General features: G+C 34.0%; 9 protein-coding genes across 17 annotated transcripts in view; 7 read left to right on the top strand and 2 right to left on the bottom strand.

Annotated features, from left to right (window-relative positions):
- Positions 1–5851: 5851 nt before the first annotated feature.
- LOC126655330 (probable inactive receptor kinase At5g67200) lies at positions 5852–13255 on the top strand. 3 transcript variants are annotated; one of them, XM_050349460.2, is made up of 5 exons: positions 5852–7386; positions 9420–11039; positions 11438–11537; positions 12048–12121; positions 12628–13255. In XM_050349460.2, the coding sequence occupies exons 1-2, from the start codon at positions 6030–6032 to the stop codon at positions 9977–9979; spliced, it is 1917 nt and encodes a 638-aa protein (XP_050205417.1). In that variant the 5' UTR covers positions 5852–6029; the 3' UTR covers positions 9980–11039; positions 11438–11537; positions 12048–12121; positions 12628–13255. The 3 variants fall into 3 exon arrangements, with proteins under 3 accessions (XP_050205417.1, XP_050205416.1, XP_050205414.1); XM_050349459.2 differs by having other exon boundaries at positions 11504–11537; positions 12048–13255; XM_050349457.2 differs by having other exon boundaries at positions 12048–13255.
- LOC126656662 (uncharacterized) lies at positions 12371–13806 on the top strand. Its single transcript, XM_050351273.1, has 3 exons — positions 12371–13095; positions 13184–13203; positions 13700–13806. The coding sequence occupies exons 1-3, from the start codon at positions 12371–12373 to the stop codon at positions 13804–13806; spliced, it is 852 nt and encodes a 283-aa protein (XP_050207230.1).
- A 794-nt stretch (positions 13807–14600) lies between these two features.
- Positions 14601–17642, bottom strand: LOC126656572 (uncharacterized acetyltransferase At3g50280-like). 2 transcript variants are annotated; one of them, XM_050351167.2, is made up of 2 exons: positions 16095–17641; positions 14601–15968 (listed from the first exon to the last, which is right to left on the bottom strand). In XM_050351167.2, the coding sequence occupies exons 1-2, from the start codon at positions 17417–17419 to the stop codon at positions 15956–15958; spliced, it is 1338 nt and encodes a 445-aa protein (XP_050207124.1). In that variant the 5' UTR covers positions 17420–17641; the 3' UTR covers positions 14601–15955. The 2 variants fall into 2 exon arrangements, with proteins under 2 accessions (XP_050207124.1, XP_050207125.1); XM_050351168.2 differs by lacking the exon at positions 14601–15968 and having other exon boundaries at positions 16091–17642.
- Positions 14612–15304, top strand: LOC126656661 (uncharacterized). The gene has a single exon (XM_050351272.1). The coding sequence runs from the start codon at positions 14612–14614 to the stop codon at positions 15302–15304; it is 693 nt and encodes a 230-aa protein (XP_050207229.1).
- A 5726-nt stretch (positions 17643–23368) lies between the features above and the next one.
- LOC126656660 (uncharacterized) lies at positions 23369–24148 on the top strand. Its single transcript, XM_050351271.1, has one exon. It carries the CDS (start codon positions 23369–23371, stop codon positions 24146–24148), a length of 780 nt encoding a protein of 259 aa, XP_050207228.1.
- Positions 24149–27637: 3489 nt separating this feature from the next.
- On the top strand, positions 27638–34551 carry LOC126657802 (uncharacterized). 3 transcript variants are annotated; one of them, XM_056103849.1, is made up of 5 exons: positions 27638–29082; positions 29169–29336; positions 29493–29602; positions 30133–30206; positions 33336–34551. In XM_056103849.1, the coding sequence occupies exon 5, from the start codon at positions 33663–33665 to the stop codon at positions 34440–34442; it is 780 nt and encodes a 259-aa protein (XP_055959824.1). In that variant the 5' UTR covers positions 27638–29082; positions 29169–29336; positions 29493–29602; positions 30133–30206; positions 33336–33662; the 3' UTR covers positions 34443–34551. The 3 variants fall into 3 exon arrangements, with proteins under 3 accessions (XP_055959824.1, XP_050208541.1, XP_050208539.1); XM_050352584.2 differs by lacking the exon at positions 33336–34551 and adding an exon at positions 30727–31376 and having other exon boundaries at positions 27640–29082; XM_050352582.2 differs by lacking the exon at positions 33336–34551 and having other exon boundaries at positions 27641–28450; positions 28592–29082; positions 30133–31376.
- A 2925-nt stretch (positions 34552–37476) lies between these two features.
- On the top strand, positions 37477–38428 carry LOC126657364 (uncharacterized). Its single transcript, XM_050352038.1, has one exon. The coding sequence runs from the start codon at positions 37550–37552 to the stop codon at positions 38327–38329; it is 780 nt and encodes a 259-aa protein (XP_050207995.1). The 5' UTR covers positions 37477–37549; the 3' UTR covers positions 38330–38428.
- Positions 38429–39819: 1391 nt separating this feature from the next.
- On the bottom strand, positions 39820–44557 carry LOC126656044 (filament-like plant protein 7). Of its 2 annotated transcripts, none has more exons than XM_050350495.2 (6): positions 44323–44557; positions 44048–44226; positions 43190–43334; positions 40780–43030; positions 40608–40659; positions 39820–40532 (listed from the first exon to the last, which is right to left on the bottom strand). In XM_050350495.2, exons 2-6 carry the CDS (start codon positions 44177–44179, stop codon positions 40005–40007), a joined length of 3108 nt encoding a protein of 1035 aa, XP_050206452.1. In that variant the 5' UTR covers positions 44180–44226; positions 44323–44557; the 3' UTR covers positions 39820–40004. The 2 variants fall into 2 exon arrangements, with proteins under 2 accessions (XP_050206452.1, XP_050206453.1); XM_050350496.2 differs by having other exon boundaries at positions 44333–44557.
- Positions 44558–50062: 5505 nt separating this feature from the next.
- LOC126657360 (OVARIAN TUMOR DOMAIN-containing deubiquitinating enzyme 7) overlaps positions 50063–51946 on the top strand; it is a 6876-nt gene continuing 4992 nt past the window's right edge. The window contains exons 1-3 of one of the 3 annotated variants that reach the window (XM_056103693.1): positions 50063–50270; positions 51656–51762; positions 51927–51946. The exon at positions 51927–51946 is cut by the window's right edge and continues 56 nt beyond it. In XM_056103693.1, the coding sequence (XP_055959668.1) occupies positions 50220–50270; positions 51656–51762; positions 51927–51946 (178 nt within the window). In that variant the 5' untranslated portion in view covers positions 50063–50219. Of the gene's footprint in view, positions 50271–51655; positions 51763–51926 lie in introns of those variants that run through there. The other 2 variants (XM_050352032.2, XM_050352033.1) reach the window with 2 other exon arrangements.

Raw genomic sequence — 51946 nt, 5'->3', positions numbered from 1 at the left:
ACTAGTTGATCTTGTTGATATGTATCAACATATAAGACCGATATAATATAGATTAATAAAGAAGACGATATTGTATATGAAAAAAATTAAAAGTTAAATGTTTGGTACATTGTTAATACAGTCCGTCTATCAAAGAGCTAATAAATATAGATGTAAACATATTTTAAATAATCCTAAAAAAATAGCACAAAATGACACTTTTTTGGAATAATAATAACAACAATATAAAAATTTAATAAACTCTGTAATTTTCCTTAAAAAAAGAATCTATTGTGTTGGGCTCTTTTTCATTGATGGTTGGCTCTTTTTTTTTTCAAAAGAACAGAGATAATATTGATTATATAAATAGTTTGAAAATGTGACAAAATGAGCCAATTAAGACTTTATAACTGGAGAGATTTATTTACATCACAAAACATAACTTAAAACTGGACTGTCTTCACTTCTTCACTTTAAGAAGAAAAGCCAAAATGCTGTTAATATCTTCATACCGGTTATCTGTCAAGGCAAAGATAAACTTTTTCTTGTTGACTATTTTGACCTCTCTTGATTTGGATCTAAAACAGTGAAAAATGTCTACCATAAGATGTGAAAGTTGATTAATTGTTTTAAAATATTTCGATCCAGCCCTTACAATGCAGAATTGGAGCTCTGCAAGCATCCCTTGTCCCATAAATACTGCCTACCCTTTAGAAAATGCCCGAACCAGATTACTCCTCCAATCGTTCGTAGTCCCAAACTGAAATTTCGGCTTAGTTGGATTATCAGAAGCATTGAGATCATACCCGACATGAGGACAAAAAAGATAATCATCGATGATGGGAGCTAGCATCCTAGAAGGCGGTGGCGGGACATGTATACAATCCGGTTTCCATTTCATGTCGGATGGATCAAGACTAAAGTCTATGGAAAACATTCCGTAACTAGTTGTGAAATAGACTACATTATTATCTTTAATGTAACAGCTATAAATATGGCAGCTATGTGATGATGATAAATTAAACGGTCCAGGAATTGAAAACGATGAAGCAGTTAAAATGTCATAAATTTCCAGATTGGGTAAAGGTGAAGCCTCTGAAACACCGGAAAACACACATATCCTATTACCAACTAAAACAGCCCTAGGCGCTATCTTCGAAGAAAGCATAGTACCTTTTTTACATTCCTTTTTTCTAATTTGAGCAGGTGAAGAATCGATGGTACTGCTAGAAAATTTATATATAAAGAAATCGGATTCCCAGCCGTTTTCAGCAAGATACGCACCACCAAACATGTACACAGAATCATCTTTAACAACAAACGCCATGGCTAAAGGCCATTCATCGTCAAGATATCTCACTGCTTCTAAGGAAGGGAGTGGTGTTTTGTTATCTTTGATATCAGCATTTACATTCAAATCTAAAACGTAAATGGTAGTATGAAAATCTGCGTACCAACAAAACACAATAACAACGATTTTATCTAAAATCGGTGATGATGGTCTGCAAGTTGAGGGAATGCTAAGTTTACCCAACTGACGAGCCGCATCATCTGCAGCAGCCGAGTGTAACGCTGGGCTTGAAGTCGTGGTGTCATCGTATACAGCAATGGGCTCATAGGCATGACGCCTTGGATTTATAGGCCTTAAAGCTGCAGCAACTCTATTGGAGGAAGATATAGTACTCCGTCGGTGCCCTCTGCCACCGCCTCTATCTCTGCCACCGCCTCTACCTCGCCACGCCCGCTCATTGGAGAAAGATAAATTAGGGTTTTAAATTGAGACTTAGGGAAAGATTTTCTTTGCTTAAAATTGGGACCGAAGGAAGAAAAGTTTTAAGTTTAGGGTTCTGGTTGGCTCATTCAACGTCACATAATTTTGCCTAAAAAACCTAACTGATATGACATTAAAGTAGTAAAGTTCAATTATTCATCTTATTTATAAACTTTTGTTGATCGTACATCAAATGAATTGAATGAACAAAAAGGATTGTGATATGAATGAATAGAACATGTTATTAAATTGGATTTTATATTTGGCATAACACATATTTAGCTCACTGCACTTTAGTTTGTAGCATTAAATTTTTATTTTTTATTTATTTATCAACATCTGAATATTATATTTTTATTATTATAGATATTGAATCCCACCACTACCATAAACATTAACAGTGCCAATTTAAATCGAACAAAATAATTTAAAATCTAATGTCAGTACAAATAAAAGTATAGGAATTACTCCAATTTAAATAATTTTTTTTTATCTACTAGCACTGATAACAAGTGAAGTACACACACTTTATTTATTTGGTGAAAAAATTTATTGTTCATAAAATTCAACAAAGGTTCATGTCTGAACTTGTCATAAAAAATCATTTAAGACCCAGTTTATGGCCTAGAAAAAAAAACACATGGACTTGACATTTTGGCTGATTTTACTCCTTGAACTTTAAATTGTCCAATAATATTTCACATTAGCTTCAATTTGTATGTTATGCTCCAATCATTTTTTGACACCTCCTCTGTGGAGTAGAATGAGACAAAAATTTATGGTGTGTTTTTTAAAGTCATAAGACTGTTTTAATTGATCTTTTGTGTCAAATTTAGAGGAATTTGAATCTTTACTGCTATAAAATTAAAGTATAGGAATCTAAGAAATAACAATGGAGGAATTTAATATTAAAAAATAAAAATGGACAAATATAAGGACTGAAATGTATGTTTTGCCTTTATATTTAGAAAGATGGGGGCAGATGGGATCTGCTTTTCTGTAAAGGTAACATAATTCTATCTTGAATCAACTAGCACCCAATAAACTTAACTAGTGGTTATGACTCATGGGTCATGGCTTAGCTTAGTGCTAGCCCACCAAGTTCCAAAATCGAGACAAACTTATAAGTCTTATGAATTATTATTCAAAATGCTTTTATGAAAATGGGAGCAAATCATTTAATCTTGTAAATATAGACACTCAAAAATTATAATCTCTTGAACCCTTCAATTTAATGTTGGAGTCACTTAAAAACATCATATATAAATTTCACAAGAGACTTCAAAATCATAATCATATCAGTTCAATTCATAAAAAAGATAAATTAGTGGAAGAGTACTCTTCTCTATTGTTTATTGATTGGTTATGAAAATATAAAATGATTCTTCGAATTCAATCAACACTTGAAGTTTATTTGTTATTCATTTGATGGAATAAAATTGAAGAAGTTTAAGTTTTGTAAATTTGAAACCAAAACATGTATTTATAATTGTGCAATTAAGTCTATATATAATAATAAACCATATTATATAATAATGCCTCATAACTTCAATTTTTTTTCTATTTGATCACTTAATAGGATATACAATTAAATAGCTAACTCCACTATTTTTTTATGAATTAATTGAATGTGTAAGTTCTTATGCTGGAATATAAATTGTTCCAACATTTATAACTTTAAACTAGTATCTAGCTGGGAGTGAACATTCGGCCGGTTCGACCGAAACGGAACTAAATAACTCAAGAATCATGATCGAATTAATTTATCTCTTTACCCAAAAATCAAATTATCCAAATTAACTAAAAGTAAATTAACCAATATATTAAAAATATAAAACCAAACTGGCTGATGGTTAATTAAGTTAAACCTATAGAAATAAAATTAGACATGGGTAATTTCTTTACTTTCTTACTAATCTTATTTATAATTATATCCTTGAGACTTAAATTAGAAACATCTCAACATTAAAGATGGATGACATCAGTAGTAATTGAATTAGGTAAAAATGAGTAATAAGCACATGATTAGGAGATTAAAAAGCAGTGATTGGAGTTTACATATTTATGATCAATTAAATGTAGCCTTCACGTACACTTAAAGCTGCAGGCAATCTAATAATTCTCTGTTTCTATAACAACTAAGGCACCACACCCTTTAGATAAACGAATTTTCATTAATCAAGTCCATAAAATTTATAAATTTAAATTAAATTATTCATTTATTTTAACATATACGAATTTTATAAATAATATAACTAATTAGTTAATAATTTAGTTTAAATACTGAGTTTATTTTGATTGTACTATCATGTGGTTTGATTGGATTAGAATGTTCTCATGTCAGCTATTCGTTGAGTTGGCATTTGGCAGTGACGTAGACGATATGATAATAAAAAAATCCGTTCGATTCAAAAATAGCTTTAAAAAAATGTTATATGTTAAAAATGGCTACTTTTGATGACTTGAAAAGTTTTGACAATAACTAATAAAATACATATTTGATATTTTTTAGTCCAAATGTCTTAAAAGGCCAAACTTTTCATAAAAGTTTCACAAATGTCCTGACCTTTTAATTTTGTCGATTTTGGCCAAAAACAAATTATTTGGTTTCAGTTGTGGCCAACTCTCAATTTGATTTCAATTTGCCTATGTGGCGCCTATGTGACGCTTATGTGGCATGCCAAATATTGAAAGTTCAGGACTTTTGTGAAACCAAATAATCCATTTTTGGCCAAAATTGACAAAATTGAAAGGTCAGGACTTTCGTGAAACCAAATAATCAGTTTTTGGTCAAAATCGACAAAATTGAAAGGTCAGGACTTTTGTGAAAAGTTTGGCCTTTTTATAACATTTGGCCTATTTTTTATGAATAGGCCTATACATATATGTGTGTATTATTAATTTTGGATATTCTTTAAAATATATATTAAAAATTATTTTAATAAAAATGTCATATAATATTAAATGTACATGACAAGTCGTTACTATAAATCCTTAAATTTATACTAAGAATGTTCTAATGAAAACACAAAAGTGTTAAATTTATATATGGCAATTGTTTTGTATAATTTTAATATATATTAAAATTATGGCAGTTTATACATTTATTAGGGCGGAACATATTTGGCTAAAATCTAAATATAATGTGTGATAGTTCATCATAAAGGGTGTTATTTATTCTTGTAAATTTGTATGAGTTTTTTTTTGTACTACTATTTTATCTTAAATTATAAAGGAGTTAAAGATCAATTAACGTTTGGGTTTACTTGTACCACAAAAATGAGTACATGGATTTAGGTGTTCTTTTCTTTTTATAGGGTGCTAATTGTACCAAATGAAAAAATACAATGGTTTTTTTACTTTTTGCCTGTAAAGAAAAGAAAACAGAGGGTATGTGATTGGAATTATGCAGTGCAGGAGGAAAAGAAGTGGGTGCGTGCTAGGCTGGGATTGAGTGGTGCGGTGGCGCATATGCATTCGTCCTATAAATAACAATTTAAACTGTTGCTGTCACGGGATCACGTCCCCATTCGGTAACCAATAATCATGGTGTGTTAAATTTGACGTCAGCAGTAGCGGTCACCATTTACCAATAAGCACCACATATATGGCTTCAAAACATGGGACCATCACTGCGTTTACATTAAATATTAGGAGTGCTGTTATAGACCTATGATTTTCTTATTGTAATTTTTCTTTTTAGACATGTAAATTTTACTTTGAGTAACAAATTATCTTATTAAATAGCCCTAATTTGTTGTAATATCTAACCCGAATTACGTAGTTGTAGTTAGAGTTGAGACTTTTGTAGTAGTACTTTTTATTGATGAATGATATCCATCTTTATTAAAAAATAATGTACCACTAAATTTGGTCCCACGAATTAATAGATTTTAATGTGACTAAATTTGGTCCCATGAATTACTAATAGATTTGAATGTGAGCTATGAATTTGATAACCAGTCTCCATTATAATGAGTCACGGTTCTGAAACTTAAAAAGTGAACGTGAATTCCCCATATTTAACTCATTTAGCCGGACTCATTGTCGCATAGCACTGCTCTTAACTCAACAGAATCACCAATGTCTCCGTCTCGAGTCCCGTACAACAACAAAACACAACAGTCACGCGCCTCAGCCCCCACGTGACTTCCTGATTCCTCCACTACAAATTACAGCTGCTTCCCAAAACCACAAAAACAAGAGAAACACAACTCTCTTCCTCACAATTAGCTCGCTCACTCACTAACTCACCAGCTCACTAACTTACAAACTCACTATGCCAAACGCTTCCCTTCTCCTCCTCCTCCTCATCTTCTCCATCGCCGCCTCCACTACTACGGCGGCTCTCTCACAAACAACCTACCTCCTCCCCTCCGACGCCGTCGCGCTCCTCTCGTTCAAATCAAAAGCCGACTTGAACAACAAGCTTCTCTTCAACCTCAACGAGCCTTACGACTACTGTCAATGGCAAGGTATCAAATGCGCGCAAGGCCGAGTCGTTCGCGTCCAGCTTCAAAGTTACTCATTACGTGGCACTTTCCCTCCCTACACTCTCTCCCGACTCGGCCAGCTTCGAGTCCTTTCCCTCCATAACAACTCGCTCACCGGTCCGGTTCCCGATCTTTCCTCTCTTTATAACTTAAAATCGCTGTTTCTAGGCCGGAACTCGTTCTCCGGCTCGTTCCCTCCTTCTATTTTGTTACTCCATAGACTCAATGTTCTTGATCTTTCTTTCAATAACTTCACCGGTTCGATTCCGGTTCGGTTGTCTTCTCTCGACCGGCTCAGCTCCTTACAGCTACAATTTAATCAGTTTAATGATACTCTCCCGCCGTTAAACCAGTCGCTGTTAGTTTTCTTCAATGTCTCCGGTAATAATTTAACCGGACCTATTCCGTTAACGCCTACTCTCTCTAAGTTCCACACGTCGTCGTTTTCCTTAAACCCTGACCTCTGCGGTGAGATTATTAACAAAGCATGTAACAAGCTTCGCTCTCCGTTTTTTGATTCTTCAAACGCCACGTCAGCAGCCTCTCCGTTAAGTCAAAGCGCTACCGGAATTGTAATCTTATCTCCACCGTCGTCTTCTCCGGTGAAGCACAGGAGAAAAGCTACCGTTATTCTAGGGTTTATCATCGGCGCTGCTCTGTTAGTTTTATTTCTTTTATGCTTACTTTGTATTCTTCTTAGAAAACAGAAAAAACAAACACAAATAGATTCAAATGATTCAAAACAGCCTCAACAAATTAGCCAAAATGAAGAACCAGATGGTGCAGAAATGCTACCGAAAAGAGTGGCGAAGAGCGGAGCGTTAATATTTTGTGCGACGGAGAAGCGAGAAATGTACACGTTAGAGCAGTTAATGAGAGCGTCGGCGGAGTTGCTTGGGAGGGGTACGATTGGAACTACGTATAAAGCTGTGCTTGATAATCAGTTGATAGTTACTGTGAAAAGGCTTGATGCTACTAAAACCGCTATTACGAGTGGCTATGCGTTCGATGTTCATATGGGAGCCATTGGGGAGCTTAAGCATCCTAATTTGGTTCCTCTTATGGCTTATTTTCAAGCTAAAGGGGAGAGGCTTGTGATATTTGATTATCAACCTAATGGCAGTCTCTACAATCTTGTTCACGGTATGTGTCTGCAATCTTGATGTTGATTTGTGCTAATAGGTTTAAGAGTTGATTGGAATTTTATCATTTAATGCATTTAATACGTTGTTAGCCCAATTATTTGCCTAAAAGTTAAAGCTTTTAGTTGAAACTCCATAAAGATTCGAATAAAGGGTCAACCTAACCTTTAAACTTATGTCTCGAGATCAAATAATTACGTTTTAAATTTTTAGGCCAATTAAATGTCTGAATTTGTGTTTTCGGAGTCCAATAAGTTATTTTAAGTTATTTTTAATTTTGTAAGTCAATTGAGTCCCCAAATTCTCTTAATTTAGGTCAAGTAATCTAAAAATACGGATGTATTTGACCCTAGATATAAATTTAGGTACATAATTGACTGAAGTGATCTATTTGATAAAAAAATACAAATTTGAGGATCTAATTGACCCAAACAAGTTAAAATATACTTATTTAATTTCTAGATACAAGTTTGAGGGCCGGGTTGATCTTTTGTTCATAATAATTCTATTATCTCTAATCAACCAAATGCTCAAATGCCTATTGGACTTCAAAATTCAAAGGTGAGGCTCCAACAATAATTTTGTTATGTTTAACGATGCTTAGTGAGTCACATGTTATTTTCATGTCTGGTGAAAATGTGAGGATTCATACGACACTTTAAAGTAAAGGGCAAGTCATAATTTATGGCGTTTAGTACTACAATACTGTTTCAGCTTTTTAGACTTTAGACTTTAGATTCTAGACTTTAATTCTGCTTCTTTTTTAACTTGCCGACAATCACGGCTTTACTTTCCATAAGAAACAGTTACTTAAATGAAATACAGGAAGGTTTTTGACTTTTATTCTGTTTTTTTGAGATGTGTTGATCATATAGGCCATAGATAAAACTGGTATCATTTTTGTCCTGATTATATTTTCTTGTAAGGAAATCCAAATTCATGCTTCTACACAGATAACGAGACAGAGTAGTGTAGTAAATTGCCTTATTTTTCTGTTATGATGCCAATTAACTTTTTCAGTTGCTGTATTTTTGGTTGTTATAACTTATAGTAAAATATAAGCTGCTCCACTCCAAGACAACTAGTTAAACGTCTCTAATCTAAGAAATTTATGTGGTTGGTACTCAATTTCAGCTAATAATGCTCCCCATCAGGGAATGCATGGACATGAAGATAAAAGTTCCCCATCTAGGAGATCTACCACTAGGCGATTTAGAACATAGTGGGAATACTACCAGGAAATGCATGGACATGTAGATTAAACTTTCCCATCTAGGAGCTCTGGTACTAGGCAATTTAGAACATACTGAGAATACTACCAAGTTTGTCTTGCCTGCAAAGAGCATAATTGATACCCATGTTCATGCAGCTATGTCACATTTTTTGATCAAGTAGCTGACATCTGGTTCCTGCAGTTGGAACTATGATGCAAAATAATGTCCTTTCACTTGGATGGGCTAACATTCCTAGTGGCGATTTTTTAAAGCTAATTCATTTATTCACATATTGGATTATTCTGATAAATTAAGGAACTAATTGTATTTGCAACAAAGTTTGTCCTCCTTTATTGATTTCTTGAAGATCTGTATCTAATTATGCTGTTATTTAGGGGTGCTCTAATTTGGTTAATGTTGGTTACAAAATTTTAAGTCCATTATTTAGTGGCCAATATTCAAAAAAAGTTCAAATTGTCAATATTGCACTCAAAATCTCACCCAAAGTTCATAACCCATATTTGAACACCCCCGTGTTATTTGTATCTACATATTTGCATGGTACTAATGGAATTGTGCACTATTATGCTCCTATATTGGTGCCTATCTGGTAAAAGTTTACTGAGTAGAGCGCCATGTAAAATGGGGTTTTTTGTGGTCATTGTTTATAATTCTATCTCTACAATATTGGGGCAATTTAATTGAAAAATACCTTTTTTTTTGGATTGAACAAATGAATTTTCATTCTTCCCATTTCTGGTAACTGCTTTCAGCGTGTTAATCCTTGTTGTTGCTCTTAACTGACAAAAATTGTGGACAGGCTCACGATCTACAAGAGCAAAACCTCTTCACTGGACCTCATGCTTAAAGATAGCTGAAGATGTGGCCCAGGGTCTTGCTTACATCCACCAATCATCAAAGCTAGTTCATGGAAACCTGAAATCATCTAATGTCCTTCTTGGACCTGATTTTGAGGCCTGCATCACAGACTATTGCCTTGCCATCCTTGCTGACACTTCTGCTATTGAAGATCCCGATTCTACTGCATGTAAAGCACCTGAGACCCGTAAATCCAGCCGTCGCAGCACTGCCAAATCTGATGTGTATGCATTTGGCGTCTTATTACTTGAGCTCTTGACTGGTAAACATCCATCACATCATCCATTTCTTGCACCTGCTGATATGTTGGACTGGGTCAGACAAGTGAGGGAAGGTGATGGTGCCGAAGATAACCAGCTAGGAATGCTTACTGAAGTTGCCAGTGTCTGTAGCTTAACCTCACCAGAGCAGAGGCCGGCAATGTGGCAAGTGTTGAAGATGATACATGAGATAAAGGAAAGTGTCACTGTAGAGGATAATGCAGCTCAGGGATATTCATAATTCATCTTTTGGTCCAAACTTACACGAACAGGTATATAAACTGTAATCATGAACACAAGTGATTTGTGCATAGCTCTGGATGATGATTATCTCTGTCCACAGAAGAATTTGAATGATGTGGTCTATAATCTAAGATTTTTACGATGTAATGAAAGTTAACCCGAGGAAGCTAGAAGAGCATCAGTGGGATGTCACTTATATATGGAAGATAAATCATGATTTGTAAAGAATGCTACTGTTCGTTCCATGGAGTTTTAGCTCAAGGATATAAATACACACTGAGCTTGATTTTGGGTCTTAGCTGTTGCATTGCCTAAGGAGAATGTTTTCCAATCAACGATAGATATCAACGACCATGTTGATTTTTGATCTTAGCAGTTCGTATTGTGGAGCAGCGAGCAACTACGTGAGGACGAGGATGAAAGATACAACAAACATGCTGCTTTCTTTTGCAGCAGACCTGATATCATCACTTGTACTGTTTGTTTGAACCCTGATAGCTTTAGCATTGTAATTTTGTTTAAACTTTGTAGTGAATTTAGCTACTTTCTTGAGTTTTGTAATATCATATGTTTTTTACGGTAATAAATGGCTCGTTTACTTAGAAGAATAGGATTTTCCTCAAATTTTGTGTTTTTTTCCCGGTGTTTCAGTATTAACTTTGTTTGTACATGTATGTGTGTCTAGCATCTTTACAGTTTTGAACAAAATCTTCTAATACGAAATTGCAGTGGAAGTGTAACTTCACTAGTGTTTTAGAATATTGAGAAGGGAAACTCTGCTTTTCACTAATTGTCTATAAACGAACTCTAACTCTTCCTCTGCTTCTTGCAGGCTTGACTCCAATGCTTCTAATCCTCTCAAAACATTTTGCGTTTTTGCTAATTCAATGTCTTTGCTTGATTTCAGGGCAAGCAAATCAGCATCGATCTTCCTTGCCTCATTGGTCTCAACTTTTCCTTCACAGGATACGCGCTTGGCTTGCAATTTGTTTGAGAGAATAGACCAGCCTAACGTTACCTTTGGCTGAGAGATGAACAATAAGCTGAATTCAATGAATGTAAGGCTAATTTACTCTGCATCTTTTAACATGTTTGTTACATCTGAATCTGCTCTGCATTTCATTTCTTGTTTTAAATTTCTTAGATACTTGCTTCTTTCTTGATGCCATGTATACTTCAACTTCACTTAAGTCTCCACCTTGTCTTCTTCGAAGAGATAATTCAAGTTTCTGAACCAATTCTTTCATTTGCACGAAAAATCTCTTGTATTGCCACACATATCCAATAGCCTGACCGATCCGTCCAATGCCTCCTCCAAGCTTTGGCGGGTGAGAGTCTCTTGAGCAGTTGAAGCATATCATCAATGCCCTCATATAATGCTTTAGCCCACTCAACTTAGAACCTATCGATGACACTTCTTTAACTTGTTTATTTGCTCTTCAATACTTGAAACTAGAGGATGTGATCTAGATGGTAAACGGATTGAACGAAGATGACCAGCTGCCATTTTTTTCCTTTGCAGAAAAGCCTTGCGCAAGAGCTCGAATTTACAAATGGTAATGTTTCCTATTCAAGCCCTTCATTTCCACTTATTATATATAGAAGAACAATACAACATAAAGAATAACATCTTTCTTGATCTACATTAGCTGTCATGTTCTATGTTCTGCAACAGTTCCGTCAATTTCTCATCTTTGTCTTTTGGTGATTAGAGTATTGTTGCATCCGACTCATTATGCACGATTAATTTTTCATCATTTGTTAAGACGACACATTAGGTGAGAAAAATATTTTAATTTATCTGATATATTTGTTCCCTGCTTCATTTGCAAGATAGATGAACATGCATCAACTGCAATAGAATAGAATATATGCAGCTATATGTCTGGCAGACAAATAATGAACCAGCTCATAGTTATCATCCAGCTACTGTATTATCATTCCGCTCGTGGATGATTATTTTAGATATCATTTATTGATCTTTTGTATTAATCATGCAAACCAAGTAGGAAGCAACTTTGTCAGATATACATCTCCCTATTGCTCACCAAACTTCTATCTAACAGATGTGCAAATTCTAATTCAAAGCATGTGCAATTTGTTGGAGATCTCTCTGCCTGACCGGTTCAGTGGAAGCAAGGTATCAAATTTCTCTATATTATAATCCATTGTTAATTTCTGAAATGGGATAGCAACATGACAATGATGAGAGATTAGTGGATCTGTCATAAAACTAGAAACATGACAGCTAAATAGAAGAAAATGATTAATAATTTTTGCTTAATTTTCTTTCCATATATAAGAGAGCTGCAATGGGATGGTTTCAACATCACTACTTGTGCATTCAAATCTTTCATAGCTTTCTTTTTGCAAAAACAAGAAAAAACAAATGGCTTCTTTTCATATTCGTTCAATCAGTCTGCCGTCTAGATCTCATCCAATAACTGTAAGTTTAGAGGAGCAGATTTACAAGCTAAACACATCGCATTCATCCTTATCATTAGGCCAAAAGTTGAGTGGCCTAAAAGAGTTGTATGAGTGTGTTGATGATTTTCTTCGACTATCACTCACCCAACAATCTCTTTCCCATGAGAACTCTGTAGAAGTGGTACTGAATGGATCTTTAAGTTTGTTGGATATGTGCAGCAACACCAGAGATTTTTTCTCACAGATGAGGGAATGTCTCCGGGAACTTGAATTATCTCTCCGAAGAAGTAGAAACGGAGTTGAGGCATACATGGCATCAAGGAAAACATTGAATAAGTTGATCTCCAAATATCTCAGAAATTTGAAGAAACGAGACAAGAACAGCAAAAACAACTCAGATTTGACAGATATTGTAGTCTTGCTCAAAGGTGTTGAGGAAGTTAGCGCGTCAATGTTTGAATCCATCTTATCTTTCATTTCTCTACCAAAGTCAAAATCAAAGCTCTCCATTTTCTCAAAATTTATGCAATCAAAGAGTGCATCATGCGAAAAGGATGCTGAAACCAATGAAATGGAGAAGATTGATGCTGAATTACTTATCGTCAAGTCCAGCAATCAAACGACAAATATATTGAAAGAATTGGAGACATTGGAGATGAGCCTTAAAGAAGCAGAGGAGGAGTTAGAGTGTGTTTACAGAAGATTGGTCAAAATCAGAGTCTCAATTCTCAATAGTGTAAATCATTAGGAGATTGCTTCTATCAAAATTTTGTAGCATAGATCTTACACCAAATTGTACGTAAACATATATATACAAAAACAAATGAAAATACTTAGATTTCTCTCATTTTACATTCTGTGTCCTATCAATTTATTTTTATTGCAAAAGATTTCGGGAAAAACTTAAACAATATGACGAAGATGTAATTATTCTAAAGAAAACCAGGTGGATGAAATGATCAAACACTACATGCTGGTATATTACCAATAATATAACTCTACACTAAATCTTATTAATCCATCATTATCACCCATCAGAAATATGTAATTTCTTATTAGAAACATGATATTTGATCTGATAATTTAAAGCCTGAGAAAACATTGCATATAAAATAAATTATTTAAAAGGAGCAGGCTAGAGAATATGAAATATGACATCAAAGATTGAAATACTTCAATCTTGAAGCAACGCTGGTCAACTAATTCACTGCAAACAAAATTATCAATATTCTAACATCCAATCCAATTCTGATGCATTAGCATATCTAAGAGCTTGCTTTCTCAAAAACAGCTTACTCTAGAATTTCAAGTGAAGAGATTCATTCATTACATTTTCAGAAACAGCTTGCTCTGGATATCTTTCTCTCCAAGCAATCTAATTTTTCAAAGTCCCATTAACCAGTCAGTGAAATGTTTACATTTTCATTCTCTTTGGATTCAAAATTTACATTTGTCTTGTTTTGTCATTCTTTGATGTTCTTCCTTCAAATGATTCATTATCTGGTTTTGAATCGCTTAGCAGATGACCTTGTCAAAATTAGAATTAGAATGACAAGGTCTATATTTTAAGTGTTTTTGTTAATAAAATCATTTTATTAAGGTGATTCTTTAATAATTTAATGTTTATGATATATATTTATTCCCTATTTAATTTGCATGATGGTTTCATGCACTTGGACAAGCATTGACTCCATTACAATAGAAAATATGCAACCATGTTTGCCAGATAAATAATGAACTCCCTCATTGTTATCATCAACCTACTCTACCGCAAATCTGCTCATGGATGCATATATTTTATTATTTTTGATATCATTTATTGATCTTTTGTATTAACCATGCAAACAAAGTAGGAAACAACTCTGTCAGGTGTACATCTCACTGTTGCTCACCATATTTTTATTAACAGATGCGCAGATTTGTAATTCAACGCATGTGCAATTTGTTGGCCATATCAAATTTCAGAATATTATAATCAATTGTTAATCTCTTAAATTGGATAGCAACATGATAATGATGATAAAAATAGGTGGATCTGTCGTAAAATTAGGAACATAACAGCTAATAGAAGAAAATAATTGATTCTTGTTGCTCAATTTTCTTTCCATATATAAGAGAGGTACAATGAGATGGTTTCAACAACATCATCATTTGTAATTCAAATCTTTTATAACTTTCTTTTTGCAAAAACAAGAAAAAACAAATGGCTTCATTTCATATTCGATCAATCAGTTTGCCCTCTACATCTCATCCTCTGACTGTAAGTCTAGAGGAGCAACTTTACAAGCTTAACACATCACAATCATCCTTATCTATAGGCCAAAAACTATCTGGCCTAAAAGAGTTGTATGACTGTGTTGATGATTTTCTTCAACTATCACTCACCCAACAATCTCTTTCCCATGAGAACTCTGTAGAAGAGGCATTGAATGGATCCTTGAGTTTGTTGGATATGTGCAGCAACACCAGAGATTTTTTCTCACAGATGAGGGAGTGTCTTCAAGGACTTGAATTATCTCTCCGAAGAAGTAGAAACGGAGTTGAGGCATACATGACATCAAGAAAAACACTGAATAAATTGATCTGCAAATATCTCAGAAATTTCAAGAAACAAGACAAGAACAGCAAAAGTAACTCAGAGATTGTAGTGTTGCTAAAAGGTGTAGAGGAAATTAGTGTTTCGATGTTTGAATCCATTTTATCCTTCATTTCTCAGCCAAAGTCAAAATCAAAGCTCTCTATTTTCTCAAAACTTTTGCAACCGAAGAACGCATCATGCCAAGGGGAACTCGTAGCCAATGAGGTGGAAAAAATTGATGCTGAGCTGCTCATCTTCAAGTCTAGCAGTGACAGCAATCAGAGTAAAACAATTCTGAAAGAATTGGAGGCATTGTAGATGAGCCTTAAAGAAGCAGAGGAAGAGTTAGATTGTGTGTATAGAAGATTGGTGAAAATCAGAGTCTCTGTTCTCAATAGTCTAAATCATTAGGAGATTGCTTCTACCAAAATTTTGTAGCATATAGTCTTACAACAAACTGTACATAAACAAATATATATACAATACCAAATGAATATACTCAGATTTCTCTCATTTTGCATATTGTGCTCTATGAATTTATTATTATGACATACTTAAGTGCAAATGATTTCATGCAAAAGTTAAAATATACAAAGAAGATGTAATTAGGCTTAAGAAAACCAGGTGTATGAACTGATCAAACACTGCATAATGAATCTGAAAAATGACATGAAAGATTGATAATTTCAGTCTTGAACTAATTAAGATAATAAAAAATTGAGGTAAATGATGCAATTATAGATCGTGCAGTAGAAAATGCTCACTCATCTTGCCATCATAAGTACCAAAAGCAGTAGAGAATTTTTTTGGAGGAAGAACAAAAAGCGTCATGTTGTTACTAGTATTTGCCAATCGTTTGTTTGCACTGCTTCGAGAAATGCAGCCTCTTTAAATTATATCTCAAAACCCTGAACATGGCATCGAATTGATAGTTCTTTCGCTTTTTCTCCTCCAGGAGACAAGGTTTCGTCACGCACTGATCCTACACAAAATCAAAAGGTTGCTAAGTTCCAGAATACAATAACATAACACATATAGTTATATATAATTTAGTTATTAATAAATTAGGTGAAGATCAGAGTTGAAGGACATTGATCAAAAGCCTTACACTGATGGTGAGGCTGCAGTTCTCATGAATTCCGAATCATTTTCCATAGCCAGCAATATCTCTGGCGAAAGACAAACCTCAATGTCAATACTTCCGAATTCAATTCCAGGATAAACTGTAATTTTCCCTTCACGTTTGTTTCCTTCTCCACTCCTTACTCCAATTGGTTTTCCCCATCCAAAATCATTGCCATACACATTAAATCTTGGCGAGCTACTCGTCATCAATGTATTCATCATCATATTATTCAAACTTAACAGCTTCGGATTCTCCATCCAATCCCTTAAAAACTTCGTCAGCTTTTCTTTGGTATGCTCAGCGATCAACCTGTTCAGTTTCCAAGCTGCATAGCCGATTCCATTCTCGACTAGCTCTTTTGATTTCGAACTTACAGCTGCAGCTTGAATCGCGTTTCCTAAATATTCTGACGATATTGGCACTGGATGTAAAATCCTCGGTCTTGCGCCTATTAGTATTCCGTAACAAGTTTCCTGATGAGGTTCAGAATTTCGACAGCGAACAATGGATCTCCACAGATGAGCCAGTAGGGCCTGTAAAGATGATATTTCGTTGCTGCCAAGTTCAGCATTCGCCTTAGCTTGCAGCTCACCGATTATCTCCTTGGTAAAATGGAAGAATTTTTCTTTCCAAGGCGGTAGAATGAACTTATCAGGATACATTTCTTTATCGGTTAGTGTTCGGATTTCAACAGGAGCATCATCAAGAAACCAACGATCAAGAATCGGTGGCTTCGAAACGTTAACCGAACCTTCACGGTTGAGTTCCGACCAGGAATTGAGAAAATGCCATAATGATGTACCATCAGCAACCACATGGTTCAAAGTGCAACCAATGAAAAGACCATCTTCGAGCTCAGTAACTTGTACCGCAAGCAACGGCTTCGAAACGTCCTGGTGATTGTTCACGCCGTTTAAGGCGAAATACGAGCCGACTATACTCGGAATGTAAACGGCGTTGATGATGCTATCAAGAGTTACACCGTCAGCAACAGCATGAACAAACAGAGCACCACCGGCATTGTTACAGTTGATGAAGAAGGAGGTCATGTCACCATTTTGAACGGTCGCCAAGCGGCCAGCAAAAGGATAGAAGATATCTAACGTGCGAGAAAGGGAGGATTTTAGGGTTTGGATGAGTACTGAAGGATTATCTGAATTCTTGGGTTTGCGGAAAAAGAGACCTTTTTGAATGGGACCAGTCAGAAGGAACCGGAGATCCCATGGAGTTAAAGGAATTTTCTGAGATGGGCTGGTGTGGCTCTGTGCTTTTACTGTAGTTTTAGAAATCAATCTGGTGCTTGCCATTTTCTCTCTTGCCACACAGTTTGAGTACCTAAAAGGCTGAAATCTGTCGCTAAATGAGTTTTTCGTTGCTAAAAAGTCGAAATCCGTCTCGGTAATTTGCTGTTTTCTAGTAGCTATCGGAAATTTACTCTATAAATTTGACAAGTTTGAATAAGTTATGAAATAAGATTTTGTAGCTTCTATCGCTTACAAACTTGTGGTTTGAGGGTTGTATTGTAAGTTGATACCTTATCCTTAGCTTATCCATATTTTTTGCTAATTTATATTGATATACTATAAAGTAGTATGTGTGAGGGCCCTATATTAAAATCTATATTATGCACCCATTTGGCCCTTTTTGATTCCCAAAACATAACTCCATGTTACCATTCTCTTGAGCCTAGAGCCTACTTAATTACCAACTCAGCTTACCCTTCATTTTGTCAAACAGACTGCTATTAACATACACTATCTAACATTGGAACTTGTAATATAATAGTTGTAAAGATAATAAGAAAAAGATGAATATTATTCAATCAACAAGAATAACAGTACAAAGAAATGAAATGCTTCTGATGCATTTTAGCAATGAATTACACTTCAATTTATAATAAAAGACTTCCTAAAATATCTCAACTAATTCAACTAAAAAGAAGATAATGCTCCTACTTTATTTCCATAAATCAAGAACAAGATATCTGCTAACTTATTGCTAGTAAAACGGGAACTGTTGACCACTTCAAACATACTAGTAAATTGCATTAATTTGTGACACTCCCTCTTAATGCAAGTTTACTATCAATGACACCAAGAGTTTCACGAAATACTTCAAACTTGGCTTTGACAATAGCTTTGGTAAATACATCAGCAACTTGTTCATCAGTGTGAATTTTCTGCAGCTCAATGTCTCTTGTTAGCACCTTTTCTCGAACAAAATGAAAGTGAGTTTCAATGTGTTTTGTGCGTGCGTGAAACACCGGATTTTCAGCAAGCTTTATGGCACTCCAGTTGTCACAATAAATAGGAATCGGATGGTTGACGATAGACACCATTTCTTGAATGAGTCTTTTGAGCCACAAGCATTCTTGAGTAGCCATAGTAGCAGCCATGTATTCAGCTTCACAACTTGAAAGAGCTACAGTGGTTTGCTTTTTACTACACCACGAAATCGCAGCAGAACCTGTAGTGAAGCAAAAACCAGTTGTGGAGCGCCTATCATTTACGTCACCAGCCCAATCTGCATCCACAAAACCTCTCAAAGAAAACAATTTAGACTTCTTGTACATTAATCCGTAATTTAAAGTGCCTTTAACATAACGAAGAACCCTCTTTGCTGCACTGAGATGACTTTCACATGGCTGATCCATAAACTGAGAAATGACGCCGACAGAATATGCAATGTCAGGTCTTGTGATAGTTAAATAAAATAAACTACCAACAATTTGTCGGAAAATAGTTGCATCTTTCAAAGGTTTTCCTTCAGTTTTAGCCAGCTTGAGGCCAAACTCCATAGGAGTAGTTGTTGCTTTTGACTCTCCCATATGAAAACGACGTAATAAACTAGCTCCATATCCCTTTTGAGAGAGAAAATAACCATCAGATTTTTCAATCTCTAGACCCAGAAAACAGCTTGCTTCACCCAAGCTTTTCATTTCAAAACGAACAGAGAGAGCATCTTGAAGAGTGTTGATTTCAGCACTGTTGTCTCCTGTTATTATCATATCATCCACATACAACAGAAGCATAGTGCAAATAGTGGGTGTTTTCTTAATGAACAAACTTGGATCAGCATTTGATGACTTGAAACCACAAAAATGAAGATATTGAGCAATCTTACCAAACCAAGCTCGTGGAGCTTGCTTGAGGCCGTACAACGCCTTCTTAAGTCGGCACACATGATCTGGAAACTCCTTCGAAATGAAACCATGAGGTTGTTCCATGAATATATCACGGTCCAGCTCTCCATAAAGAAAAGCATTTTTAACATCTAGCTGCCACAACTTCCAGCCTTGATTTGCTGCTAGAGAAATGAGAGTTCGAACCGTGACCATTCTAGCGACAGGGCTGAACGTCTCTTCATAATCTTGACCATATTTCTGAGAAAATCCACGAGCTACAAGGCGAGCTTTGAATCTATCAATCTGACCATCAGCCTTTTTCTTCAGTTTGTACACCCATTTACAAGAAACCACATCAGCATCTTTTGGTTTTGGTACAAGCTCCCACGTGCAATTTTTGTCTAAGGCTGAAATTTCTTCTCGCATTGCTTCTTCCCATTCAGGAATCCCCTGAGCGTCATTGTAGAATTTTGGCTCATTTTCAAGAGAATCTCCTGTAAAGAAACAAGACAAAACAGAAAACTGATTTACTTCATAATCAGCAAGATAATTAGGTTGCTTTCTTTGCCTTGTTGATCTTCGTGTGGCTTCATCTTGCTGTATATTTTCCTCTGGTGATGATATATCACTCCCCTCATTTCTGGATGTATAATCATCAGGAAAAAGAGCAACTTCAGTAGTGCCATTTTCATTTTTGCCATCAGCCTTTTGAAATGACACCTCGTCAAACACCACGTCTCGAGAGACAATAACCTGCTTGGTTTCTGGATCCATACATTTCCATCCCTTTCTGTGAGTATCATAACCAACAAAAATACAGCGTCTAGCCTTCGGATCAAGTTTAGTACGGTTATGTTTTAATATATGAACATAACAAACAGATCCAAAAACTCTTAAATAACTCACATTGGGTTTTCGACGGTACAACAACTCAAAAGGAGATGGTTCCTTTCCGGGCCATGGAGGCAGCCGATTTATGACATGGCAGGCAGTTTGAAAAGCAGCAGCCCATAGTTCTCTTGAAAGATTCTTTGCGTGTAACCAACACAAGCACATGGAGGTGAGATGAGCTAACTTGCGTTCAGCAACCCCATTTTGCTGCGGAGTGTCTGGGCAAGTCAATTGGCGCTGAATCCCATGTTCCCTACAGTAGTCTCGAAAATCATTTGACAAAAATTCACCTCCATTATCGGTGCGTAAGCACTTAACTGGCAGCCCAAATTCTTTCTCCGCATCAAACTTGAACTGAACAAATTTGGAGAAAGCTTCACTCTTATGTTCCAGAAAATAAATCCAAGTGAAACGGGAGAAATCGTCCACAATTATCATCACATAACGAAAGCCAGTAAAGCTGGGTGTTCTTGTTGGCCCTAAAAGATCGGCATGAACCAGTTGTAAAACAGCTGACGCTTTATTCTCTGAATTTGGAAAAGGAAGACGGTGAGATTTTCCATAAAGACAGCCTGAACAAACTTCATCATGATGAGTATCTTTAAAAACAGGAATGCCATCAAGAAGTTGCTTTGCAGAGATTTTCTGCAGTAGTTGATAACCAACATGACCCAAGCGAGCATGCCAAAGCGCTGAACTTATAACCTGGCCTGTGCTATTAACATACGCATCACTTGCAGATAATACATATAATGATTCTTTTCTTTTTCCAGTAAACAAAACATTAGCATCAATATGTTTCACATTGGAAAGAACTTGAACATCATTTGGACCAAAAAGAACATACCTCCCAGAATTTGCTATTTGAGAGACTGAAGCAAGATTCTTTTTAAGGCCCGGCACATGATAAACATCATTTAGGAAGATACCTCCATCATTTAAGTCACCGTCTTTAAAATGACCTTCTTTCATCACAGGGTGTAATGAATTATCAGCTGTCATAATGATCTTCTTTCCGAAGTGCGGACGCACATCAGATAATATAGCTGCATTTCCCGTTGCATGATGAGAACAGCCAGAATCAACAATCCACTCTTTGTTGAAGTCGATGAAAGCGTTGGCATCTGTAAGTGCGTCGGTCTGGTGCACAACAGAAGTCACATTAATCGGTTGATCAACTACTTGAACAGATAAGCAATTTTCCCAATTCGGTTGTGGAGATTCCCTGCTTTCATGTGCAAAATTTGTTTCAGCCTCCTGCATTTTGACACGACAATTTGACTTGATATGGCCTGATCTTCCACATCGATCACACATCACTTTCACCCGACAATCTCGTTTGAGATGTCCCAGCTTGCCGCACCTATAACAAGCACTTGAAGTTCTTTTTGGCTGCTCCTCACTTTTGGGCAGATTTCGATCACCTGCATAAGATTTTGAAGAAAAATTCTTTTTCTTTTGAGTTTTAAGGAAAAGAACTTCCTCCGATTGAGCATGAAGCTTATAGCTTCCCATCATCTGTTTCGCCAAAGCTTCCTGGTTTGAAAGTAAATTTTCTAACTCAACGATTGAAGGTTGAGTTGCCCATCCTTGAATGGAGGATATAAAGGGCATAAATTCGCTCCGCAGACCACGAATAAGGTAACGACGCAACCGTGCCTCACTCACCGGCTCGTCCACATCCAACTCTGAAATTTCAATACACAGATGTTTAACTTTCAAGAAATATTCTTCAATTGAAAGATTACCTTGAGTTGCTGCCGCTAATTCATTTTCAAGACGTTGCAGTCGAGCTGTATTTTTCTTCGTAAATAACTGCTCAAGTGTCTCCCATAATTGCTTTGGCGTCTTTGAATCACGAACATGATCAATGTATTCTTTGCTAATTGACGTATGCAAAGCAAACATAGCCTTCCCACACTTGATCTTCCATTTTCTCCGCAACTCAACATTCTGGGAATTATCTGCTGGAATTGTTGTTTCATCGCCAGCGATAAGATCCCACAAGTCCTGCCCCTGTAGAAAAGATTCCATGCACAACCTCCAGTAATTATAATTATTACCGACAAGCTTTTCTACAGCATTATTTGATAGAGCATTTCCACCATTCATTGTGATTGAGTAATATTATCAAACAGCTTGAAGGCAACCAAGCTTTGATACCATGTAAAGATAATAAGAAAAAGATGAATATTATTCAATCAACAAGAATAACAGTACAAAGAAATGAAATGCTTCTGATGCATTTTAGCAATGAATTACACTTCAATTTATAATAAAAGACTTCCTAAAATATCTCAACTAATTCAACTAAAAAGAAGATAATGCTCCTACTTTATTTCCATAAATCAAGAACAAGATATCTGCTAACTTATTGCTAGTAAAACGGGAACTGTTGACCACTTCAAACATACTAGTAAATTGCATTAATTTGTGACAATAGTTTCATAACATTCTTCTCCTCCATCAGTTTAATATCGAATTTCTCAAACTTTTCATAACCGGAATACATGCAAACTTAATGAAACTTGTCTTGTTTTGATGTTCTCCCTTGATATTATTCATTATCTGGTTTTGTATCACTTAGCAGATGATATTGTCAAAAATAGCATTAGAATGAACTTTCTTATTTTCTCTTTATATTTCAAGTTCACATTTTAAGCGTTTTTGTTAGTATAATCATTTTATTAAGGGAATTCATTAATAACTTAATGTTTATGATATATATTTGCTCCCTAACAATTCATTTGCATGATAAATGGACAAGCATTGACTCTAATACAATAGAAAATATGCAACTATGTCTGCCAGACAAACAATGAAGCATTTCGCTCGTGGATGTATATTTTTGATTATTTTAGATATCATTTACTGATCTTTTGTATTAATCATGCAAACAAAGTAGGAAGCAATTCTGTCAGATGTACATCTCACTATTGCTCACCATACAAATGCACAGATTCTAATTTAAAGCATGTGCAATTTGGTGGACATATCAAATTTCACAAGATTATAATCCATTCTTAATTTCTGAAATGGGATAGCTACATGACAATGATGAGAAATTGGTGGATCTGTCAAACAACTAGAAACATTACAGCTCAATAAAAACAAATGATTGATTGTTTTTGCTCTATTTTGTTTCCATATATAAGAGAGGTACCATGAGTTGGTTTTAACAGCAAACTCACTTCTGCATTCAAATCTCATAGCTTTCTATTGCAAAAACAAAACTATACAAATGGCTTCATTTCATATTCGATCGATCAGTCTGCCATCTAGATCTCATCCTCTAACTCTAAGTTTAGAGGAGCAACTTTCCAAGCTAAACACATCACAGTCATCCTTATCATTAGGCCAAAAATTGAGTGGCCTAAAGGAGTTGTATGAGTGTGTTGATGATTTTCTTCAACTATCACTCACCCAACAATCTCTTTCCCATGAGAACTCTGTTGAAGAGGCCTTGAATGGATCATTGTGTTTGTTGGATATGTGCAGCAACACAAGAGACTTTTTCTCACAGATGAGAGAATGTCTTCAGGGACTTGAATTATCTCTCCGAAGAAGTAGAAACGGAGTTGAGGCATACATGGCATCAAGGAAAACTTTGAATAAATTGATCTGCAAATATCTCAGAAATTTCAAGAAACAAGACAACAATTCCAAGAGTAACTCGGATTCAGCAGATATTACAGTCTTGCTAAAAGGTGTAAAGGAAATTAGTGTTTCAATGTTTGAATCCATCTTATCTTTCATTTCTCAACCAAAGGCGAAATCAAAGCTCTCCATTTTCTCAAAAATTCTGCAACCAAAGACTGCGCTACGCGAAGAGGAAGTTGAAACCAATGAAATGGAGAAGATCGATGCTGAATTACTCATCTTGAAGTCCAGCAATCTAACTATATTGAAAGAATTAGAGGCATTGGAGATGAGCCTTAAAGAAGCAGAGGAGGATTTAGAGTGTGTGTATAGAAGATTGGTCAAAATCAGAGTCTCTCTTCTCAATAGTCTAAATCATTAGGAGATTGCTTCTACCACAATTTTGTAGCATACAATCTTACAACAAATTGTACATAAACATATATACAAAAGTCAAATGATTATACTCAAATCTGTTAATATTTCTCTTAATTTGCATTCTGCGAGTTATGAGTTTATTTTTATGATATAATTTAGCGCGTAAAATTTCAAGCACATATAAAAATATGTGAAGAAGATGTAACTAGTCTTGAGAAAACCAGGTGTATAAACTGATCAAACACTACATTATCACCCATCAAAAATTTATTATTAGCCAATGAAGAACATGAGATTTTATGTGATCTAAGACCGGTGAGAACCTTGCATACCAATTAGATCATACAAAAGGAGCAGACTAGTGAATCTGGAATATGACATGAAAGATTGAAAAAGTTCAATCTTGAAGCAGTTCTTCTATCCTACTAATTCACTGCAAAGAAAACTATCAATATTCTAAAATCAAGCCCATAAATTTGATAAAATACATGGACCCTTTAATTAAGATAGAAATGCATTTTATAATGTTCTGATCATTCCGAATAATAGTATGAATAACTGCATTTATAAGTTCAATCAATCATTTGAATGAATATGCAGACAATCTATTCATGTTGGATAAATAAGATCTGTCATCCAAATAAATTTTCTGCAATTCCTTTCATGGTTTTTAAATTATGCAACTACGTGTCGATCAATTTGTTCAATTATCTTTTCGTAGAATCCAGGTATATACCAATCTTTTTTTCTTTTCCGAGAGATAATTCAAACAATCTTTACACCATCCATTGTCTCTTCCTTGTGATTAAAACAATCTTAAATCAGATCATGTCTCTCATTAAACAAATGTTAAACTTAATCTGTAGTGGTCTGAATTTTGGTGTAGAAACTCCTCCACAGTACGGTGTTTATCACTTTGTTTCGTTTAACTAAAAAAGTTGTGGACAGGCTCATGATCTTCTTGGACCTGATTTTGAGGCCTACATCACAAAATATTGGGGCTTTTTACACAAACAACCTACTTTGCCCACTTTATAACTTTTATACGGGTGTAGGTTTGAGTTTTTTAAACTACCATGTGCGGACTGAATTATAACTTTTATACGGACTCTATATATCAAACCCTAACAGCATACAAATCATAATTTCATTTATTTTCTCTCTCCTCATCATTCAATTCTCTCTTCCTCTCAGTTCTTCCTCTCTCTTTTTTACCGTTCGCCGTCTTCCGCTGAGCCGTCCTCTGTTTCTCCGCTCCTCCGTCATCGTTCTCATCACCGTCTCCGTTGTCATCTTCGTCAACGCCATCATCTCCTCGGCTCATCGTCGTCATCTATTTGATTTCAGATCTATAATTTATTAATTTTTCTTCTTCTTCTTCTTCTTCTTTTTTATTTTCAGATCTACAATTTTTTTACTGTTTTTCACCATTAAACATGTATAGAGATTATATTTTAAGAATATTATACTAATTTCATGTTATGTAATATAAATTTATGGTTATATGGAATAAATTTTTGTTATTTCTGCATTTTTTGTGTTTGGTTGTATTTCTGTGTTTTTTATTCTGCAGTTCGATTTATTGATGATGGTTGATTGCTGAAATATTATAATATTACAGTATTGTTAATTTTATGTTGATTTTGTGTTGGTATTTCCTTAATTTTAACATTGAAAAAATTTATTCTAAAAAAACATTAGCAAATTAGATAATTTTGTGCGTGAAATAACTAAAAAAAACAAAATCTAAATGAGATTAAATAAGGATATGTTAGCATTATCATGTTGACATGTTGTTGACTTCTTGTTGATATTTTATCGATTGTCACAATTTTTCAAAAAATTATGTTTTATTTTATTCCTTATGTTGATTCGTTGTTGATTTATTGTTGACATTATGTTCATATGTATTTCAACTTTTTTTTATTTTTAATTTTATGTTGACATGTTGTTGATATACTGTTGATAATATGTTGATTTTTCAATCATTGAAAGAAAAATAAACTTAGTCTTAAATTGATGTATTAATGAGCTATTGATATGTTTTTGATAATATGTTGATTGTTTTTGACTTAAATCAATCAATGTTCTAATTTTACAAACATCTTGACTAAATTAGCATTAATTGTTGATTCTTTGTTGATTTATTGTTGACATTATGTTGATAAGTATTTTAACTTTTTTTGATTTTCAATTTTATGTTGACATGTTGTTGATATACTGTTGATAACATGTTGATTTTTCAATCATTAAAAGAAAAATAAAGTTAGTCTTAAATTACTGTATTGATGAGTTATTGACATGTTTTTGATAATATGTTGATTGTTTTTGGCTTAAATCAATCGATGTTCTTATTTTACAAACATCTTGACTAAATTAGCATTAATTGTTGATATCATGTTGACATTATGTTGATAACTTGTTAATATGATAGTAGTAATTCTACTAAAGAACAACAAATGTACAAAATGTTTAAAATAAATGAATCAGATAAAGATATTAGCAGAGTAAGTAATCAAAACAATATGAAAAAACAACAACAATAATTCAAATGAAAAAATAAAATTATTCTTACATATAAAAATAAAAATATATTAAATATACACCAACACAACAGTTCACAAATTAAAAAAATCTATTTTAAAATATATTTTTCTCAATTCTCTTTGCAGCTGCACAGTTTCTTCAAAATCGCTTGTATAATTGTTTTGCGTTCCACCTCTCATACCTAACTAAATTTCGACAAAGACGATTATGATACAGTTTCATTTCATCCAACGAAAGTTTATTTCACAGACAATATTATCTTATTTGTCAATGTTAAAATAAAAAGAATCAGTAGATATCAACATAATATCAACATAAAGTCAACATAAAATCAACAACACTGTAACATTACAATAATTCAGCAATCAATCATCATCAACAAATCGTTCTGCAGAATAAAAAAAACGCAGAAATACAACAAAACACAAAAAAATGCAGAAATAACAGAATTTTATTATATAAAATCACAAAATTATTCTATAGAACATGAAATAAGTATTGGATTCTTTAAAAATACTCTTTATACATGTTTAATGGTGAATCAACAGTAAAAGATAAACAAATTACAGATCTGAAAATAAAAAAAAGAACAAAAAATTTCAGATCTAAAACTAAAAAGATAAAAGAAAGATGGCGCGGCGAGACAACGGCGGAACGATGGAGGCGAAACGGCGAAGGCGGAACGGCGAAGGCGGAACGACGAAGGCAGAACGGCGGAACGGAGGAGGCGGAACGGCGGAAGCGAAGGAGCAGAAATCGTGAAAATTTTCTTTCACAGCTCAAAAGAAATCGTGGAGAAGAAGAATGATTGAGAGAAATAAGAAAAATCGTATAAAAGAAAGGAATTTGAAGTACAAGTTATCAAAGTAAGAAAATGAGGTAGGTAAAGTAAAGATTTGGGTTGGGCCGTATAAAAGAAAATAGTGGCTGATTTCCTGTATTTTATATAAAAAGCCCAAAAATATTGCGTCTGCTCTTGAAATTATTGATTATGCTGAATGTAATATTAACCCTAATTTAATTAAACCTAACCCTAATCTATCAACCAGCTGCCGCCGCATATCATCTTCCTCGCATCGTCCAGCTGCCGCCTCCGCCTATAATCTTGCTCACATCGTCCATCGCCGTTGTCTGTCTCTATCAGCCATCTGTCTCCTCTGCCGCAAGATGAACAAGCAAAAGATATAAAATGCAGCAGCAGTTGGTGGCGAACGGTGTTGAACGAGGAGTAGCGTTTGCAACAACAGTGGTGGAGGATTGTTCGATCTTCTTTGTAGCAGTGTTGAATGAAAGCAGCAGCACCGAAGAACGACCTAAGGTGAAAGGCGGCAAGACGAGCAACAGAGGAGTAAGGCGGGAAGATGAGTAGTGTTGAACAAAAAAGCTGATGCTCGTCGGAGGTTTTTAGATTTAATTTTGCTGGTGGGTGTGGGTGGTTGCTAGTGGCTGTGGTGGCGTGGGTAGTTTCTGGTTGCTGTTAGGGTGGTTGCTAGTGGTTGTGGTTGTAATCGTGGGTGGTTGCTGGTTGCTGCTATGGTGGGTGTGGGTGGTTGCTGGTTGCTGCTATGGTGGGTGTGGGTGGTTTCTGGTGGCTATGGATGGCGGTTCTGTCCCCTCCAAGAAGGAGAAGCTGACTTGGAATTTTCAAAAGAGAAAAATGACATGGCAAATAAGGAATGGAGTGAGTCAGCATCCGGTAGCCACGGTAGGACAAATATCGCCGGAAATGATTTAGAAACCACCCGGAAGTTCAATATTAGTAAGTATAGTAACCATTTTGTAATGAATTGAAATTGGGTGACCATTTTGCAACTTGGAAAAAGTTGGGTGACTCCAGAATCTTTAACCCCTAATCTTTCCATGCTATCATATCTTTACCTCTTTAGTTCTTTCTTTTCAGGCCAAGTTCCTTCAGAAATTTCTAATGGCTATGGAAAAATTGTCTTTTCTTGACTTGTCCAATGCTTATGGCTTCATGTTCTTGGATCTTCAAATTCTTGATTTGAAAGTTATTCTCCAAAACCTGATCTGTCTTGAAAATCTTCATCTTGATTCTGTTAAAGTATCTTCCCCAGTTCCTTTGATGCTAGCAAATATATCTCAGTGACATCTCTCCATCTCAGCAACTGTGGATTACGTGGCGAATTTTCATTTCCCATCTTTCACTTGCCAAATATTCAGTTTGCTCGCTTGGCAGATAACCCAGAACTTAGAGGTCTGACTTTGAGTGAAGAACAAGAAACCTCAAGTCATTGTGGCTTAGGATTACAAGCTTTTCTGTCAGCTCCCTACCTCTATAGGAACCTAAATTCCTTGGAATTTTCTTATTCCAGTTACTGCAAATTCATTGGTGGGATCACAATTTCACTTGGAAATCTCAGAAAACTTGTGGTATTGGACCTTGAAAATAATCTATTTACAAGATAAATTCTGTTTTCTCCGTCAAATCTTACTCGGCTTATGGAACTTTATTTCAGCTTCAACAATATCAGTAGTGGACTGGTGGAAACTTGTCTTGGATTCACAAGCTATCCAGGCTCAATTACTTGTCTCTCAAGAAAACCAATTCTGATTTGATTTTAGGGAAAGCAAATCAACATCGATCCAATATGTTTTCTTTGCAAGATAAGCTGGATTCAATCAATGTAAGACTAAATTCCTCGACATAACATGTTTGTTATATCTGAATCCGGATCTGCTCTGCAATTAACTTCCTGTTTCCTCAAAGTTTTTACATATACTTAATGCCATGTATGTATCAACTTCACTAAAGTCTCCACCTCGTTGTCTTCTTGGAACAGATAACTCAAGTTTCTGAACATATTTTTTCGTTTGTAAGAACAAATGTATTGTGCTGCCACTCATATCTGATAGCCTGACGGATCACGATGCGTCCTTCAAGCTCCTGCGGGTGAGTCTGGTTCTTGTTCAAGCCCTTCATTTCCACTTATTACATAAATACATATCTGTATATATATAGAAGAGCAATAAAACATAAAGAAATATCTCATCTTTCTTAACTTACATTAGCTGTCATGTTCTAAGTTTTGCGACATTTCCGTCAATTTTTCATCACTGTCTTTTGGTGATTAGAATATTTCTGCATCTCATCAATGCCTCATTGTGCACAATCAATTTCTCATCATTTTGTTAATATGATCATTTAGTGGAAGGTTATTCATTAGGTGAGAAAATATTTTTATGTTTGTGACACATATGTTCCCTAATAATTCATTTGCATGATAAATAGACAAGCATTGACTCTAATACAATAAAATATATGCACCTATGTCTGCCAGACAATTCCCCTCGTGGATCATTATTTAAGATATTACTTATTGAATTTTTTTTATATTAATCAAAGTTGGAAGCAACTCTATCAGATTTACACCTCACCATTGCTCACCATAATTATAATAATATCAAAATGATATCATGCAGAGATTCCAATTCAGTGAAGGTGCAAGTGCAATTGGTTGGAGATCTCTATGCCTGGCCGGTGCTATGGAAGCAAGGTATCGAATTTCTAAATATTCTTATCCATTCTTAATTTCTTAAATCAGACTAATTCTTATAACAACATGACAATGATGAGAAATTGGTGGATCTGTCATAAAACTACCAACATTACAGCTCAATACAAGATTATTATCGGTTCTTTTTGCTCAATTTTCTTTCCATATATAAGAGAGGTGCCATAGGTTGGTTTTAAAACAACAAAATCACTTGTGCATTCATATCTCATAGCTTTCTTTTGCAAAAACAAGAAAACAAACAAATGGCTTCATTTCATATTCGTTCTATCAGTCTGCCCTCTAGATCTCATCCAATAACTGTAAGTTTAGAGGAGCAGATTCACAAGCTAAACACATCACAATCATCCTTATCATTAGGACAAAAATTGAGTGGCCTAAAAGAGTTGTATGAGTGTCTTGATGATTTTCTTCGACTATCACTCACCCAACAATCTCTTTCCCATGAGAACTTTGTCGAAGAGGTCTTGAATGGATCTTTGAGTTTGTTGGATATGTGCAGCAACACAAGAGACTTTTTCTCACAGATGAGAGAATGTCTTCAGGGGCTTGAATTATCTCTCCGAAGAAGTAGAAACGGAGTTGATGCATACATGGCATTAAGGAAAACATTGAATAAATTGATATGCAAATATCTCAGAAATTTCAAGAAACAGGGGAACAAGTCCAAAAGTAACTCAGAGATTGCAGTGTTGCTAAAAGGTGTAGAGGAAATTAGTACTTCCATGTTTGAATCCATCTTATCTTTCATTTCTCAGCCAAAGTCAAAATCAAAGCTCTCTATTTTCACTAAATTTCTGCAACCAAAGAATGAATCATGCAAAGAGGAAGTTGAAGTCAATGAAATGGAGAAGATCGACGCTGAATTACACATCTTGAAGTCCAAAAAAAAGTCCAGCAATGACAGCAATCAAAGAAAATCTATGTTGAAAGAAATAGAGGCATTGGAGATGAGCCTTAAAGAAGCAGAAGAGGATTTAGAGTGTGTCTATAGAAGATTGGTCAAAATTAGAGTCTCTATTCTCAATAGTCTAAATCATTAGGAGATTGCTTCTCTCAAAATTTTGTAGTATATACTCTTACACCAAATTGTACAAAAACATATATACAAAAATCAAACGATTAATACTCAAATTGTTAATATTTGTCTCATTTTGCATTTTGTGCCCTATGAGTTTATATTTATGATATATATATAACATGTTATATCATTATCGGTCATCAGAAATATGTTATTTGATGTGATTTAAAACCTGAAAAACCATTGAAAATTGAAAATGGAGCATACTAGTGAATATGAAAGATTGAAAAGAGCATACTAATTCACTGCAAAGAAAACTATCAATATTCTCACATCCAGCCCAACAGTTTTATAGAAGAGATAAAATGCATAACCCTTTGAAATAGAAATGCGTTCTGTATTGTTGTGATCATTTGAATGGATCTGCAGACAATGAACAATTGTCTAGTTAAGATGGTAAAAAATTGAAGACAATTTAGACTAGAAGTACTTCGATTTTCACTCTGCTTTGTAGCGTATTGTTATATGTACAATTTGGATACAAAAATGAAAAGATTAACTTCCTCGTTAGATTTTAGAATGCTAATCTTGTTGGATAAACAAGATCTGTCATCCACATTTACTTTTCTGCAATTCCTTCCATTCTTGAAATCATACAGTACTTGCCAATCAATTTGTTCAATCTTTTTTGTAGAATCCATGAATATACTGATCTTTTTTTCTCTTCTTCTCCGAAGTGACAATTCAAGTTGTTGCAACAGACTCTTTGAACTGTGAGAATAGATCTCTCTTGATCTACACATTAGCTGCCATTTCTCTATGCTTTGTCTCTTCCTTGTGATTAAAACAATCTTTTTAAATAAATAGAGTGACCTTTCGATATAGTAATGGTTAATTCAGATCATCTCTCTCATTAAAATTCTTCTCAAAGTAAACAAATGTTAAACTTAATCTGTAGCGATGCATGTGGGAATTGTCTGAATTTTGGTGTAGAAACTCATCCAAAGTACCTGTTTTATTAATAATGTATTGATTTACAGGATGTTTAGAAAACCAAGGCTGACAATGTTCCACTTGCTTCCAGATGCCGGGCAATTACATCAGACTTTAATCACTAATTTGTTTCATTTACCTGACTTCGAGATCTCGGCAAACTTGTTGTATTCGACTTTGAAAATAATCTATTTACAGGATGAATTCCATCTAATCTGTCAAATCTTACTCAGCTAATGGAACTCTCACTTTGCTTCAACAATATCAGTATGGGTGGCAACTTATCTTGGCTTCACAAGCTAACCAAACTTGTGTCTCAAGAAAACCAATTCTGATTGATTTTAGGGAACGCAAAATCAGCTTCCATCCAATATGTTTCATTTGAAAGATCAGGATAAAATTCTAAACGCATTTTAACATGTTTATTATATTCAAATCTGCTCTGCAATTCATTTCCCGTGTCTTCAAACTTTTGCATACTTGATGCCATGTATGCATCGACACTAAAGTATCCACCTTGTAGTCTTCTTCGAACAGATATAACTCAAGCTTCTGAACAGACTGTCTCATTTCTAAGAAAAAATCTCTTGTGCTGCCAAACATATCCAATATGCCTCCTCTAAGCTCCTGCATGCGAGAGTCTGGTTCTTGTTCAAGCCCTTCATTTCCACTTATTACATAAAATTATATATAGAAGAGCAATAGAACATAAAGAATACCATCTTTCTTGATCTACATCAGCTGTCATGTTTTAAGTTTTGCGACAGTCCCGTCAATTTCTCATCACTGTCTTTTGGTGATTACAGTATTACTGCATCTAATCAATGCCTCATTGTGCACAATCAATTTCTCATAATATTGTTAATATAATCATTTTGTGAAGGTGATTCAATAGGTGAGAAAATATTTTTATGTTACTGACATATTTGTTCCCTAATAATTCATTTGCATGATAAAGAGACAAGCCTTGACTCTCATACAATATAATATATGCAGCTATGTCTGGCAGACAGATTCCCCTCGTGTAGTATTATTTTAGATGTACAAGTCACTATTACTCACCATATTTATGATAATATCAAAATGATAACATGCAGAGATTCCAATTCATTGAACGTGCAATTTGTTGGAGATCTCTATGCCTGGCCGGTGCTATGGAAGCAAGGTATCAGATTTCTAACTATTTTAATCCATTCTTAGTTTCTTAAATCAGATTACTTCTTATAACAACATGACAATTGTGAGAAATTGGTGGATCTGTCATAAAACTACCAACATTACAGCTCAATACAAAGAAATAATTGATTATTTTTGCTCTATTTCCTTTCCATATATAAGAGAGGTACCATGGGTTAGTTTTAACAGCAAACTCATTTGTGCATTCAAATCTCATAGCTTTCTTTTGCAAAAACACAAAAAAACAAATGGCTTCATTTCATATTCGTTCTATCAGTCTGCCCTCTAGATCTCATCCTCTGATTGCAACTTTAGAGGAGCAACTTTGCAAGCTAAACACATCACAATCATCCTTATCAGTTGGCCAAAAATTGAGTGGCTTAAAAGAGTTGTATGAGTGTGTTGATGATTTGCTTCAACTAACTCTTTCCCATGAGAAGCAGAACCAATCCGTAGAAGATGCATTGAATGGATCCTTGAGTTTGTTGGATATATGCAACAACACCAGAGATTTTTTCTCACAAATGAGGGAATGTCTCCGGGAACTTGAATTATCTCTCCGGAGAACTAAAAACGGAGTTGAGGCATACATGGCATCAAGGAAAACATTGAATAAGTTGATCTGCAAATATCTCAGAAATTTGAAGAAACAAGACAAGAGCAGCAAAAGTAACTCAGAATCGGCAGATATTGCAGTCTTGCTAAAAAGTGTAGAGGAAATTAGTATTTCAATGTTTGAATCCATCTTATCTTTTATTTCTCCACCAAAGTCAAAATCAAAGCTCTCCATTTTCTCAAAACTTCTGCAACCAAAGAGTTCGATATGCGAAGAGGAAGTTGAAACCAACAAAATGAAGAAGATCGATGCTGAATTACTCATCTTGAAGTCCAGCAATCAAACAGCAAATATATTGAAAGAATTAGGGACTTTGGAGATGAGCCTTAAAGAAGCAGAGGAGGAGTTAGAGTGTGTTTACAGAAGATTGGTCAAAATTAGAGTCTCTCTTCTCAATAGTCTAAATCATTAGAAGATTTTATCTATCAAAATTTTGTAGCATACATACAATCTTACATCAAATTGTACAAAATACAAATATATATAGAAACATCAAATGAATATACTCAGATCTCTCTCAATTTGCATCCTGTGTCCTATCAATTTATTTTTATTGCAAACTTAAAATCATGGGAAGAAGATCTAACTGGGCTTAAGAAAACCGGGTGTATGAAATGATCGAACACTACATGCTGCGGGTAGAGATTACATTACCAAAGATTAAAAGTAAATTAGATGTCATTAACTTATCATAAGTATGTAAAATTTCAATTAGAAACATGAGATTTCATCAGAGAGAAAATCTTGCATGCTAAATAAGTCATTTAAAAGGAGCAGACTAGTGAATAGCAAATATGACATAAAAGACAAGTTCAATGCAAACTAATCTGTCAATATTCTAACATAGTAAAACATATAGCTGAAGAAGTCCAAAAAGTACATGGACTCTTTTAAAATAGAAATGCATTTTATAGTGTTCGAAGTTCAGTCAATTATTTCAATGGATCTGCAGACAAAGAACAATGTGTAATAACAAATTATAATGAAAATAGACTAAAAGTATATTGCTTTTCACTACGCTTTGTACTTAATTGTGTATTTGTTATACATCCATTTTGGAGACTATATTTTCAAATACAAAATCTATAACTTCATTTATAAGTTCAATCAATAATTCCAATGGATCTGTAGATAATAAACATGCTTGGTTTGCAGTATGATTGAAACAATATTAGACAAGCAAGAGGGCTTTGATCTTGTTTTTGGCTGAGATGAAACATAAAATGTACTCGAATAATGAAACACTAACTTCCTGATCAGCAGTTTTAGAAATGCTAAACATGTTCGACAAATCGGATATATATCGTTTACAGTTACTCATCTGCAATTTTTTTTCATGTTTCTTTAAATTTTACAAGTACTTGACAATCAATTTGTTCAATCTTTTCTCAAATCCATGTATATACCAATCTTTTTCTTTTCTTCTTCTTCTCCGAAGACAACTCGAGTTGTTGCACAAATGTTATTGATTAATAATGTATTGATCGATGATTAGACAGGTTGCATGAACAGAAGTTTGTCTAATGTAGAGAAAACCATGACTGTCAAGGTTCTACTTGCTTCTAGATGTCAGCCAATCATAATCACTTTGTTTCTTTTAACTAAAAAGGTTGTGGACAGACTCATGATCTTCTTGGACCTGATTTTTGAGGCCTGCATCACAGGCAATTGCCTTTCCGTCCTTGCAGGCACTTCTGCTATAAAAGTTCCTGATTCTACCGAATGTAAAGCACCTGAGACCAGCAAATCTAGCCGTACGTCATACCACTGCCAATTCTGGTTTTCACTAATTGTCTATAAACACTTTTAACTTTCCTCTGATTCTTCAAGGATCCACTCCAATGCTTGTAATCCTATCAATACATTTTGCACTTTTTCTGAATCAATGTCTTTGTTTCATTTTAGGGAAAGCAAATAAACATCCATCCAATATGCTCCATCAAGCTTTTGTAATCTTTCCATGCTAGCAAATCTTAAACTCTCTGATTCTTTCTTTTCAGGCCTAGTTCCTTCAGAAATTTCTAATGGCTATGGCAAAATTGTCTTATCTTGACCTGTCCAATGGCTATGGCTTCATGTTCTTGGATCGTCGAATTCTTGATTTTAAAGTTATTCTCCAAAACCTGATCAATCTCGAAAATCTTCATATTGATTCTGTTAAAGTATCTTCCCCAGTTCTTTTCATGCTAGCAAAACTTTCCTCATTGACATCTCTCCATCTCAGCAACTGTGGAAATTTTTGATTTCAGTTACTGCAAATTCCTTGGTATGATCCCATTTTCACTTGCAAATCTCAGCAAACTTGATGTATTGGACCAATTCTGATTGATTTAATTCCATCTTCTCTGTGAATATCTTACTCAGGTAATGGAACTCTCACTTAGATTCGACAATATCAGTAGTGGTGGCAACATTTCTTGGCTTCACAAGCTTACCAAACTTAATTACTTGTCTTTCAAGAAAACCAATTCTGATTGATTTTAGGGAAAGCAAATCAATCAGGATCCATCCACTATGTTTCATTTGCGAGATAAGCTGGATAAGGATTCAATCAATGTAAGGCTAAATTCCTCAACACATTTTAACATATCCATTATATCTGAATCTGAATCTGCTCCGTAATTCATTTCTTGTTTCTTCAAATTTCTAACATACGTGATGCTATGTATGCATCAGTTTCACTAAAGTCTCCACCTCGTCGTCTTCTTCGAACAGATAATTAAAGTTTCTCGACAGATTGTTTCATTTGCAAGAAAAAATCTCTTATTCGTTCTTCATTTCACCTGTTATATAATATAGAAGACAATAGAACATAAAGAATATCATCTTTCTTGATCTGCATTAGCTGTCATGTTTTATGTTGTGCGTCAATTTCTCATCATTGTCGTTTGGTGTCATACTATTTCTTCACAATCGATTCCAAACATGTGTATCAATTTCTAAATGTAATCATAATAAATTAAGTTAGTAAATTTATAATGTTTCTGACATATTTGCTCCCTAATAACTCATTTGCATGATGGATCGACAAGCATTGACTCTAATACAATAAAATATACTGGCAGACAAATTATGAACCAGCTCATAGTTATCATCAAGCTACTGCATTTCGCTCGTCGTGCATGTATATATTCTAATGTTTTAGATATCAGTTATTGATCTTTTGTATTAATCATGTAAACAAACTAGCAAGCAATACTGTCACCACCATACCTATAATATCATAATCATAACATGCAGAGATTCCAATTCAATGAACGTGCAATTTCTAAATATTATGATTCATTCTTAATTTCTTAAATGAGATTACTCCTTACAACAACATGACAATGATGAGAAATTGGTGGATCTGTCATAAAACTACCAACATTACAGTTCATTACAAGAAAATTATTGATGGTTTGTTCTCAATTTTCTTTCCATATATAAGAGGTACAATGGGATGGTTCTAACAGCAACACTACTTGTGCATTCAAATCTTTCACAGCTTTCTTTTTCAAGAACAAGAAAAAACAACAAATGGCTTCTTTTCATGTTCGTTCAATCAGTTTGCCATCTACATCTCATCCTCTGACTCTAACTCTAGAGGAGCAAATTCACAAGCTAAAGATATCACAGTCATCCTTATCTATTGGCCAAAAATTGAGTGGCTTAAAAGAGTTATACGAGTGTGTCGATGATTTTTTTCAGCTAACTCTTTCCCATGAGAAGCAGAACCAATCTGTAGAAGAAGCATTGAATGGATCATTGAGTTTGTTGGATATATGCAGCAACACCAGAGATTTTTTCTCACAGATGAGGGAATGTCTCCAGGGACTTGAATTATCTCTCCGAAGAAGTAGAAACGGAGTTGATGCATATATGGCATCAAGGAAAACATTGAATAAATTGATCTCCAAGTATCTCAAAAATTTGAAGAAACAAGACAAGAACAGCAAAAGTAACTCAGATTTAGTAGTCTTGCTCAAATCTGTAGAGGAAATTAGTGTATCAATGTTTGAATCCATCTTATCTTTCATTTCTTTACCAAAGTCAAAATCAAAGCTCTCTATTTTCACGAAAATTTTGCAACCGAAAAATTCTTCATGCGAAGCGGAAGTTGAAGCCAATGAAGTAGAGAAGATTGATGCTGAATTGTGTATCTTGAAGTCCAGCAATGACATCGATCAGAGTAAAAATTTGTTGAAAGAATTAGAAAGATTGGAGATGAGCCTTAAAGAAGCAGAAGAGGAATTAGAGTGTGTCTATAGAAAATTAGTGAAAATCAGAGTTTCTCTTCTCAACAGTCTGAATCATTAGAACAAATTGCTTCTACCAAAATTTTGTAGCATAGAATCTTACACCAAACTGTACATAAATATATACAAAAATCAAATGAATATACTCAGATTTCTATCATTTTTCATTTTGTGTCCTGTGAATTTATTTTTATGACATATTTAGACTTTTAGTGCAAAAGATTTCAGACAAAACTTAAAATATATAAAGAAGATGTAATTTATTAGCCTTGAGAAAACCAGGTGTATGAACTGATCAAACGCTGCATAGTCTGAAAATGACATGCAAGATTGAAAAGATTCGATCGTGAACTAATTCACTGCAAACCAAACTATCAATATTCACATCCAACCGATCAGTTTGATGATCTTCCTTTTGATCCAATTCTGATGCATTAGCATGTCTATGAGCGCGCAATATCTTAAAACAAACTGATAAAACACATGGACCCTTTTGAAATACAAGTTCATTAATTTTGTTGTGATCTGATCATTTCCATTAGTATCTATAAATTCATTTTTATATTCAATCAATGATTGATGGCTCTGCAGACAATGAACAATGTCAATTAGGACTAACTTCCTCAGCAACTTTTAGAATGCTAATCATGTTTAAGTTTAACAAATTAGATCCATCACTCGCAGTTATTTTTAATGCTGTCTCTTTAATTTTTTTTAAGTAAATGTAAATGACTTTGTTTTTTTTCTTTTGGATTCCATTTACTTATAAACTTCACTTGTAAAGCCAGACTCTTATCCGCTTCTTCTTCTTCTCCGAAGAGACAATTCAAGTTGTTGCACATACTCTTTGAACTGTTAGAGAAGACCTTTTGATCTACATGAGTTGTCGTGTTCTCCTGCATTGTCGTTTCCTTGTGATTAGAACAATCTTATTAAATAAATAGACTTGACCTTTCGATATAGTAATGGTTCATTCATATCATCATTCATATTATATAGATAATCTGCAGCAATGTATGTGGAAATTGTCTGAATTTTGGTGTTTTGATTCATTAATAATGTACTGATTTGCAGGATGCATGACCAGAACTGTGTCTAATCTAGAGAAAACCAAGCCTGTCAAGATTCTACTTGCTTTCGGATGCTGGGCAGATATATCAAAGCTGTTCAAGAGATGAATTTATTATAAAATGTTTCCTTGGAACCCATGGACTTGTGCACATGCAAGCAGAGCAGGAGACAGGTCTAGCAGATACCAAATTAAAATTATTATTTATTTTGATTTATATGATCTCTATGACAATATTATAGCAATAAATCCTAAATTTCTTTAATCTCACTGCTTAATCATCACATAACAGGGATGAGACATGCATGATATGACAGACACCGATAAAAAAACGATTCTAGATCATTAAGCCAACGCAATTCTGTACGGTTTGGCCTACAAAATGCAAAAATTAATTGGAAAGATTAGGTTTGTAATGTTTTAAAGGTTAAGCTTAAATCGCTAAAAAAGTAAAACGTTACGATTTGTTTTGCCAATAACCGGAAAAAAAAATCACAGCATAGCAGCACCAATACTGTGTTATTCAACTTCTATAATTATTTTTGCTGTAGTGCAAAAACTTGTCTAGACAGTCATATCTACAAAATTAATACACACAGCCATGCAAAACTCTCACTCAAAAGATTGACAAAAGACAGGCCTTGTCGCACCACGTTTCCTCTTAAGATTAGCAATCACCATGAAAACATGATGGATCAGATGAAAATGCTGGTTTTTTACTCTTGGATTTCTTCTTTCTCCACAATAACTTCCTCCACAAGTTTCCACCTTCCTTTTTCTTGCTAGGCACAATAGCCAAAGACTTAGTTGCAACATTATCATCCTCATGTTTAGTAGTTCCGTTCAAATTGAGGATCTTTTCAAGCGGCTCAATCACCTTGTCGGAAATAAAGGCCGACCTTATGCTGTCACTTTCTTTGATCGTAGGGCCACTAGTGTCCTTTGTCGTAGCGTTGTCCTCTGCCAGCATCCGATCTAGAAGAGAGGACCTCTGATTCATGAGCTTGTTCTGGGGTGCAATCACCATTGTGCTTGTGCTAACCGAGTCGCCATTTCTATCAGGTGAGCTAGAGATGACCTTATCGAACAGGGCCGCATCACTCGGTGAAGCCATCGCCTTCAACTGCTTCCCTAGACTTAGAATTGTCTCTTGGCACTCGGCCAATTTTTCCGAAGCTGCTGTAATCTCCAAATCCTATAAGATTCATCTTAAGATCAATGCAACAGCAAAAAAAATTATTTTACACATCAGAAATTTGCATGAACTTACTGTTCGAAGCTGCTTTTCTTCCTCGTAATTGGGGGTTTCGTTCTTTGCTACACTGAATACAACATCATCAAATATATGAGACCTCTATCAAGGCAAAAATAATTATAAATGATATCTCTGTGTTGTTTCAATACTATTGGATGTCGAAATTGGAAAATAAATCCAGTAGTACCTTTCAAGTTGAAGCTGCAATTCAAGACATGTAGCCTCCAAATCCTCACAGCAACTATTTTTATGCTCCAGTTCCACTTCCAAGGTAGATATCTTTTGGCAAGCCTTATTTAACTCTGCTCTGGCCTCTGTGAGATGTGTTTTCAGATCTTCCATTTGATTTTCGATCATTGTTTTTGACATTTTCAAAGAGTCCAACTCTTTTTGCATGTTTGCCATAGTTTTCTCTGCTTCCTGGGGATGATTTGTCCAAGTTTCGCTCTTACTAATAGCTGACTGAAGCCTCCCTTCCAGTTGTTCGCCATGAAGGCACAATCTATCCACTTCTGAAGATTGACCAGTCATTTCAACCTCGGTTTCCCCTTCACTTCGCGTTTCATCCCATTCAAAATGCTTCTTAACTGCATCCCTCATGCTTGAAACATCTTGAAGGGAAAAGCAATGATTCACAACCCAGTCCAAAGCAGCACATAATTCTTGGGCAAACCTGTTTACATCTGATTTTCCATTCAAAAGATCATAACAAGCATGAACAAATTGCTGCAATACAGCACTAAGTTCAGACGTCTTCCACTGGAAAACACGAACCATGTACCCTGAAGATGCTTCATTCTTATTTGGGAAGAAACTCGCATCCTTTCTAGATGAGACCTCTGAAGTTCTGTAACTTGGTAAAGTCATCCCTTCAACAAGTTCAGTTATCTTCTGTATTGATTTGCCTAGTTCTGTCTGAAGCTGCTGGACGTTTCTATCCGTCAACGATACATCATCATCATTTGCAGCACATGATGAATCTATCGGTATTGAGTTATTTATAGGTGAATGTGGTGCATCAGGCTGTTTCAAGCTCTCTCTCGTATCAGCACAATCTGCAGCCAAAGCCATTCTAACATCCTCAAGTATCTCATCAGGTTTTCTTTGTGTGAGGTGAGTTTGCTCTGACACTACTTTCAGAATATCCTGAAGCCAATAAGGAGCTTTACCAAATGCTTCATTAGACTTGAGATCCTGGTCAGACTTCAATAATGGAATGATCTCCCTACTCAAACGGGTTTCAATGGGGCTGACAGGTGCATTTGCATCATCAGATGAAACATGAGGGCTTCCAGACTGCTGATCAACTGATACTATTGCAAGCCTTTCCATTTCAACAAAATCATCCATCAGATTTATGTCTGAAGATCCAACTGAACCCCTTTGCTTCCCATGCTTGAAGTGCTCTAACTCTGATATCAAATTAGAAGCCCATGATTCAGCACAGCTAATCTTGTCATCACTGCCGACATCAGACATTGAGGCCTGAGAGAGCTCACGTGGTGGAAGACCACTCCTCGATAGCTCTAAGCTTGTCTGGCTTTTTGACAGTCCATCAAAATGCAAATCAAATTGGGATAACTTGGAAGCTGCACGAGAAAACATGGATCTCGAAGTTTGAAGTTCAGTCACTTTTTTGTTAAATGCCTCCTTGAGAGTCTTGTTTTCTTCTTCCATTGAATATAACTGCTCAGTCAGAAAATTGATCTGTTTGCTGAGAGTGTCTGCAGAGCTATCGACTGCAGAATCTACGATATAGCCATTAGAACCAGAATGCGTTCTTCTCCTCCTCATTTCAACTGAATCTCTTCCAAGTATATCAACTTCACTTTTCATCTTTGCCAAAGCAGCAGGGCCAGGCAACCGCTTGCGAACAAGCACACGTAGCCGCTGACATTCTGATTCTAACTTTGCAATCTTTTTCACGCTCTCTAAGTGTTGCTTATGTGATACATCACCTGTTCTACGGTTAAATTCTATTTCCTCATTTCGAATCTCAAGCTCTTTCTCTAGAACTCGGACTTCATACTTCAGTGAAGTATTATCTTTATCAGTGGACTCTAATCTAGCTATCCGATTATTCAAATCTGCCTCCAACCGAGTCCTTTGTTTTGTTAAATCCTCAACTGACTTCTCCTTTGCTAAGAGAGCCTTACTCAACTGAGCATTCTCCGCACCCATTTTTGCATATCTTTTGCTGGTCTCTGCCAAACTCTCCTCTAAAATCATTTGGGACTTCTCAAATTCCCCAGATGCCTTCATCACAGCATCATGAATCCTGTGCTCCTGTTCATCTCGAACAAAGCGCAGCTGTTGCATGCACTCCTTGAGAGCAGCCTCCATTTGATTTAACCGTTCTTCTCCGGCAAGCCTGTGCTGTAATGCTTCATCCAAGTCTAGCTTTAGAGAGACGGCTTTGGCTTCTGCCTCCTCCCATTCTATTTTTGCAAACAAACCGATCATTAGAGGGACGATTTGATTGTTAATTAAAATACATGATTTTGAAGAATTGTGTAAAAATGTACGTCAAAAATAGGCGTGACAAAAGCCTTACATGAAAGTAGAGGAACAGCGAAAGAAACTTCAACAAAACTTACCCGCCATGGCTTCCTCGATCATCTTCTCTTGTTTCTTTAAAAGCTCATCTTTAGCTTTACACTCAGACAGGACAGAAGAAAGTTTATCATTTAAACTTTTAAGGTCTTTCTCCAATTCGGCATTAATCGTAAAAAATGTTCGAATCTGAAGGAAAAAAAAAGATCAACATGAATGTATTGCTGATTTACTAATTTCTAAACTGTTTTCATGGGCAGATACATACTCACCAAGAAGACAAGCAACTGAACAAATCACTTAGAAGACACATATTCAAACTTCAAATACAGTAAAACTATTCGGAATTTTACATTCAGAAAGATCTGTTTTTGCAGGTTCTTCTTACTGAATTGAGTTCAAGTTTGAGCTTTAGATTTTAGAGTCGAGTTGAGCTCGAGCTTGACAGTGTTTCCGGCTCGACTTGACTCGATTACACCCCTAAGCCCACTGCCAGTTTTTACAGGTTCTTTTTCTTTACAGGTTCTTCTTACTGAATTGGCAGCTAATGAACTACTAATACACATCTTTTGAACTTTTATGTTATCGTTAGCACCCCAACAAAGATAAAAGCACATTAAACCCAGATTTTTCAAAAACCCATCAGAAAAACCCCATTTTCTTAGATTCTTGAATATCAATAGACAAGAATATCAACCAACGCGCTATAACTCAATTGGTATAAGCGCTGAGCAGCAATCTCATAAGGGCGTGAGTTTAATTTCTCCCACAAGCGCTCCACTTAATTATTTGCAATGTAAGTTGGAAATCTATTAAATAAATTCCAAAACATATGAATTCAATAAATAAGTAAAACCAAATATTCAAGAACTATAAACAAGCTAAAATTCAAGTTTTGTTACCTCATCGTGATTTTCCTTGGGAGAAACACCATTACTACTACTATTAGTATTAATAAGTTTATTATCAGATGAAACAATCATCTTCTCCGTAGATTTCTTTCTCCATAGCCAACTACTACTCTTGTGGTCCATTTCACTTCAATCAACTCACACTGATCACCTTATAACTACCAAACAACCTGCATTATCAAATTCAAACTAAATCAAGAACTGAAACAGTATCAGTAAAAAATTGTGATCAATATAGAACACTAACCAAAAAAAAAAAAGCTCACCATGCATTACCGATCAAACAGAAACCCAAGAAAATAAAAACTACACAATAGAGTCGAGAATAGTGCAGCGCAATGTGGGATTTTGTGTGATCTGACCGACAAAATAAGAGTACAGACAAGGAGAAGCAGTGGAAGAAGATGATGAAGAAGATTTAATGGGGAAAATATATATTTAATCACAGCTAAGAGAGAGAGACTGTGCTTCTGAAGAGTGTGTCTGTTTGGTAAGAAAATACTAGGAGTGGGAAACAAAAAAGATCAAACCGATCAACCGACGAAACTGGAAAATCAAACTGATTAATCGACGAAATCGGAAAACTGGTTAATCGGTTTACAATTTAGATTTAGGATTTGACTTTTAATTTTTTTTCTTTTTTGATAATTGAGGAGGGGAAAGCGCTTGTGGGAGGAATTGAACCCATGATCTAACAATTTACTGTCTTGCGCTTATACCGTTTGAGTTACAGCTCATTCGTGATTTTAGAATTTAAAATCATCAAATTGTTAATGGTTTATTAGTGATTTTAGGATACGATTTTTAATTTTTATAATTAATGGTTTAGGTTTAGAATTTAGAATTTTAAAAATCGTGGATTAACAGTTTATGAATAATATATGTTCTTATAAATTATAATATACATGTATATATATTTTTCATATTTTTTTAATAATTAAATTAAAGTATTTTTTGAGTTTGTTTATAAACCTGACTGTTAAAATATAAATTTAAAATTATATTTGTATTTTAGGTGAATAAATATTAAAAAAGAATATTTTCCTCAGTAAAATATTCACCTAATAAAAATAAAAATAAATTAATTTATAAATAGTGAAAACATCACAAACTAATTTATATTATTTTTGTTAAAAAAAGAAATAGAATTATGGTTTCAGATTGGACTACAAATAAAATTTGATTATATATAAAATTTTTGAAATTTTTGAAATTTTATCCTTTGATGATTATATGGTTGAAAACGCAAAATTAAAAATTTAGACCATTTTAAATTGTTAACCGTTTTAAACTTTACATTAGATTTTAAAATTTAAAACTATTATATCATAGACCGGTTTATAAATAAGCTCATGAATCGGTTAATCGGTTTGTGCCTACCCCTAAAAATACAACAGAAAGTGTAAAAAGTGAAAACAGGTTATTTACTGCAGTGAAGAAAAAATGGTGTATGAATGAGTAAATAATTGGCTTAATTACTTAAAAGAACCCCACCTTGAAATATTTTTTCGTTTATACCCTGACCTAGGAAAAAGTTCATTTTTGCCCTTTTTTTGATTTTTCGTTTTCAACTGTAACCTAAAATTTTATTTTTTGACAATTTAATTAATTAAAGGATGATAATATTAAAAATAATTAAATAGAAGGGTTATATTATCTTTTTTCTATTTGGAAAAATACAAATAAATTAAAAAATGAAGGATTATTTTAAGCTTTTTTCTAAATAAAAAAGTTCAATTTAGTGCTTTAAGGTAGAGTTGAAAACGAAAAATCAAAAAAACAGTACAAATGAACTTTTTCTTAAGTTACAGTATAAACGAAAAAATATTATAAGATGAGATTTTTTTAAGTAATTAGGCCTAAATAATTAAAGAAATAGATGGCGCGAGAATAGGTGTGGGTCCTAATCTGACACTATAATAAGAGCGGATGATTTGCTTTGGTAGCTTTGATTTCATCTGACGGACCAAAAGAGCGCGGGTCTTTTTCTCTTATTACTTTTCCCCCTACTTTCTGCTGCTTCATTGGGAATACTTACTAAACTGTCAATTTCATTTTTTAAATCGTATCAATGTTTTTTTTGTCAAAAATCATATCAATGTTAAATCAAAATTCTTAAATTTTTATGATTTTTTTTGTCCCAGCTAGAAATTATACAGATATGTCACTAATTATTTATAAATAATACTCCCTCCGTCCCAATAGAGTTGTCCACTTTGCCTTTATCTCATAGTTTAAGAAAAGCAAATTATTGTTTATTGGTTTTATAAATTTATCCTTGCTTTTCTTGTTATACCCCTATTTAATGTAGGGACCACTTGCAATTTACTTTTACTTTATTCATTAGTGGATTTTTAAATAGGGGTAATATAAAAAATTTAAATGTAAAAGTTGGTTACTTTTTAAAAGTGGACAAAAATTTTGAAATATAAAAATTTCTCAAAGTGGACAACTCTATTAGGACGGAGGGAATATTTACAAACAACCATTGTCTCGTCATTGACGTACATGCATCGCCTAATCACTCTTCGACTTGTGTAGTTTTTCCGTCTTGTTTATGTATTCTTATGTCCTCATTCTTGTAGTTTATAGTCTCCATCTTTAATATTCCATAAATTCCATTCTTTTTTTTGTTATGATTTAGAATACATATGATTTATCAATAAAAAAAAGCGAATGTCAAAATAGTATATTATAATATTTATATCAGTATTCTTATTAAAAAAAAGTTATTAAGTATTCTGAGCTATAAAATTTTAATATTTTGCATTTGATAATATTAAAATTTAAAATCTATGTTATGATTACAAAATGTGTTTAACTTTAAAATTTATTTTACAGTTAATAAGATTATTATTTTAAAAATTATTTATTTTTATTTTATCTTGTTGCATAATGAAATTTGTAATAAGTCATTCCACGGTAAAAATGAACAAACAATTTTTATTAGTATATCAAACAATTGTAATAATATAAATTATAAATAAAATTGCTGAAACTTTTTTCAAAACATTATTATTCTCTAATTCTATTAAACCAATTTTTTTTAAAACTAAACATTATAATGAACTGAATTTAAATAAAAATAAATAAATTAAACGCTAGGATCAAAAAATTCAAACTGTCAAATTTAAAAATATGTATTTTATCCGCTTATGGACTCATTAGTCATTTCATAAAACGTAGTGTATTTGTAGTAAAGATATTATTAAATGGATTTATTTATAAATAAATAAAATTCAAAATATAATTAGACTTAAATAATGTTAAATGACTAATAGCTCGATAGTGACAACATCATTAGTCATAAGCATAATTAACATTTTTTGTTGCTAATAACTATATTGATGAGCCTTGTCTAAAATAAATTAGAGTAAGATGCACTTGAGTGGTTACAAGTGCTTCACTAGTCTAAGAGCACAATGCAAAAAAAAAAATTCGTTTAAATTTACCAACATTTTAAGTGTTATTTAGTTAATAGTTTATTTCTTTATATAGTAGAAGAGAATTAGTATTTACTATATTTTAACTGAATTTTATATTCGAATCTCATAATATAAATAGAGAGAGAAAAGACTATGTATTTGTTCCGTTTGATTTTGAATTAATTAAATTTTTTAAACATCATATAATTTATATACTAAGAGAAGAAGATAAGATTAATCAAGTCATATAATCTTTAAAGTGAGTAATGTCATTACTCTTAGTATCTCTTTAATCTTGCTTTTAGATTAATTAAATAATTGAAAGTGATGCTTAATGAGCTCATTTTAGAGGTATGTGTGTTTAATGGTTTTGGTGGATGAGGGGTCCCTTTTTTATATATGGATTATTCGGTTGTTAAGTTCCACTTACAACCACTAATAATGTCATTTCTTTCTATTTTGGCAAGCAATCTTGTCACACACTTTTCTTTTGTTTCTTTGATATTGGTATTATATAGAGCAAAGGGTCATTTTGGTCGTTAAATTAACTAGTATTTGGTCATACAAATCAATTAAGAATAATATTTTTTATTTTTAAGTCAATTAATATTTAAATTTCTTATAATAAACGAGCTTAAGGACCGTGTTGATCCATTTTAAAAATTTATTATTTTAAAAATAGAAAATATTATTTTTAATTGACCTTGAAATAAAAATTATCATCCTTAATTAATTAAAATAGCTAAATGTGAATAAAATTAATTTTGATGTACAAGTTCAGAGTCCGCGATAACTCTTTATTCATATAATTTTCTTTAAGTTTCATCTCATAAATTAGAGTAATAATTATTCTTAGTTCCTTAACTTTCATCTTTATTCCACCACAGTGTTTCAATTTCAATGTGTAACAATATTCTTTTTGAAGCCCTATTTGAATATGTAATATCCTTATTTTCACCAACATTTATAACTATATGATAAACTTATTCTGAAGTTCTTATACTATTGTTTTTATTGCATTTGGTCCCTGACAAAATTTTTATATTTAAGTGATCTTTTAACTATTTATTCTGTACACATGTTGTCCTTTTATATATAAAATACTGTCGTTTCATATAACTAAAATGTTTTTGTTTTTGTAGTTTCATTCGCAAGACGACCATAAGTATACAAATAAAATAGTAAAGGGACTACTTAAATGTAAAGAAATTTGTTAAGCATCAAATGAAATAAAATAATATTATATAGGGACGTTATAATGGATTTAGCCTCAATAATATGGCGCTCACTAATGTCCTATTTAGATTGGCAAAATTTAATAACATGACCATACATGATAAAAAAAATATAAGTTCAAATAGACATGTAATTGGTCGCTATGTTATTAAATTTTAATGGAAACGAAGCTATAGTGACGTCATGGACAATATGAATATAAAAATATGAATATAAAATATAAAATTATAGAAAATATAGTCAAGAATTAAAAAGACCGATGAGAACGGACAAAAATTGAAGGAACGTCAATAAAAATTATCCAAGAATTAAAGTGCAGATTATATAAAAGGAATACTGTAAAATAAAAAGAATTGAGAATTTCAAACTATTCAAATCTAAGTTAAAATTAAAAAAATTAGATATAAACTCTCATCTCGTTATGATTAAACTATAATGTATTGAAATTTATCTTAATATTTCTAAATGTGATATGTAAATTACATATATATTAATAATCTACCTCGATTTAACCTATGAACTTCCATCTCTAATCATCAGCTACTTGTTTTCAAACTAAAAATGGACTTCTTCTTTTACTTAAAACTTAGTGCAACACTAGCTTATATTGCTTTACCGGGTAAAATTTACCATGACAAAAATAGCAAAAAGGTACTCATATTTTTATGGATGGGCCGAATTGATACAATTATAATTTGACTTTGCAACGGGCCAAATGATGATAAATGCTATTTACTCCTTACCAAACTTCTGTGCTTTTATGAAAAGAGTGATAAAGAATCTAAGGTGCTACAACCCCACTTTGCTATATTGAAATAGCAATGAGATGACACTATCGTTGCTCCTTCCCATCAAAGGTTTATTGCAGTGATTAAATAACCGGTCGGTTGAACCAGTTGAATCGAAAATCAACAGAATGTTCGACTCAACTAACCTTTGAAAACTGAAAATTTAATCCAATCGGATTGGATCAAATTAAAACTGGATTGAAATGGAATGAACCAGCAAATTTTTTACTTGTTTAAAATTAGTTAAACCAATCGATTTTTTTTAGGTATTGACTAATTTTTACTTTGAATTTCTATTTGTTAGACCATGAAAATTATTAAGAGGAATATAGATCATACAAGCTAGATCAATTTTTTTTATATAATTTTACTCAATTGATTCAACCGGCGGCCTCTAAATCGGTTTTTAAAGTACTGATTTATTATCCTTATTGTTTGTATCATTTCGAGATCTAGTTCGAAAATTTCAGCCCATTGGATCTAAATTGGATTCAAAATTCAAAAGTAACGGGCCTCGACCATCATATACTTTCCTAAAACGGCGCCGCATTAAATGCCAGTCTTGGTACAGGTACGGCCTACGGAGGATCACCAGCGCCAGCAGGCTAGAAACGAAGCTCGCACGCACTGAAGTAACTTCATCATCGCTCTCACTCTCTCTGCCTCCAAACCAGAGAAAAACTTCAAATCAGAAAAGCTCAATCAAAACGAATAATGGTGAAAACGAAGCAACAGAAGTCCGCAAAACCAAAGAAGAATCCTCAGGTAACTTCTTTTTTTTTTGTAGCTGTTTAACTTACCTGATTTTCATCCATTATAATCATAGTTCTGAATCTTGTTAATTTCAATTTAGTTATAATGATGTTGTAATCAATCTCTTTAAGCTCCATTACTTGTTGATTAAACTAAATAGCTACCGTGTTAGTGAGAGCTTGAAGCTATTTCACTAATTTTAAGTCATTTATTGTAATTAGTTAGTGGATTAGATTAGATTATGTTTTTCTTTATTTGCTGGTTGTATATAATTGCATGTGGCTAAAATCTAATAAAGTAGGTGAAACAGTGAATTAAATTGGGCGTTATTTCGTAATTTAAGCCATCTAGTAGTTGGGAGACATTGATAGATCTGTAGATAGATAATTTATTGATTAATAGGTTTAGTGTTTGGAAAGTCTAAAACTGCAATGGTTCAATTTAATTTAATTCTATTTAGTCCTAGGTAGCACGGATACGGACACGGGCGAATCAGTGTTGTTTTAAGGTTTCCCATATAAAAAATGACATTTCGTGTTCGAAATGTTAAGTGTCTGAAACGTTTCCGAAACAGGACACGTTGATTGGATGAAGTCTCCGCGCTACGTAAATCATTTTCATATTTGGAAAGGTTATAATTGCTAGCATGCAGTTGTTTCAACTTAGGGAAATAATGCATTTTCAAGAAGTGAAAACATGCCAAAATTGACATGATTTTTTGGGAATTCCTTGTACAGAAATTACAGGAGAGGAAACTAACAGAAATACAAAATCAAAATATTTAGGTGACGCTGACACATATTACATGCAATTGGAGATCACACTTAAATTATGCATAAGCATATAGTGAGTTGGACAATAATTTGAAATAGAGCTTTCTATCTCAGCTATCCTTTGCAAAATGTTAAAGTAATTTCAACTAGAGTAGAATGATAATTATCTGGCTAACACGCTTACCCTTAGGATACCCTTCGTTAGTCTGGAGGATGCTTACAAGCTACAACTATTAAGAATCTCTTGCTTGTATGTTGCATGTTTGTAAAAAAAATTGGTGTAACCGGTGGGACCTGATTTATCTTAAGAGCTGAGTTGGACAATCAAATGCACTCCAGTCTGTTTTTGCTGGAGATGAGAATTTTAATCTGGATTAGTGATCAATGTTGGATTTTCTAATTATTAAATGGGGTTACTTTTGGTGGGGCTTAGCAAGGAGGACATCAGGGGTGCTGGTTGCTATTAAGCTGCTGGATTGACATCGGAATTGATGAATGGTTTCCTGATGTATCATGCTCGACGCTCTAGATAATTCATCAAAAAAAAAATTATCATAGTTACTTACGTAATTTTCCTCATGTACTGTGCAACAAGCAGTTAACCGAAATTTGTTTGGGCTACAGGTGAAAAAGCAGGGAAAACAGGCTGATAACACTCAGTTTCGAGCTCAGCTGGATGCATTGGGCCTAAAAATTATTGATGTGACTGCTGATGGTAATTGTTTCTTCAGGTCTGTTTTTACGAATGACCTTAAAAAATTATTGTGTACTTTATATTGTTTACTTATATTAGTGGAGTAGTTTGCATTCTTACATCCAAGCAAAGATGATTAGTGTGTCTTGATGTACATAATGCCACTTAAGTTATTCACTCTAATTAGTTTACAATTTTCAGGGCACTTGCAGATCAGTTAG

This window comes from Mercurialis annua, linkage group LG7, assembly GCF_937616625.2.
Source record: "Mercurialis annua linkage group LG7, ddMerAnnu1.2, whole genome shotgun sequence".
Taxonomy (NCBI): Eukaryota; Viridiplantae; Streptophyta; class Magnoliopsida; order Malpighiales; family Euphorbiaceae; genus Mercurialis; species Mercurialis annua.
Note: the sequence above shows the minus strand (reverse complement) of the source record. Positions and strands in the feature narration are given on the sequence as shown.

What these genes read in the sequence shown, in the direction of transcription:
- LOC126656572 (XM_050351167.2), bottom strand. Translation starts at nt 17,419, where the DNA reads ATGGCAAGCACCAGATTGATTTCTAAAACTACAGTAAAAGCACAGAGC.
- LOC126657802 (XM_050352582.2), top strand. Translation starts at nt 30,470, where the DNA reads ATGGCTTCATTTCATATTCGTTCTATCAGTCTGCCCTCTAGATCTCAT.
- LOC126656044 (XM_050350495.2), bottom strand. Translation starts at nt 44,179, where the DNA reads ATGGACCACAAGAGTAGTAGTTGGCTATGGAGAAAGAAATCTACGGAG. An exon ending in CCAAGGAAAATCACGATGAG is followed by an intron (nt 43,335 to 44,047) that starts GTAACAAAACTT and finishes TTTTTCCTTCAG; the next exon opens with ATTCGAACATTTTTTACGAT. An exon ending in GATCGAGGAAGCCATGGCGG is followed by an intron (nt 43,031 to 43,189) that starts GTAAGTTTTGTT and finishes TTGCAAAAATAG; the next exon opens with AATGGGAGGAGGCAGAAGCC.
- LOC126656662 (XM_050351273.1), top strand. Translation starts at nt 12,371, where the DNA reads ATGGCTTCTTTTCATATTCGTTCAATCAGTCTGCCGTCTAGATCTCAT. An exon ending in GAAGCAGAGGAGGAGTTAGA is followed by an intron (nt 13,096 to 13,183) that starts GTGTGTTTACAG and finishes AAAATTTTGTAG; the next exon opens with CATAGATCTTACACCAAATT. An exon ending in CATAGATCTTACACCAAATT is followed by an intron (nt 13,204 to 13,699) that starts GTACGTAAACAT and finishes TCTCAAAAACAG; the next exon opens with CTTACTCTAGAATTTCAAGT.
- LOC126655330 (XM_050349459.2), top strand. Translation starts at nt 6,030, where the DNA reads ATGCCAAACGCTTCCCTTCTCCTCCTCCTCCTCATCTTCTCCATCGCC. An exon ending in TCTCTACAATCTTGTTCACG is followed by an intron (nt 7,387 to 9,419) that starts GTATGTGTCTGC and finishes AATTGTGGACAG; the next exon opens with GCTCACGATCTACAAGAGCA.
- LOC126656660 (XM_050351271.1), top strand. Translation starts at nt 23,369, where the DNA reads ATGGCTTCATTTCATATTCGATCGATCAGTCTGCCATCTAGATCTCAT.
- LOC126657364 (XM_050352038.1), top strand. Translation starts at nt 37,550, where the DNA reads ATGGCTTCTTTTCATGTTCGTTCAATCAGTTTGCCATCTACATCTCAT.
- LOC126656661 (XM_050351272.1), top strand. Translation starts at nt 14,612, where the DNA reads ATGGCTTCATTTCATATTCGATCAATCAGTTTGCCCTCTACATCTCAT.